Source organism: Peromyscus leucopus, chromosome 15 (genome assembly GCF_004664715.2).
Source record: "Peromyscus leucopus breed LL Stock chromosome 15, UCI_PerLeu_2.1, whole genome shotgun sequence".
Lineage (NCBI taxonomy): Eukaryota > Metazoa > Chordata > Mammalia > Rodentia > Cricetidae > Peromyscus > Peromyscus leucopus.
This window is the reverse complement of record NC_051076.1, coordinates 12,444,892-12,516,980: the sequence shown is the minus strand read 5'-3', so window position 1 is coordinate 12,516,980 and position 72,089 is coordinate 12,444,892. Positions and strand designations below refer to the sequence as shown.

Below are 72,089 nucleotides of genomic sequence, written 5' to 3'. Positions count from 1 at the left end.
CAGTTGCTATGAAGGTCACATAATGATAATGCTCCATCCTTAGGAACTGGCTTCCACTTGTGCTGTGGACTCCATCATTTACTACCCCATCCCCCACATCAACTGTTCCTGGAGTGTGACCCCTGCTCAGGGCTCTGTATAGTATGCTTACCAATTATGTCTACTTTCAATGGGTTTATTTATTTGAACTTAGTTATAATTTCCTATTTTTTAGTAACTGAAGAAAACAAGACAATATATGTCCCCTCTTGTCATTATGAAATAAAAACAAACAAAAAACAGCTTTGCCTCAACATATCTTTTGTTTCAGTCCAATAGCTCAGATGCCATCCCCTCTGCCTAACATGCTTAAAACCTCAATGTTTCTCAAACAAACAAACCTACCCCCCCCCCCAAAAAAAAGAACCAATGCCTTTTCCTTCAGCGTAAGGAACCCAGTCTTCCTCTAGTCCCTTTACTCCTGGCCTCTGCTCTTTGTCACACTGGGAACAGCACATACATCAGGAAGCACTGCTCTTCCTCACTTCATTTTCCTATCCAAACGGATTCCCAGGGACTGCTCATTTTCCTCTTTGCCTTTGGGCTTGAAAAATGTACTTGTGTTTTTATTTTTACATAAATTCCCCAAAGCAAACATTTTTGTTGTTGTTTATAAATAAAATCTGTCAGTCATCTCTGGGAAGAGGCAATATCTGTCTCTCAGAAATCTGGAGCCGTGATCAGAATTTATAAAATGTAAACATATGGGGCCATCTTGATACCACATGTTTGAGAGCCAAAGATGTGCCAAAGTGCACAGATCCAAGACACTAGCACTCTGTCTCACCAACTCTCTCCCTCTGACAAAGTGCACAGATCCAGGACACTAGCACTCCATCCATCTCACCAACTCTCTCCCTCTGACAAAGTGCACAGATCCAGGACACTAACACTCCAGCTCACCAACTCTCTCCCTCTGACAAAGTGCACAGATCCAGGACACTAGCACCTCATCTCACCAACTTTCTCCCTCTGACTAGAGTCAGGAACAGGACTGAAATGAGGGGCCAAGCTTGCAGATGCCTGGCTTGACACAACACACACACAGCAGCCTTCAATCACAATGGGCTGCTTTTATAGGCTGATCCCCCCAAAATACTTTGCAGATTGACTGGGAAAAACTGACCTGTACATAAAGCAAGGAACATTTTTTAGCCAACTTCCTTCTTAATCACTATGGCATTTAATTTTCATCTCTAAGTAGTAAATGACTATTTGCAGAGATATGCTAAATATGTATCAAACTGTTGTAGGACCTGTGCTCATCTTGTATTCATCATACACTCTCAGGGGATTGACTCTAGTTTTGTGTCCTTTTTCTTAGCTATGTATAATTTTTCTCTGATTTACATTTTAGTGTTAGCTTTCCACCACCTTTTCAACTATTTGAGACAATGTACTTCTAAAGAGAAATACCTTCAATTGGTTTTAGCCCACACTGGTCTTCTCTGTTGCTTTGAAATTGTGGCAAGGAGGCCCCCCCATGGCATAAATATTGCAGTAGAACAAAACCAATGTCTTAGTTATTTTTCTATTGCTGTGATAAGGCACCATGAGCAAATAAACTTATAGAAGGTAGAGTTTATTTGGGGCTTACAGTTCCAGAGGGTCAGAGTCCATGACTATCATAGTAGAAGACTATGATGGCAGCAGGCAGGCAGGCATGGCTCTGGAGCAGCAGCTGAGAGCTTACATCTTGGTACACAACCACCAGGCAGAGAAAGGGGGGCACTGGGAAGGCTGTGAGCTTTGAAACTTCAAAGGCCATCCCTAGTGACACAACTCTGTGGTGACACTTTGTTGTACTCTAATAAAATCTGCCTGGAGATCAGAGGACAGAGCCAGCCACTAGATTAAACATAGAGGTCCGACAGTGGTGGCACACACCTTTAATCCTAGCACTCAGGAGGCAGAGATCCGTCTGGATCTCTGTGAGTTCAAGGCCACACTGGGCTAATGAGATTGATGCAGTCTAGGAGATAAACAGAGCCAGGCAGTGGTGGCACACACCTTTAACCCCAGTATTTGGGAAGCACATATGCCATTAATCCCAGCACTAGGAAGGTTGAGACAGGAAGTGAAACAGCTGAGTGGAGAATGGCATAGAAGGCATGAGGAGACAGGAACTAGAGAGCCTTTTGACTGAGGACTCAGGAGCATTCTGTCTGAGGATTCATGGAGACAGGATCTTTTCTTTTCGGCTGAGGAGTTGGCAAGGTGAGAAGTGGCTGTGGCTTGTTTCCTCTGATGTTCCAGTATTCACCCCAATATCTGGGTTTTTATTATAAGACTATTTAGGATTTGTGCAACACACCTCCTCTAACAAGGCCAAGCCTCTTAATCCTTCCCAAACACTTGCACCAATTAGGGACCATACATTCAAATATATGAGCCTATTGGGGCCATTCTTCTTTAAACTACCATGACCATGAGAAGAGAAAGAGAGAAAGTCCAACCATCCCCCTCAAAGGCACATTCTGAATGATGAAGAGACTATCACCATGTTACAAAGATGACAAATTTTATTACTTCCTCAAAGAGCCAGAGGCAGAAGACCAAGGCTTTAGCCCATGGGATGTGAGGAACAACACTCAGGTTCCAAGTTATAGTTACTCTAGTAACAATTCCAATATGAGTCACTGGAGTCAGTTCTATAGATGCACTATTTCCAGGAACTAACATACATTGATGAAAGGCATAGGATAAGCCCATTACAATCTCTCATTCAGAAAAAGAAAGACACACAGCCATTGCTGTTCAATCATGCTGATGGCATCTGGTGAGGCAGGCATTGGGCTGCAGTCACTGTGGGAGGGTAGAAGTGTTCCGTGTAGGCCAGCTTCTGTAACTTAGAGAGAATGGCTTTATCCTTTATGCTGGCCCTACTCAACAGCCAGGTCTTCCTTGTTTGTTTTTCTCCTAGGAGTCCGTGGAGATGTAAATTAGACGGTGTGGAAGCTTGTACATGGAAAGGCAGGGGTTGGATTTAAGTCCATGCTTACAGCATCTTGTCCAACACAGAGCTGAGTGGGCTTCTGAATTACTACTTCCAATCACTCTTTGTGGCTAGGTCTGACCAACAACTTATACCCAAGTTCTTTTGCAGACACCGTTCTTCATTCTAATTTATTTTTGTACCCTCAGTTAATGTTCTTTGTTCACACGTTAGTAATGGCTATATTAGAACTACCTAGAACCCTAGGCAAGCACTCCATCACAGGCCTGACGAGATCCAGTGTAAACAGCACTTTCTCCAGCATTGTAAGAAGTAAAAGTATGACCTGGCTTTAAACCTATTCTATTTGGCAGTGTGAACTTTGGCACCCTCAGAATTAGCTGACTCAATAGCATACTCACCCTGGTGATCACGCTCCTGAAAGATAGCCGGACAACAAGTCACTTTATATCTAAAGATCAAGTTCTATTTCTGACCATCTGCCAATTCCAGAACTCTGCACTTTTCCAAACCCAAAAGACACACATCAGCTCACTTTGTGTTCACAGCCTCTCAGAAGCACATTTCTCTCTTAATTAGTAATTAACTGGGGTTTTGTTATTTGGTTTATATATTGAGTGGATGAATCTTCTACCAAATACTTTCAGTCTCTTTATGGAGCTGAAAAGTTTGCAAACTAATAAACTTCAAAACCCTCCTTCATCCCTTTAGGTCTAGAGTAGTTAGATTTTACTGCTCACAATGGTAAAGTTTTTAGTCATCCCAGCCATATTTGTTTTCTTAAAGCTTATGTGTAGCAGGAATCTTAGAGAGTCTTATTAATAAAATCAAACCTGTGAGCCAGGTATTGGCGTGAAGCTGGAAGATCAGAGATATAGAACAAGCCACAGCTAACCTCACCTGGCCAACTTCTCAGCTGATTTTGTTTCCTCAGACTGGAAGCCTCTATGTCCTCATATCTGAATAGCTCTCAGCTAAACTGTACTGCTCAAAACCTAAAAGCTTAACCAGCCAAATACTTCTAGTTTCTGGTCCTCACGCCTTATATATCTTTCTGCTTTCTACCACCACTCCCTGGGATTAAAGGCTGGCTTTCTGAGATTAAAGGCGTGATGAATCACCATGCCTGTCTGTATCCTTGAACATATGGATTTCTGCCTCTGGAATGCTAGGATTAAAGGCGTGTGCTACCACTGCCTATCCTTTATGTTTAATATTGTGGCTGCTCTGTCTCTGACCCCAGATAAGTTTATTAGCATGCACAATATTTGGGGGAATATAATACCACACTTATGCTGGACTTTGAGACAAGTGCCGTATTATTTAGGCTGTGTTTGCCATCAGCTCTACCTGATAAGGATTTTCTTGTAGATTTTAGGATAAGTAAACTTCTTTTTTGAAACAAGCAGTTCCGAAACTCCATGAACATGCAATAACATCTGCTTCTCGCTCATCTTAAAGTGTTGGATGACTTCTCTGTGTGTCATCCTTCTCTGTATCATAACTCAAGCCTTCCTGATCCTTCTGTGTAATGATTTCCTCATAAGGGACACACTGAGAGACAGCCATATTGGCAAAAGCATCGTGGAAGAGTCTTGTGGGGGTATTTAAAGCTCGGGAATAGACATGAAGATCATCTGATTCCATTTTCTACAAGGAAAGGATGTAGTTATCTTGTATGTCCAGGAAATAAAAGCAGAATAACAGAATTAAAAATGTTTAGGTATCTCTAACAAACAAGAATAACCAAATTTCAAAGTTCTTTAGAAAGATCAATTCAGTTTTTTCTTTTGTGTGCATGCATGTGTGTGTGTGTGTGTGTGTGTGTGTGTGTGTGTGTGTGTGTGTGTATTTCTTGAATTGATTGAAACAGTGGAGCATGACAGTTCATCTCCTGAAATGTTCAGTTTGTATAACTTTGTTTCGTTCATTTAAAATTAGAGCAATAAATTGTTTTCACTTCTTTTTATCCTTGCTTTTATATTGATATTTACATTTTAATTGTGTTGTCAAATAGCCTGAAATGTAAGGGATAATTAGCCTGTATGCAAATAGATTTAGGGACCTGTACATGCCCCACCTTTATTCAAATAGATGACTACACGTGTGATTTTACTACAATAGATAACAGTAAATCCTTTTAGAATTGGATAAAACCTTAAGTCTCTTAGTTCGTATCAGTTGCATTTTAAAGGTATCTCCATTTAATTGAGAATGCTAAGGCTTTTCAAAAATTTATATGAAAGCACATACATACACATACACACATACATACATATACACACATACATACATATACACACACATACACACATGCACATATATATACCTTTTGGCTACTCATGCTGCAATTCACTAACTTGCATTGCTATCATTAGGCCCAGAAAGATAATGAATGGAACAAGTGATTTTTCCAGTCCTTCATCAGTTCTTATTTCCCAGTAACATGGAGAAATCCACACAGATACACATTTGTAGTTCAGGGTGCTATGAGATCAGACTTATGATTTTCTGTATGTCTTATGTTCATCAGCTCAGTATTTCAGAGTGCCGCCTTACTGTTTGACGGGCTCTAGTGATGGTGTTGGTGCTGCAATCCTTGCTTTCCACTCGTTAACGCTGCATGCTCTTAAGAAACTTTCTGCAAATCCAGTGATGACTTTCTGACACCTCAGGAACAGTCTAGATCACATCAGTATGAGGAACAGAATGGATCCTTTATAATTACCGGACTAAATTGCTACAGGGAAAGGTTCTAACTTAGCATTATTGTGAGCCTAAATACAGAGAGAGTTAAAATCCAGTGATGTATTCAGGCAGCATGCTTGAATGTCCGCCAAAACTTCCATTATAACCCTTACTTGTTGGGAGTTGATACTCTGCCACATTGAGTTTAGCTGTAAATTGGAATATGATATCTAAATTTCACTTTAAGGTTAGAATTTATTATATTTAAACTATTATATATGCCAACAGAAAACACACACACACAGAGAGACAGAGAGATAGAGAGATAGAGAAAATCACAAACACACGTCTCTGACAAGATCCTCTCCCCGTATGCCCAGTCAATGGCTCTTTCACTGCCATAGGGACCAGTTCCCCGAACTGTCTTTGGCCTTCTTGCCTCTTTATGGAAAACTCCCTGTGTACCCATTTGCTAGTTTATTGAGTCAATAAACATCTGCTCAAGGGGTTGGTGGTACAACTCCATTGATAGAGCAATAGCCTGGCATGTGCAAGGCCTTGTGTTCAATTCTGGATCCTGTAAAATAAACATAAACTGAGAATCTACTACTCTTCCGCAATGATGTCGTGAGCTGCAGCTCCCTGTAGGGATAGCAGATAGCACACAATGTCGTCCACACTGCAGTTTTGCTCAAGTAGCCCCAGTTGCACACTTAATTTATACTACTCTAATCCCTACTCTGTAAGTAGCCATATTCTTCTAGGAACACTGTTTGAACCATACTAGTACAAAATTGACACCCCTTTGATACTTTCTCAAGGTCATACATTGCATGTTGAAAGCTCATCTGTCACAGTCTTTCCCTGCATTTCTCTGGTGGATCCCAGAGATAGTTCACATAGCCACAACATCTTCATATAAGTAATAATTGTGAGGATGTCTGCTGTTCCTTGGATTTGTCTGCTGTTTATTGCTATGGTAAGTACCATGACAAAAATCAGCTTGGAGGGGAAAGGGTTTATTTGACTTACATTGCCCAACCCTAGATGGTCATAGAGGGAGGACAGGGCAGGGGAAAAGTCAAAGCCTTGGGGCAGAAACTGAAGCCCAAACCATGAAGTAATGATGCTCACTGGCTTGCTCTCCAAGCTCATGTTCAGTAGCTACCTTTCTTATACCTGTTAGGACCATCCTTCCCAAAGGGCCACCATCCTCAGTGAACTGGGCCTTCCCATGTCAAACTCTGATTAACAAAATGCTCCATAGACTTGCCTACAGGCCAGTCTGACGGGAGCATTTTCTCAACTGAGATTCTCTTTTCCCAGATGACCCCAGCTTGTGCCAAGTTGACAAAAAGAATGATTCAGCACATTCCTTATACTGCAGTTCTTACTTTATATTGTTTGTCTATTGGTTCACTTAACTCTTTTTTTAAGGTAGGATCTTGCAGGTAGCCAAGGACAGCCTTGAACTCACAACCGCATTTCAGAACCTCCTATATGCTGTACATAAGCATGTGCCACCACACTGAGCAAGATAAGGGCAATTTCAAATGAGATGAGGTTTGTGCTGTTATTTTATGTGCTGTTATGAGTCAGACAGGCCCTTACTTTATCATTCACTGTTTGTTTTTCTCTGATGGTCTCAGCCCTGTGAGGCAGATTATGTGTTCTAAAACTGTTAAATAACTGGAAATCTTTCCTCAGAAGTTGAATAGATGATTACTCTTGGGTATTAACTATCAATTTACTTATGAAAGCCAAATCAGCTTAGTCATGGTACACAGAGTTCAAAAACTATTGTTGAGGCAAAGGAAAGAACACTCTGGTGGAGGGCCCACTCTCAGAGATAACAGAGTCACAGGAAAAACTTCAGCTTCTATGTGTTTTGGAAATCACCTTTCCTATTCGCTCATTTGAACTTGAGGAGAAGTCCGAGCTTTGTTCTGCTTTCCAGAAAGTTCTGTGCTGATGGAAAAGTCCAGAAGACAGAGGCACAGAGTTCCCATTCAGTCGTTGTTCATACACTTAGGATTTCATTCATCCAGTGTTTATCAAGCATCCTGTAAATGTCAAAGATTGTGCTAGAAGCTGAGGACCAAGTGGCAAATGATGCTATTCTGCCACAATGGAGTGTACACTGTAAACAGACAGAGAGAATAATGAAGATGGGATTATAAACTAAGAGCCATGTACAAGGACCTCTTTGACTCTATGATAAGGACCAGGAGCTCAGCTCAGTCTTGGTACTCTCAAAAAAAAGCTTCTGGGAGGATGAAAAGTCTGAGCTGAAATTAAAAACAAGCAATCAAAAATAGATGAAAACCAGACCAAGAAAAGAACAACAACACCCCAACAAAAAAGCCACCACCACCACCACCACCAACAACAACAACAAACAGAGATAGGAGAGTGGTGACTTTGAGATGGAAGTGGACCCAGTCACAAGATAAGAAAACTAACTCTGTATCTAAAGCCAATTTCCTAAAACTGCTCTGAGGCCAGACCTTGTGCTGTCTTACTGGCACTGCCTGAGTTGTGAGCTTTGGTATCACATTAGACAATAAAATGTGTTGACAAAATTGGTGGTAGCTGTTAAAAACTTCTCTGCACCATTTACTTCTTCCCCACAGTCTGAATGTGTGCTAGAGCCTCAGGTCAGTTAACAATGATAATGTCATTTGTAGGGAACTCGGCAACTATTCGTTGTACTTTAAAATACCAAATGCTTAAACAATGACACTTGAAGCTTATAGTGATTTGTGTTATATTCTTCTAATGATTTGTTTAGCAAAGAGCTCACTCGACATTTTCTGGATGTCATGTGAATTACCGAGAACTTCTGAAGACTATGAGTATTCATTGGTCCTGTCCTGACTTTTTATGTTATTTTAACCCACCATTTCCTAGATTCAAAATTATTAGCTAAAATGTAAGTTAACAGCCCTACGTTTTGTTTAGAATGTCCTAAGTAGCCATATACACACACAGTTTTAGGTGCTCTATTCATAAAACAAAACCACATATTCTTATATATTCAGTTGGCTTTCCACCACTTTGAAATTTATAATTGGGTATTTTAGATGCTCACAAAAGACATAGGGCATATTGAGCCTTATAAAAAAAAGAAGAAAAGAAAAAGAAAAGGACTGTCCTCAAGCTCATGTAAATGAACGAACTGCTTTAGTCAAGCACCACAAAGTTACATGAAAGAAACATGAGGTTGGATTTGGACATGTAGCAAAGAGGGCTTCCTCACTTGCTTTGAGAGAGTAACAAATTCTGTAATTACTAAGGATATGTCATGAAGCTTAGCAATACATTGTGGAATAAAATGTGTTATATAAAACCTGGCAACTGTTGAAATATGTGCCTTCCCCTTTCCCTCACCCCACAGGAAACCACATCTTCTCCCATCCAACAGCCCTAGACAGTAAGAGCAGTCCCCTGCCTAAAAGAATCTGGTTCTTCTAAATGGACAGAATCCAGATACCCGAAGGTAGATGATTTCCACCATCCCTCCTGGGACCCATATAGACCATATAAGGCACATTTTCCTTTTTTTCATTTTTTAATGTCCATATGTTTATTTGGCAGGAAATCAAGTTTCATTACATGTTCCTATTATTCCACTGTATAACAATTTTATTTATTGGCCACTCACATAAGAACTAATTTCTTTGATAGAAAAGCTGCTAATGTTGATTTAAGCTCACTATAATAAAAGCAATATTGCTGGCACTCCAAACAAATGCTGGACCTGAAAACCATGCCTTTGTTCCCTCTTCCAATAAGGTAACTACATAGCATCAACCTCTTCTCTTGGCTCCTTACACAAACATGCCAAAGGTCCACACGAATATTATCAAATGGTGGGGATTCCTACACAAAGCAAGGGAAGTGTAACCCAGAATGGCTATGAGAAGTCTTTCCAATATAAGGTTATACTTGAATTCAGGGACTCACATACCTAACAAATGTGTCTTAGAAAGCTATGTAGGAAGTAAGCAGTATTCTTTTAGAGCACAATGCTATCTATATGGAATGCATGTGAATTGGCAATCTTGGTTTCTCTACAACTCTGCAAAAACATTTTGCTCAAAACAGATACTAAAAGACGGCATATAAAATACATCCCCTGCAGTATTAGAAGTTCACTGATGTTGCATTAAACGCTGGACAGTTTTCCCACATTGATCTATAGGTAATTAGATTATGTTCCATAAACAATGGGCTGGATTCATGGCCTCACTTCAAATCCAGTAGGGTCTGGTAGCAATCAAAGATGCCTCAATATTAACTTCAGAAAGTTTATGCTTCGAGCAAAAGGAGTTTTCTGTTTCAAGAATGTCACCTCAGTGTTTCAAATGTTTACATTTTTGCTTACAGATGAAGCCATGAGCAAATGAATACATGGGTTAGCATGGGATTTCATGGTATGGTTACTCCGGCCTCTGCAAAGTGTCCTGTCAGCAATCTAAAACCATATGTTGGCAGTCAAGCCCAATAACATCTAATTAATCTTTTCCTTGGAATATCATGGTCAAAGTGAGTTATAGTGCATGCAAGTGAAAGATCATGTGTTATCTAAGATACATGTCTAAAGATAGTGTGAAAACATCTTGTTTTTAAATCATTTTAAGTGACTCTGATTTTTGTTACATATTTGTTCATAAAATATAGGAATAAAGAAATGAGTAACCTTAAACATCTAAAGTAAAGGTAAAACTCTCAATCTGCCCTTCAACTAGAGGCTCCATATACATTATCTAGTCTGTTTGCAGTCATAACTTATCTCAGGAACCATTCCATGAGTGTTCCTCAGTGATAAATTCAGACTTTGCATGCTGTGTCCACTGGAGTCTCTGTCTCCTGTGTGGCAGTACTTTTAGGAAGTGATTATCCTTCCATGAAAAGCATTTCTTCAGTGCTAATAATGGGTTGCATTATATTACCCTATTTATTGAAAATAAGTCTTAAAATAATACACAATGTAAAAGTTAGCATTTTAACCATTTAGGTATATAGTTCAGTAGTTACCATTGTATTATAGTGTTCACTTTTTTCATACTGGAAAATTAAAACTCGGGATCTGTTATGTTGGGATATGAAAAATCCCCCTGAAGCTCATGTGTTGAGAGGTGGGTCCCCAATACAAAAGTCAGAGGACAGGTTTTCAGGAAGTGATTGTATTATGGGAGCTCTAATCTCATCCATCATTGATGGATTTGATGGTTAATCTTCGTTGTAACTTGCTAGGGTTTAGAATGGCCCATGAGATACACCTCTGGGCATGTCTACAATGGTATTTCTAGAGAGGTTCAACAGAAGTGGGAAGAACCACATTGGAGGTGTGAGGCACCATCCCAGGAGCTGATGACTGAGGCTGGATAAAACAGGGGAAAGGAGAAAGTAGAACTCAGACATTTCCACTTCTCTGCATCCTGGTACAATGCATAAGCAGCTGCAGCCCCACCATGCCTCCCTGTCCATCATGAACCATAACTCTTCAGACCATGGACTGAAGTAAACTTCTCTCCCATTTAATTGCTTTTTGTCAGTTCCAGAGAGGAAACTAGTAAAATGCATCCATCATTTCATGGGCTGTTGGGACGTGGTGAAGACTTCAGTAGGAGACAGGACCTAGATGGAGGAAATAGATCATTGGGAGAATTCTTTGGAGGCTGAGTTTTTGCTCATAGGTATCTCCTCCTCTCCTCCTCCTATCCCCTCATCTATCCATATTCTATTTTTTGTCCCTATCTCTCTGAGTTCCCTTCTCTCTCCTGTCTACCTTATCCTACCATTATATTATCTGTTCTGATGAGTCTGGCTGCTTTAGATGTCTCCCACAGTTGCTGTCTTTTTGTAACTGGATTCCTTGACTTCTCATAATCAATTTTTATCCACTTTGGGGCATGTGTCAGAATTTCCTTCCTGTTCAATGTTGAAAAATGTGTATATATACCTAAACATGGCACATTTTGATTTCTATTCATCTACCGATAGACATTAGGGCCATCATGAATGATGCTGCTATGAACACATGTGTAGGGATGTTTCTCAGAGATCCAATTTTTAATTTAATCAGATATATACCTAGAAGAACCATCAGATCATAAAGCATAAAGCATGTCTAGTTTTAGTTGTTTACAGAACTGTCATGTTGCTTTCCATATTGATTACATTAGTTTGCAGCCTGATCAACAGTGCAGGATTCCTATGGCTCCACAACTTTACAAGGTATATGTCAGGGAGAACATGGGTGAGTAGAGAACCATCTCTAGTTCTGAAAAGCCTAAATATTTAGTAAACAAGACAGCTATATCCTTCATAGGTAGTGATTATACACTCAAATTAGCAATTATTTGATATAGCCTTTGCCTTCCTGGGAACTATGTAAATATATATTTATAAAAATATAAATAGTTGCTATAGATACTGATGTGTACTATATAAAGGAAGTGTGCCAGGTTTGTCAAGGTGTGGCAGATCGTCCACAAAGAAATTGATGTAGACAAAGCATCAGTCTGGTTGGACTTCTCTGAGGCCATTTTGCCATATGTTTAAAAAATATTGATCCTTTCCAATTTTATATATTACAACCCCGGGACCATTGTCAAGAAAATTACAACATAGAGGCTTAATGGACATTCTTTCTTTTATCATTAACCAATTACATCTGTTCCTAAAATCTTGTGGACATATAAATATACATGTATATATACATAAAGTATAAATGCCTATAATATATGTATGTATATTAACATGTTTATTTTTATTAATATACACACATTCAGGTTAATTTATTATTGATATAAAATACAAATACTTTAGTTGCTGTTGTTGTTTTCTAAAACATGGTTTCTCTGTGTAGCTTTGGAGCCTGTCCTGGAACTCGCTCTGTAGACCAAGCTGGCCTCAAACCCACAGAGATCTGCCTGCCTCTGCTTCCCAAGTGCTGGGATTAAAGATGTGTGCCACCACCGCCCAGAAAACACAAATACTTTTAATTAAAGGAAGATTGACTGAAGATACTATGCATTTTGGCATCTCTACATTCCTGCACTGTTTTAGTATTTATGTTCCTTGTCACAATCAACAGTGTTTGATGTCCTCAGGGCTCTCCTCTAACATGTTTCAAACAGTCTTATCTTCATTCTCTTCACCTGGATCTCATCTCCATGCATGCAAGATATTTACCCACCTGGCCCCCGATCCATGCAAGACTGTTAAGGGTCTTAAAAGGACGATTTACTTAAAATCCCAAGCATTTCAACATACTAGCAAGAAGGACTCTCCAAAAGTAGTCGTATTTCCTTCAAAATTCTCTGCACAGTAAGTTGTTGTTGTCAGTCATTTTATTAGCTATTTTCAAAGATTTATGTAATTACATTCTGACAAATTTTTTTCAGAGCCATCTGGAAATGACTTTTGAACCAGAGAGTATATGCTCTGTGATGGTTGGTAAAATGGAATTCTGTGAGTCTGGCTCCAGGATAGGTGTGTTCACCCACAGAATTCAGTTCCCTAGCTAGAACTTCAGTTTGTAAAATCTCTTTGCTACCATCATTGTAAAAAGCCTGTGTCCCAACTCATGTGCATTTAAACTAAGCAAATGTGCACTTATTAGTAGGTCAGGCTTCTAGACCCACTGAGGCACTGAAGAGAGTCCAAGGGGATGCAGCCAGAGGACTACTGTTCCATTTGGCAGTTTTTGGAGGCTTCCTGCTAAACTTCAGTTATAATTACAGTTACTTGGGTCATAAAATTAAATTCATAAATACTTTATCTGTGTCTTGCCTTGAGATATGATTGCAAGCATTATGAGTTAGGGGAATATACGACTAGCTGAATCATTTTTCTTTTGGCTAATGAGTTGGCCTCACCAAATCAGTCAATAATAAAAGGAACCTCTTAGATAGTTAAGAGAGGGAGTGATGGCATCCTATCTTCCAAATGGACTATGTTTGAAAATGGACTGTACAAAATGGTTCAGGGTAGTCCACAGGGGAAACCTGAAAATTTAGCTAGAAGCACAGATAAAGTTATAAACCAGAAGTAAATGCCACAATGCAGATTTCTCTGAAACAATGAAACATGACCTCTACATGGCATGCCAGGGACTTAAAGTACTGATGTGGTTCATGTATCTTAGCAACCACAAAATGCTCTCATGTGTGATTTAATGTCATTTTCATTAACATTTCATATTTAGGGTTAAAATGTTCACTATGGAAGATGCTGGTGCTTCACAGTTTGCCTCTTTTATTCATGAGTTGCAGTGGTGATTTATGTGAGAAATGTCCCCTGCAGGCTCAGGTATTTGAGCATGTGGCTCCCAGTTGACAGCACTCTTGGGAGAGGTTTAGGAATTGCAGCCTTGATGGAGGAAGCACACCTCGCACAAGCAGCCTTTGAGAGTTTATGGCCTCATTCCACTTGCTGTTCACTGTGGGTTCCATGTTTGCTTGTGGTGGCATTGTGTTCCCCAAAATATTGTGCATGCTAATAAACTTATCTGGGGTCAGAGAACAGAACAGCTACAATATTAAACACAGAGGACAGGCAGTGGAAGCACATACCTTTAATCCTAGCATTCCAGAGGCAGAGATCTATCTGGATCTCTGTGAGTTCAAGGATACAACCAAGCATGGTGACACACACCTTTAATCCCAGGGAGTGATGGCAGAAAGCAGAAAGGCATATAAGGCGTGAAGACCAGAAACTAGAAGCTTTTGGCTGGTTAAGCTTTTAGGCTTTGAGCAGCACAGTTCAGCTGAGATCCATTTGGATAAGGAAGGACTCAGAGACTTCCAGTCTGAGGAAACAGGATCAGCTGAGGAATTGGCAAGGTGAAGTGGCTGTGGCTTGTTCTGCTTCTCTGATCTTCCAGCATTCACCCAATACCAGGCTCCCAGGTTTGTTTTTATTAATAAGACCATTTAAGATTCGTGCTACATTTGCTGTTGAAGATGTGAACCCTCAACTTCCTACTCTTGGGCCACACCTGCCACTTGCTGCCATGCCTCCCTACCAAGAGGGACTTTTATTTCTCTAGAATCGTAAGCCAAAATAAACTGTTTCTTCTATAAGTCACTTTTGGTCACAGAGTTTTAGCACAGCAACAGGAAAGTAACTACTACAATTACTACTTTCGTACACATCTCTATGGAACAATATTTTAAACATATGCTTTGGCTTTACGGTGCTAGTCTACATCATCTTCCCAGGGAGGGAGAATGGATTTACCTTTTCAAAACCTATTTTCTCCTTTATCTGTCCTTACCACATACATGTGCTTCTCTTCTCTCTACTCCTTTCTCTTTCTTTCTACTTACAATGACTTTATTGAGACACAACCACATTGTAAATCAAGGGCTAGTTTTGTGTACATTTTTCTCAGTGAATACTGTTTATATTATGGTCAATATGTAAACTATATAGAGATTTGCAATAAGTAGTCTTTGAGAGTTAATGTTTCTTGCATAATTTGAACTCCTTGCAATAACTATCATATTTATCTGGGTGTGGTGACCTGATTCTATAATTCTAGCATTAAAGAGATTTAAACAGGAGGATTAAAACTTCAAGGTCAGTCAAACAATAGAGACAGACCCTGGGACAATAAGAAAATTAGTTTTACTTATTACTTAGTTTGCTAGTTTCTTTTGTATGTATTCACCATAAATTCAATTCTATAGCTCTTTCCACTTGTGTTCATCATCTGGGTGTATGTTAAGTACATATTGGGGAATTCTGCCCACTCCTATTCAGAAAGGTAAGTTAGGAACAGCTAAGAATATTTGTTTTTTTTTGGTGTTTCTCAGAATCAAAACTTCTAGAAGAATAACATAAAAATAGGAAAATTCCATTGAACACATTCTTAGCACTTGTTGTATTGTTTATTTCCTGCCTCCTTAAGAAGCATGAATTCCATGAGAGTAGGAGCCGTGCTTGGTTGTCAAGATTGGTGTCTTAGACAGCTGCTGGGGCCCCAAGCCTGGATCAGATCCTCAACAATAGTTATGTTTCTCAAAAGAACATTTCCTAGTATGATAGTTTCTTAAACTAGATTGTCTCATTATATTTATTCTTACATCAACCACCAAAAGTGAAATGGGAATAAATAACCCTATAGTTTGAATAGGAAAAAGTGAGCAATGAACATTGACTAATAAACAATTGTTAAGGGATTAACTATTTAACCTTTAATTAATTATTTAAACAAATAACTTATAAATTATAATGAATTATTGATAAACTATTAGAAACAATTAGCTGTTAAATATTGATATACACAAGAATTGTTCAAAATGCCATTACATGCATTTCAGGGTTCTCAACAACAAATCTGGACTGAAATTTGGGGCAATTCAATATTCACTCTGATTTATGATTATCTGTTATCCCCAAAAGTTTTGCATCAGCTGAAAGTTACATTTGATTGGTAGTAGCTACTGAATAGGAGGTTATATCCATCAGTATCCTTCAAGAAAAAGGTTTTGACTGTTAATCTATATTTACCTGAAATAAGGTGGAAGCAGGGTTATAAATTTTGTATTTGACTATACAGTATTGCTTCCACAAAAATAAAGTATAGCCAAAAACTTAGGAATGCATCCCTAGTTCTTACAAAATGAAATTTAAAGTACGATCAAATAAATCTAATGGTTAAGCAATTCCAAGAGAAATAATATGGCTGGCACCATCCATGACGGCATGTCTAGTGTATGCTAGTCACTATGCAGGCACCAAGAACTCTAACCTTGCCCCTGAACTCAATGTGGAGTGAATGCAGATCAACACATAAAAGATAAACACAGAACAAAGAGGAACTTGTTATTTCTGCTTGAAATAAATGGGTTATCTGTATCTGAAACATACAAGTTTTGTCACTTGGAAGAGATGATAGCACCCCAGTCAGAAGGAATAATATGCTACAAGCAAAGCTGTGAAAGGGTTTGACATTTCTTAGGCACGAGAGAGGAGGGTTGGGTGGGAGGGAGAGGAGAGTTACTGTGTGCATGTGTTGGAGCAGGAGAGGCTGAAATGAACAAGGTTCAGATTACGAAGTGTTTCTCACAGAGAATATGACTATTTTTTCAATGGCAGAACAGACTGAAAGCATGCAAGGCTTGTTAGGTACTGGCACACTACAGAACAAATGGAAGGATTCAAGGAAAGAACAGAGACAGAGGAACCACTGAACCCAGGACAAGGGAACCAAAACTGCAGGGACAATGAATAGGGTTTAGAGGTCACAAGAAAAGGATGTCTCAGTGAACACCAAAATTGCACATTAACTGACATGATAAAGGACAAGAGAGGTGGATTAGTAGGGGGATATTCAGAAACGATCATGTGGATGCAAAGGCCCCAGAACCAGGCCACAAAAAAGAGAAGTAAGGCTTAGGGGCAATCTGCTAAAGCAGTAATTCTGAATTATTAGACTGTGTTAGTCCAGTCTCTCCAGACCCAGTGGAGTTCAGCCATTAGAACTCTAAGAGAAATGATGCATAATGTTTAAGAATACCTTTATGTACAAATATCCACCAGGATTGTAGGCGGGGGATTGGACCTGCTGTGGTTATACTGAGACACAGGGAGGCCAACCCAACTCACCCTTTACAAACCAGCAAATACCAGGGACCACAACCACCATGAGTGTAAGATAGCTACAATGGAAAGTAAATAGCTCCTACTGTAGAAAGCCTTAATTCATATGAAGTTTTAGCTGTACTTTCCATTGTGGTGGGCAGCTTAGCCAAAACATCACCAGTCAGACGAACTGTGTGTCTGTCCTGTATATTGAAGACCATTCCACTGTGCTTCTCTGTCCCTCAAGTTTCCACATGTGTAAAATGACAATCTCTGAATTCCCTTCCAGCCATAAAATACTCTTAGCTACTACAGAAGAAGTATGACATTCTTAACCAGTTGCCCTAAAACACACTTGACATTTCATAGGATAATTAAGATGCTAAACACTCATGTCAGATACTATTTGAAATTAATAGATTCTCCATTTGCCATTTAAGAAATTCCCTTTTGACTTGCCTACAGATTTATTGCTCTTGAAAGTATTAAAGAGAGCTGTTTACTTGCTTCTATCATGTAGCCTTTCTTTGTAACTCCTGGCATTCTTGTCACATAATAAAGAAATTGGTAGAACATCTAAGACCCAAAGGGGTTCCTGAACACTTCCATCTAAAAATTTCACCAAGTCCATTGGCAAAAGAAAGCATGCCAGGAGCTTCTAGAATTAACATGTCAGGTAGCTAAGACATTAGCTGTATCTCTTCTTTTCAGTTAGACAAGCCTAAAACTGACTAGGAAAATTGAGACTTGGTTTGGGAGTCTGAAAATGAAAACAATAAATTTTTTAAAGCTTCATTTTTTTATTGCCTTAAAATTTCACACATGTATGTAATGTGTTTTGACCAAACATACCCCCCATTCCTTTTCCTCTATTTCCTTCCTTACTTTTCCCTCCAAACATCATATATTCTTGTTTTAAAAATCATTGACTCCACTTAGTGCTGCCTATACGTGTATGGATGTAGGACCATCTACTGGAGCATGGGTAGGCACTCAGGGGTTTCATCCCTGAAGGAAGCTTCATTCCCAGCTACCATCAATTGCTAATATCTCCCCAGTTAGGGGTAGAACCTTGTGAACCCCTCCCCATTCATGCTGGGATTTTTGTTGGCTTGGTCTTGTGAAGGCATTCCTGTGAGTTTATGTGTACAATGGTCGTGTTATTTTTAGAAAATAGTTTCACTGCAGATGTCCACCACTTCTGGCTCTTGCAATATTTCCTCTTCCTCTTCTAATGTGGGGAGAGTTACAATGTAAACATCCCACTTAGAGATGAGAGCTCAACATCTCTTATTCTCTACACACTAAGTGCTTGAGGGTCTCTGCATTTATCATCATTGTATCAATCACTTTCTGTTGCTGTAATAAAACACCATGAGCAAAAGTAACTTAGTGAAGAAAACTAAGTTTATTTAGGCTTACAGTTACTGAGGAATGGGTCCATCATGTTGGGGAAGTATGGCATGCATGGCAGCAGGAAGAGGAAGCTGAAAGCCTACATCTTCAAAACACAGAAGGTGAACTTGAAGTGGCCTGAGGCCATTCATCTCAAAGCCTGCTCTCAGTGATGTACCTCCTTCAATAAGGATAAATCACCCAAACCTCCACAAACAGTGCCACCAGTGGGGACCAAGTGTTCAAATGCCGGAGAACAAGGGGGACATTTATTATTCAAATCTCCACAGCCATCTACTGCAAAAAGAAGCTCCTCTGATGAGGGTTTAGAGATGCACTAACCCAGGAAATAAATATACAAACTTAGGGAGCAGTTTAATACTGTGTTCATTTAGTAGATTAATGAACGGTATTGGGTTCTTTCCTAGGACCTGTGACCTAATCAGCCATTGATTTGAAGCCCAGCTAACAGTGTCAGTCATGAGTTCCATCTTGTGGAAAGGCCTTAAAACTAATGAGGAATTAGTTGGTTTCTCTCCTGACATTCATGCCATTAGTCCACCACTGAGCATATCTCGCCGGGCCAGTTGTTATTGTGGTTTGCAGGCATCACAGTTGGGTAAGACTGTGGATTACTTCTCTTCTCCTGAGCCATACATAGAACCTCCCAGGACTCTGAAAACTACTCAGCAGGGGTGAGGCTTTAGGTCAGTGCAAGTTTGATTGTTCCATGTCCTAACACTCAAATATGTGTTCTCTTCAGCAGCAAATAGGGTCTTACCATCAAGTTCTGGAGAGTAATCAAGAGCAATAGGACGTTTGTTGGGGAGTCTATGGACCTCCCTGACTAACAACTTGAAAAGGAGCAGCCCATCTAAACTCTGTGTGTGTGTATGTGTGTGTGTGTGTGTGTGTGCGCGCGCGCGTTTGTGTGTATGTGTGTGTGTGTGTGTGTATGCTTGTGTATGTGTATATTTTAGGAAGACTTTCCAGTAGTAGGTTTCCATATTACATTTTCAAAGGCCTTTAATGGTAGTTATTCAGCCATTCTCCTTCCTCTACCCTGTCCTTCCCCATCTCCCACCTGACTTAACCTTTCCTGTTTAAGCTTTCCTCTTCCCTCCTTTAGAACACCGTGTTCTTCTCCCTTTCCTTGAACTCTCCTCCCATGCCCCTTATGCGTTCCTAACTTCTATGTGTGCTCCAATTTAAGCATGCTCATCTAAAGAGTCAAGGCTAGCGTCCACATATGAGAGAGAACATGTGGTTTTTTTTTTTTTTGTCTTTCTGGTCTGGGTTTCCTTACTCAGAATGATTATTTTCAGCTCCATCCATTTACCTATGATTTTCCTAGTTTCCTGTCTACTTATAGCTGAATAATATTAGTGTGCCCTGCCTTAGTTACTTTTCTATTGCTGTGACAATACAGCATGACCAAGGCAACTTACAAAAGGAAGCGTTTGGTTTGAGGATCACAGTTCCAGAGGGTTAGAGTCCATGATCATCATGGTGGGGGAGCATGGAGTATGGCACTGGAACAGTAGCTGAGAGCTTCAATCTGATCCACAAACATGAGGCAGAGAGAGAGAGAGAGAGAGAGAGAGAGAGAGAGAGAGAGAGAGAGAGAGAGAGAGAGAACTAGGAATAGAGTAGGCTTTTGAAACCTCAAATCCCACCTCCAGTGACCTACCCCTTCAAAAAAAATCACACTTTCTCACCACTTCTCAAAATAAATAAATAATTGAACAAATAAATATCCAGAGTTGGTAAATTAGACTATTGGCCCATTGAGCCAAACATAAATCTTTTATGGACATTTTGATGAGAACTTGATTTCTTCCAAGTTCAGCCTTCATCACAGAACCATTCTTTTTATTCCCAACATGAAAAATCACATATGGTTTCACAATGACTCCAAAGCAAGAAGAGGACTACGTAACATCACACAATAGTAAAAATATTTTTCACATCTTTGTAAAAATCTAGTCCATGTTTCAAATGAAATTTTCCACCCAGTTTCTAAAGAGCTTGAGTATGTGAAGAGACAGACTGGAGACCCTGTAGGGGATTAGTAAGATCTGAGTGAACTCCATGAAGAACTAGTGAACGTGCTGATGAACGAGGATGGTTTTATTGGAGGTATTTTTTTTTTTCTATTTTATTTCTTCTTAATGAGGAGAAACCAGGGAGGTAACTATAGAGTGAGACAAAATGTCCAAACAGCTTTCCAATGGTGCTCTGCTACTAACTGCCCCCAGAAGGAAGACCTCAGCCTCTCTCACCCATAGGTCCACCCTTTAGTAACTGGTACAAATATTCACTCCTGATGGGCAGCAGTTAATGCTGTGGTTTGACTATCTAAATTCCTCTAAATTCTTCTCCTAGAAGTTACATCCTATGGTGACAGATCAGCAATATTATAAAAGAGGCATGGTGCAATCCTGTTACAGTTGGGATGTAAAGTGTTCTTCACAGGCTCATGTGTTTGAACACTTGGCCCCAGCTGGTGGTGATGTTTGGAATGGTGGTGGGGCCGTGAGGAGGTGGAGCCTAGTTGGAGGAACTAAGTCACTTCAGGGAGGGCACTGAGGCTTATAGCCTAGCCCAGCCCAGCTTAGTTTCTTATGAGCTCTTTCTTCCTAATCTACCCAGATGTGAGCAAGCAGCCCCGTGCTCCAGTGTAGACAATCAACAGCTCTCTTGCCACAATATAGCTTCCAACTGTCCTCAAATTGTGAACCAAATTGAACCCTTCATCCATTAAACTGCTTCTTGTCAAGTCCAGTAATGAAACAAGCACTGAACACCACATTGTTTGTTGTTTGGAACCCCCCCCCCCCATCATGCAGCAAGGCACCACCCTGAGCCAAGACTCAGGTCTTTACCAGTCTTTATTTATTCTGCCTGTATCTTGACCTTGGACTTCCCAGCCTGTGTAACTATGGAAAGTACATTTGATTCTCTATAAATTTCCCAGTCCAGAATATTTTGCTGTACAGTAGGAATAGGTAAAAGGCATATGCCTAACACTTCCTGTGGAGAGAGGGGAATTCACACCCCCTATTATCTAGACCAGGCACATCACTGGAAAGCCAGCTGCTTTACCTGGTAGATGAAAAGGAGCAGTGAGCACAATGCCCCCAAAGCAAGAAGGCCACCCACTGTGCCCTCCTGTCCTCCTGCATGCCGGCCAGATCATCTGAAGACGGCAGAAGGTCTTAACAGCTTTAACTTGTCATGTTTCTGGTACAACAGCCTTGACTGCTTCCAAAGAGCTTTTCAGAGAAAGTTCTGAGGTGGACTGTCATGAGGAAGCACAGGATATATCACTAATATTGGCCCCCCCAAGCTTATAATGGGAAGGAGCTAAAAAGCAAAGGGAACTTGTCCCCCAAACTTGAATAGTTCTTTTAAGCAGCTTCACCCAGCTCAGAGTGGAAATGTGGTTTGTTTCATGCATGTTGTCATCAGTCCCTCTCCTCTCTCTGAAGAAGAAAGATGATTGTGGACCACAAAAGGCAGAAACAACTTGCATCTGTCAATGTTTCAGGGAATGTGGGGAAAGAAGGAATCTCATTTTTTTTTTCACCTGAGTTGCTGTTGTCCCATAATTCCACGGGGTGATGGTACTCCCATATTTGACTGCTAGGGTTGTGGTAGGTTCACAATGGAGAAGAGAAGAGGGTAGATGTGCCTGTATTGAGTCAATGCTGTTGTTTTGGATTCTGCTGCTAAAGTTATAAATGCTACTCATGTTTTATATGACTGTACTGAGAATGATGTGAGCAGCCAAAGTGATGCTCCTGATTGAGATGACACAGGTACAGAAGAGTGTTGAGACCTCAGTGTCTTCACATCTGCAAGGATCCCTTGAGTCACAAAGCTCTGCAACTGAGGTTGTCAATATGGCAAAGGGAGGTGGCTTCCACTTGGAAGCCCATAGAGTTTGGACCCCGATTCCCTAACGCAGCGGTCACCTCTACTTTTGAAAGGAGCTATTTATTTACTACTGGGTTCATGCTGACCCTGAGCACCGGACCCCAGAACTGGGACTATCCTATGGCCCCACTGGAAAGATCCAGCTCTCGATCAGTGACTGATGGAAAGGATTCAAATGGCTTGCTTATTAAATGGAACAGATGAAGATCCACAAAAAGCCTTGCCTCCCCCATCGCCAACCCTTCTGGATGAAAAGGCTACAGTGAAATCGCAATAACATTGAGATTCCATCTCCCCTAAGTAAGGATGGCTGCCATCAAGAAAAGAAATGACAACAGATGCTGGCAAGCATGTAAACACTCCTGGATGGAATGTGAACTAGTGCAGCCACTATGGAAATCAACATGGAGGCTCCTCAGGAAACTAAGCCTAGAACTACCACCTGCTCCAGACATACCACTCTGGGTATATGCCCGAGGGAATCTACATCATCAGCAGAGGTAGCTGCATATCCATGCAGATTGTACACTAGGTACAGTATTCAAAGACCTAGAGCCAGTGCAGAAGCCTTGATGGATAAAAGGACAAAGAGAATGTATTATACAGATGTTATACAAAGAGAGTGTATTATACAGATGTCATGAGGAATACTAATTTCCAATAAAGCAATCAGAGGTGGAGATTACATTAAATAAGCCTGACGTGCAAACTATCACATGTTCTCTTGTATGAAGAATCTAGATTTATATACATACCCATCCAAGAGTGGAAGAGGACTGTGTGGGGTGGGCAACTAGAGAGGAGGGAAAAAGACAAGTGTTACATTATCCTGTGTTCTCTCATGTGAAGCGCACACGCGCGCACGCGCGCGCACGCGCGCGCACACACGTACATGAAAAGAAAGCAGAAGGGATGATTTGACATGACTAAGTGGACCAGTGGGAGGAGGTGCAGGGAGGTTTATGAGGGAAAAATGTGAGCAAGTACAATACATGTGTGTGAAAACCATGAAAAGACCTATTATTTTGTATGCTTATTTTAAAATACTTAAAGATCTTTAAGTGTTTATAACAATTCATCTAAAAAACAATGTCAGATAGTGATCTCAATTAATTCTACCTTTAATAAGATATTACTCCTTATAGAACTAGACATTTTAATAAGTAAATCTATGAGTCAGTAAATTATTTATTCATATTTTGTCATTATAACTTGATTGTAAACCACCTTTCACAAAAACAATCTGGAAACAAATTGGGGAAGATAAACTGATTCTTCACAAATGTGGGAAAATCCCCCAGGGTAGGACTATGTATCACATTATAGGCACCAAGAAAATGGAAATCAAACCTGCATAATGGAAATGAAACACTATGGAAATCAAACACTATGCAGCCACTAGAATGGTCAAAATGAAAGTATGGTAAAGAACTGGGCATCAGGAGCTATCACACTGACTAGAGTGGAAAATGGTAAAATTACATTCAAACAGCTAGATGGTTTCAGGTAATGATAGATAGAGTATATCACCCAGCCTCTCTGTTGTAAGGGTGGATGCTTACACCTTACAATAGCCCTATTTATGACAGCCCCACACAGGAAGTGACCCAAACCTGTGGTGAATGGACCAGTAAATTGCAGTGTGTTCATAAAATGACATCTATACAGCCACAAAATAAACAGGTGGCATTTACAACATGATGATTCTTAAGACAATTTTGTTGAATTAAAACAGATTATCATAAACTCCATTCATGTGTTATGGGAGTGTTGGCTATGCCACCATGATAATTTTTGTGAGGATCAACTAAGGAAAAAATTTCTTAAATGTAAGATAATAATCAATATGCCAGTGAGGATTCATTTATTCTGGCCGTCAGTCTCTCCTGGGAGCTTTGTAAGAATCCATGACTTCAGCCTCTGCAGCTCAGTTCTGTTCAGCTCATGGTAGAGATCTGGGAAACTGTGAAACACTGTGCTCACTCCTAGAGATTTCAGGTTTGAGTTTGTCTCCTGGCCCCAAGAGTGAAGAACCAGCTCGTCTGCGGTGCCGTGACACTGGAAAAGCTCAGGCAGCGTGCCGTCCCTGTGCTGGAGATCCTAAAGGAAGGGGGAAGAAGACAGTCCACTCAGGCAGCCATCAGAGAAGACCACTCCTAGTTCACTACGGCTTCTGTAGGTAAATGAAGAGGGAGGTAAATGGAGACGGCACAGAGCGAGGTGTGCATTGTATGCCAGTGGGCAGGCCTCTGTGAGGGCTGCGTGGGCCGTGTGCCTTATGTGTTTATGCCACTGAGGACTCTTCAAAGGCCAGGGAAGCATTTCCTGAAGAAATAAGTGAAATGCAAAGACAGACTTCTTCATGGGGAGAGGGAGAGGGAGAATCATAGAGCTGAGACCCACCTGAAGGGAAGTCACAGTCAAATGCTCTGGTCAGTTTTTGGTAATGGAGCTGTAACACCATCATGTACAATAGGCATAACCTTGAATACTGCTGTAAAGTAGTTGCTTTATAATTGATTTCTGAGTAGACTCATAATAAGCAAGCCCACCTATTGTCTTATACATTGTAGTTCTGTATAAAGGATTCATATAATACTAAACATATCCTTCCTTATAACTGACCTTTTCAAGGGGGAATTGCTAAACATAGAGGCCTCCTATAATCAATATGATTTATCTGTTCATGGATTCCACAGACATTTCATCTTTATCGACAAGGCACCACATTTTATTGCTCTATCATCAACTTTATTTTAGTTTTGATGTGTTTATGTTTCATGTTACATTTGTTTGTTTATTTTTTTTAAGCCTGGGACTTACCTTGTAAACAGCAGACTCTTTATTCAGAAAACTAGAAAGAGCAAATACTCCTGCCACATCTCGGTGATTTCTATATGCAAGATGTATTGCCATGCAGCCTCCCATAGAAAATCCCCCTAAAGGAAACAATATACAGGCCTTATCAGAAAGAGAGGACTACACATGGTCCCATGGTACTCAGAATAAGACAGGTCAGGACCAATCTTTCATAAAATTTTAAAGCCGTCTGGAGATGGGAAGGAGCTATACTCCTAAACAGAACGCCAGTCTCCATCTTAAGCACTCTTCTATTGCTGAAGAGACACCATGGCCAAGGCAGCTCTGATAAAAGAAAGCATCTAATTGGGTCAGTGCATTATCGTCACGGCAGGGAGCATGGTGGCAGGCAGGCAGACACAGTGCAGAGAAGGAGCTGAGAGCGACACTCTGATCCTCAAGTAAAAAGATAAGGGAGAAGAGTGGGGGAAGAGTGTGCCTGAGCCTAGTGTGGGCATTTGAAATCTCAAAGTCCATCCCCAGTGACACACAACCTCCACCAGGCCACATCTCCTCATCCTTGTGATCCTTTCAAACAGTTCTGGTGACCAAGCATTCAGATATCTGAGCCTATGGGGGCCATTCTTATTCAGGCCACCAGTCTTCCTCAGGTCTCAGAGAACAAACCTTGCTTTGAGTAAGTAATGCCAAGACATCAGTGGTAAAGAGATGCATTACAAAAAGAGCCAGGCTTAGAGAAATCACATGCATCAAGAAAAGCATTTATCATAATTCAAAATACAAGTCATACTATGACTCTGACTTGGTTAAACTTCTAGTGTCTACTTGAGTTTGGGTTTTACTTATAGGAGCCCTCACACCACCCATACAGTTAATACCATGCTCCTTCCTGTATCACGTGCTGTGCTATGGGCTCCACTAATAGTCATGTTTCTGCTGTCTTCCCCGTAACAGATGCCTGGAGACCTTTGCATTAGGAAGCATGATTAAAACCACTGGGGAGCTAGATAAAGCATTTTGGGATTATGGTATTATTTTGTAAACTGACAAGATAAAATGAAATGAACTCACCTCTATGTGAAAAGCCATTTAGTTACTTAACTACTTGAAGTGCTTGGTTATGATATATCCCAGGCTGGCCTGGAACTCCTAATCCTTAAGCCTCAGATAACTTTGCTAGCCCTTAGTTTTTTTAAAACAGAGTCTTACCATGTAGCCCAGGCTGTCCTGGAACTCATGATGCTCCTGCCTCTCCTTAAGTGCAGAATATTGTGCTAGTCACTACAAACACATGGAGACCCTGCGATTTGCGGGGGTGGGGGGTGGGTGGGAGGCGGTGCTGATGAGAAAACACATGCATCCCAGAGTAGAGATGGCATGCAGGGAAAGAGCAGAGAGGCAGAAGATGTGACACATGGCTCCAGCTCATAGCTCCATGTGGTGGTCCCGGCCTTTAGCGAGAGAGCTGAAGGCATCTTGTTTGTATTCTATGAGACATTAAAATTGGAAGCAAACCACACATTTATAGAGTTTAAAATTACACTCTGGTACACAATTCAGTCTCCTAATTTTTGGCCTACTGCCTTACTTCACATAATAAAGTACAATCCTAGCCCTCCTCAGACCATCGTGTGAATTTATAAGGTTCTCCCTCTATGCATCGAGAAGACAGGCCTCAGAAATCAGGTGGCCTGCTTAAAGGTGTAAAGTAAAGACTTTTGGGATCAAGATCCTTGTGGCAGAGCTTAACGTCCTTTCTCTCATCCTTTGATATGTATTCAGAGGATTTCTTTCCCTGGGGAAGGCAGCTGATATTAATTAGGGCACAGTATTCAAATACATAAAAGACAGCAGATTTTAAAGTTTAGATTTCTCCTACAGGCACACAATTTGTACGTAATAAGCATGCATGATAAAAATGATTGTTATGGCAGGGCTCACCAGTAGTGCTAGTCTAGTGGTCTAGTAACTAGACTTGGTGTGGCCAAGAACCACCTTAAGGATGACAGACCCATCCATCCCCAGATGCAGGCAGCGAAGGAAGGATCAGGAACAGCTTGCCAAGGGAAGAGAGGATGCACATCTTAAGACACTGTGTGCTTGCCTTTACGTGTGAGCCTTGCCCGGATTGACCAGCCAGTGGGCTGTAGCTGTGTCTGCAATGATGCATCCTCAATGTGCCTCCTCTGGACATACAGAACTTGGCACAGCAAGTAAGCATCCCCAGCCATTGAATATATACCTATGCAATAGAGCGGAGTCTCGGCATCGTTATTTTCATATGACTTCCCGCAGTTCTAGCTTTGGGCCTCTTTCTTCTAAAGTCCCTACACAGTAGCTGTGGGTCTGACACAAACTTCCCGTTTTGATTTGCTGAAAACATGCTAGTTCTCTCATGTTACAAACCTCGAGAGGGAGAGGCAGTTCTTTCCTCAATTGTCAGAAATGAGCTGAGTTCTAGAACCTGCCGAGTGGTGTCTCTCCCCTCCTTTGCATATGCTCATTAGCTAGCTTCTCTTTAAACACGCAGTCCGGTCCAGGGCCCGGCACATGATGACAACTGAGTAATTAAGTCTGTATAACGGAATCCATATTGCTGATGTACCCCTATACTGCCAGCTCAAAGGAGATGGAGGCAGGAGGAACGGAAGTTCAAGGTTGACCTAGGCTACATGAGACTCTGTTTCAGACACAACCAACTAGCCGTCCTATAATGTCTGTTAATTTGATATTTTAAAAATTGGTATTTTATAAGCCTCTCTTAATATTTTCTAACTTAAAATTTGGTAGCAAGATAAGACTGAAAATATGGGACCCTTACTTCTAGTCTGCCTGTGACATATCCCAACTGAATGAATAAATTCATTAAAATCCAAGACTTCATTTCCAGACAAATTAGAGAGCTAGAGTAGATAGCCTTGACAATTTCCATTGGATTTCTAAAACCAACAGTGTATAGTTGGTTGGTGCTAAAACTTGAATCTTCAAAGGCTTTCAAAGTTTATATTTATCATAAGTACACAAATCCATTCTTTGCCGAGGAGTAAGACAACATCTCTTGGGATAGAATTGTAACTTTCCTACATCTTCATGGGTCAGTGTTGGGAATGCCCATCTCTTTGACCTCTCCCTTTGTGCCTTACCTATTTATATGAATTGTAAAGGCAAGCATGCTGTTAACCATGGGCTATGCCTCTAAAATGATTCTAGTGTGTGTGTGTGTGTGTGTGTGTGTGTGTGTGTGTGTGTGTGTGTGTGTGTAGAGGGGGGGAGGGAGGGAGGGAGGGAGGGAGGGAAAGAAAGAGGGAAGAAGGGAAAAGGAGATGAAGGAGAGGCAGAGACAGACAGACAGACACACACACACACACATAGGAACACAGAGAGAAACAGACACACACATACAAGAGAAAGAGAGAGAGAAACAGATGGACACAGACAGACTCACACACAGACACATACATACACACAGAGAGAGAGAAACGGACACACACATGAGAGAGAGAAAGAGAGAGAGAGAGAGAAAAGAAGAGAGAGAGAGAGAGAGAGAAACAGACACTGAGAAAAAGTAGAGAGAAGGAAGAAAGAAGGGAGAGAGGGAGAGGCAGAGATACACACAGAAACATAGACAAACAGAGAGAAACATACAGACACAAACACACACACACACACACACAGAGAGAGAGAGAGAGAGAGAGAGAGAGAGAGAGAGAGAGAGAGAGAGAGAGAGAGAGAGAGAATGAATCTGGAGGAAGTGTGAGGCTGAGGAGAGGGGAGGAAGCAGGCCATGACACTGGCAGGGTGATAATTCAAGCCATAGCTGGAGGTTTAACTGTTCCTCTGTAGCAAGGCAATATTCTTTCACAGACGAAATCATAATAAATCATTCTAGAAACTGTTCCTAGCATTTAATTTCTTGCTGGAATTTATTAAGTGGATCTTTATTAAACATAAAACTCAAAAGCCAGACATTGTGCATGTGGCCACTTGTGCTACTGACACTTTAATAAAGTCTTCAATAAAGAGCATAACGACTTAGCAGGCACTGGAGAAGAAAGGTCTCCCTATGCTTAGGGCAGGGCTGCGCACAGCAGGAGCTTCATAAATATTCACCGAATAAATGAAGTTCGTATAAACTGAGGTTTGAAAAAGATACTTCTTCAAGGAGGCAAAGTTATCGTCAGGAAATGTCATTTTCTGGCAATTTGATATGATAGTAAAGCTTTAAAAAAAACTATCTCTGGTTGAAGCTGGGAACGGTGGTGTTTTCACGTCATCGAGGCACTCAGGAGTGGGAGGCGAGAGGACTGTTTGAGGTCAACCTGCACAACACAGCAGCTCACGAAAGAAAAGGAAATTTGGAGTGAACGATTAGTGTGCTCTGCCCTGAACAGTCACAATGTGTCTTCTTAAAAATATCAATCCTGGGCCACAAGCAAAAATCTCATCACATATGTCTGATTTCAAGCACTCGCATACGAATCAGATGTTTGGGAACCACGGCTGTTGTGAGTAATTCAACATTAAGTATTCTGGGTTAAGTGCAAGCATGGCCACGATTTAAGATGGATCCATCTTCTTCGAACACCAGGGCTACAGAACTTCTCTTTTCTGAGAAACTCAAGAGTTACACTTTCTCAAACGTTTCTCGTGATGACTTCAAGGACAGCTAATGTGATGGGGGAACTGAACTGTAAATTGTGTTTGTTAGCTAGCCTAAATTTGAATAGAAAGAGCTACAGTTATTGGTGGCAGCTGTATGTAAACAATGAAGAGCATCTAAGTGTACCAGAGAAAACAACTTTCCAAGATCCAATTCAGGATCCAATAAAGGAATTAATTCATAAAAGATAATCTCAAGGCTAAGATACGGATCATCAAAAACTAAAGTGTAAATCAAACAAACTAATAGGCCAAAACATGTTTTAAAGTGATTATAAAACCACAAAACTTCACACATTAAGCACCTTTGACATTTCACGTTTATTAAGTAGGACATCAAACGACTTCGTGTGGCTTCAGTGTCTGTTGATGAGACTAGCTGGAGAAGAAAACAATGAAGTAAGAGAGAGGGGCTTGGGGTGGGGAAAGAGATGAGAAGAAAAAGAAAAAAGAGAGAAAAGAAAACACATAAAGATTTCCTATAGGCATTTAGCCTTGTGTTTATATACATCACAACAGAGAACATGTGCATATTGAAATCTTATTACGATCCCATTTTAAGTCTCTAATCCATTTACAATCCTTTGAGGTAAGCATAGCGCCCCACTTGCTGGCTTTGACAACACTGTCACCTCTAGCAGGGGACACTGTGAAAAGGAACTTTGTATATTTTCCCTCAGAGGAGAAAACTGAACACAAAGGTCCAGTTATTTGAGTCAATTTTTCATCTAGGAGTCTAAACTCCAGCTCACAATATCCTACTCAGTAAGTAAACAGAAAATAGTAAATTCACTGTAGGTAATGGTTATGGTGGGCATTTATAGTTGCTGGTGAAGTATTTAATGTAGTAAGAGGTAACAATTTAACATATACTTAAGATTAACAAGCTGAATAAAACATGTTAAAAAATAATAAACTTGGCTTTATGAACTCTTTATATAAAATAAAACAGAAACAATCTATAAAAAAATCTATACTGGGAAAATTAACGTGTTCTATTTCAATGCAAATTCCTAAGGACAAAAATATGAAGTTTGCTATCAAGGGAACAGATTTTTTTTAAAAAAGGTAATAAAATCCACCAGCACCCCAAATTTCAGTCCCTCTATTTCATTTACATGGTACTCTAGCACTCTTCAGACTTGAGAAAAGGCTCAAAAGATCTGGGAATAGACAACTCATGGTTACCATGTTTATTTCTGCTTTCCTCTCCCATAAAGTTTGCAAGTTACAATATTTCTACTATTTTATGGAAAGGTGTTAGGACATCAGTCCCAACCAAGCCTTTGGAGGCCTGGTAAGCATTGCTAAAAGAATCCTGAGTTGGTTTTAATTAGTAAAAATACATTTATTTGCACATATACATAGAGAACAATGGCATCATTCCACATGTTAGCTCCAGGCAGGACCTGAGGGTTCAGCAAATGGCTGCATCTTGTGAGTTCCAGATGCCCCTTTGCTTACTTTTATTTTAAATCCTATCATAATGTTACTATATTATCACATGGCCATTCTGTAGTGTTTCCTCTATAGATAAAGCAAATAAAGGAAACCAATCCTGAGATTCTTAGTATCTAGACCCCTTTAGCAGGTTTTCAAGTTTTGTTTTAACAGTTGAACTAATCTATATTGTATCTTGCTTTCTCACACGGATCCCTCCTATGAAAAGTTTTTCCATGGGTTTCAAAACATGCAAGTTAAGAACTAAATTTAAAAATAGATAAACACCGAATGCCTTCTATGTGTAGACATTGAATTTAACGGCTATATAACATGCAGTTTTATGAATAGACCACGATTACTTTAATGATGAGCCCCTTCATGATGAATACGTAGGTCACCCATGTGACGTAAGCATGGTCTTATAAACACTTGCTTCCCCCATTGTAAATCTGGATCATATACCCATAGTGTCAAAATTCTGGTGTCAGATTCTATACATCCTAGATCAAAACTGAACCTAAATTTTATCAATACTCTCTCTTAACAAGTTGTCACCACCTAGTGGCCATGAATGGATCCTGATCCTGGCAGAAAGTTCTTGACTAAACCAAGGGGCTTGGGTTCTAGGCTCCCGCCGTGTCACCCATAACCTCCGAATTGTAGTCCCTCTACTGGTGGAAGGAAAATAATTATATGCTACCTTTCTCATTGCACGGCTCGAGTGAGACAGCTGTATAAGGAAGAGAGGCTTAGGATTACAACACTTTCCAAACAGAACATGGATATGGAATGGCTGCTATGAGCCAAGTGTCAGCTAGTGGGAGAGCATTACCATCATCTCCAGGCTTTCCCAGCACAACAGTGCACACTGGAGCCTCTCACTCTCCATTTCTATTTCTCTCCTTAAATAAAAATATACAGAAGTCCATGAAGTAAACCCGAGAGGTATGCACTGGCTATGAAATGTGCTTTGGGATGTCTTTTTGTATGCTGTGAATATGTGTGGCTATCATTGGTTAATAAATAAGCTGCTTTGGCCTATGGCAAGGCAGCTTAGAGGCAGGTGGGAAATCCAAGGAGAGAAACAGGAAAGAGAAAGACAGAGTCTGGAGACACTAGCTGCTGCCAAAGGAGAAGCAACATGCCAGCATACTGGTAAAGCCACGGAACACATGGTAAAAACATAGATTAATAGAAATGGGTTAAGTTATAAGATCTAGATAGCAAGAAGCATGCCATAGGCATGTAAATAATATTAAGCTTCTATGTGTTTACTTGGGACCAAGTGGCTGTGGGATGTGGGGTGGGAGAGATTTGCTCTGACTGCAGGACTGGGCAGGACCAGAGGAACCTTCCAGCTACAGAAGTTCATGAAGTAAACCTAAGAGGTATGCAATGGCTATGAAATGTCATTTCACATTTCACACATGGGCACTCACAATGAATGTGTAAGAAAGCCAGAACACAGGCAAATCTCATACTGCTTAGTTTCCCCATAGTACAGGATTCAGCACTGCCTCTACCAGGGACTATCTGGTCAACTTCCAGAAAGTAATTGGAAAGTCAGTAATTGCATGACTGTGTTTCTTCTAAGTTTTATCAGAACTTTTATAGGCTCATGAGGTGTGTAAATAATGCAAAAAAAAAAAAAGCAAAGTGAACATTGTCTTATATTCTTAGCACACCCAGCACGGATTCATGAGTATCTCTTGTACTGACTTCCTGTGTATCAGATGTGTACCCCAGCAAACGTTTGCCTCATTCTTCGTTTACAACAGAAGCTTATTAATGGTTTCTATTAAGAGAACAACGATGAGTCCTCTGCATAGGACTTGGAAATGTATTTTTTGTAGCCTGCTCCACAGTTGGCTATACTCTCTTTTGGAACCATCTTTTATCTCTGTCTTCTCCACATCTTAGAGTCAGTTTATCGTTCCATGAATCTCCTTATCTGTTCTGTTTGTCTTCCTGCTGTCCTAGTGAGCTTCACATGTCACCTCCACAGCATGGTTGGTGTCCTTGTGAAGTGAACATCCCATCACACCACCTGATCTCTGTGAAATTTGGTGATGCCAACTATGTCCTGGGGTGTATGCCAAAATACTATTTCCTGAGAGGATGTGACAGGCCCCCTGCTTTCTTCCACAGGCAGGTTTTTCTCTTACTTTACCAAATTCTTTCCATGCTTTAAGATCAGCTGGAGGGTTATATTTCTGAGGAAGAAGTCCTCTTAGGGGTGACCCTAAGATCAATTTGCTCTCTCCATACTATCTGTCTCCCATATTCCAATCACCTCTCCAACAATACTTCTACATTAGAATGTCTGACTTCAGTTCCTATCCCATTGGAGTTTTTGAGAAATTCTACTACTCCAATACTTAAGTTTTATGAACAACTGAGGCATACAAGCTAGTCTAAATCCCATTCTAGTGTAAGACAGAGTTCCTGGAAGAGGTGGCAGATCATGTATAATACGAAAAACTATTTCTAACTGAGTGTGGCACAATAAAATAGCAGCAATCAAATTAATACAGGGAAAGGATTTGTTGTCCCCTGCATCAGATCTGAAGCAGCATCCTTTACCAAGTTTCAATGGTTGTACTTATAATCTCAGAGACACAGTCTCATTAGCACACATTATCTCATAGTACGTCAGAACTCTGGTCATTATTACACAGAAGAATAAGGAAACCATTTTGTACCTAGTACTTTCCTTTGATTCCCTTAAAATCGCAGAGTTGTTCTACTTTGCAACTATTTGCTTTGGTAATATAACTTTCATTTTTCAATATGGAGTGTGTGTGTCATGTGACACATACACACACACACACACACACACACACACACACACATACGAATGCATCAATTTCAACAGTAGCCATCTATTCTAACAGACACATTAGATAGAGTAAAGCTACGAGAAAGATATTTTTCAGTAATTTGTGTTTAAGGATTGAAAAGGAGAGACCTTGGTAACTCACTGAACAGTTCAGTACTTCAGTGAGCACCCAGGAGCTTTATAGCACTCAAAATGTACTTTAATCCAGTCTCTAGAAGATTTCTGAGTATATTTTAATGCTATTTAGCACATGATGGAGATATTTAATTTACATTATAATTTCATTATCAAATACAGCTGTTACACGTTTGCACAACCAAAACATTCTGTACTACTGACATTCTACAAACCTCATCTTGTATTTGTATATATTACATAGAAATTTTGCTAGTTTATGCATTTGATGAGTTCAGCCAAAGAAGAATTCAATACATAATTTACACAAAGCTTTAAATGCCCTTGGGTACAGGGCTCACTGTGACATGTTTAACACCCGGCTATCGATGTTTTAGTTTTGTGACACCCACTCAAAAGACTTGCTGCTCATGAATTTGACAACACATTCTCACCATGTACCCTATTTCAATCATGGTAAGAGCAGTTTAATCTTATGTTCATAAGACCCCAGCTACATGAAAGAAAAAGTATTTTTTTTCATTACAATGGATAATCTCAGTTAAAATTAAAGTAGAAAACTATTTATGATTGAAACAATGGCACAATAGGGAGGGAGGGCATGAGGATGCATTTCCATAGCGCAGTGCTTGGGAGGTGGGGGCAGAATTGGGACTTGGAGGTCAGTCTTGGCTACATAGCAGTGCCTTGTCTAAAACAAATAAACAAGCCAAAAAGGAGTTCTTATTAAAAATGAAAATCAATGAAAGTTCATGAGCTGTTGTTTATGACTCTAATATTTCTGAAAGCTGCACATGTAGCTTATCCAAAACTGTGAACGCGTCAAGCAATATTCACGTACTTGTAAACAATGTTACAAATACAACTCAAGAAATGTAATTAGACAAAAGTGAAATACATTACCAATGTTATAAAGACCTCACCTACTAATATCCTGCTCTTCTGGATGCCATTTTTTACTTCATCATCAATCAATTCAGTGAGCACTTGACACATTCTATCAATTGACTCCAGGTGTTCCGGGCTGTCATTAGATATTTTAAATCTGTCAAACCACACATTGGAGAGCCCTCCCTTCATAGGAGTATATGGCCTGTTTAAAACAAACAACAACAAAGTGATATTAAAACTTCTAAAGGATTAATGTACTATTTTTTGCTGAATTTTATATTAAAGAATTTGTATGGAAAATGACCCATATATACTATGTTAGCATATTTATTCCATTAACATTTCCTAAAGCTTGCTCACCATCTTGACCTATCTGTCTAATTGCGACATTTATTTACTCGGGGGGAGGAGGGAGGTGTGCCACGGGCAATGTGGGGGTCAGAGCACATCTGAAGTGCCAGTTCTCTCCTTCACTCGGGCTCTAGGGGCAGAACACTGGTCTTCAGTCCTGGTGGCAAGCACCCTTGCCCTCTGAGCATCTCACAAGCCCATTGACTACATATTTTAGGAGGTAGGACAATTCTGGTGCTATGAATATTAGCCCATTCACATACATTAATGCTATGTTTTATACACATCCTTGTGCACATTCCAAATATTTGTAAATCAATTACAGTGTGGCTAAAGGCTTCATGTCTAAGCTCTGGATCAGCAGAGGTAAACAAAGGGGGATGAAGACAATTTTGGCAACACCTTGCTGTGTAGGAGCAGCTCTGCTAAAACATGGAGAACGAAGGGCTGCCAAGATAAGGGACAGGAGGTTTGACCAGAGGCGCTGCCCATTCCTCGGCAAGCTCTTGTTTTCTTACTTAATAGTAAAGTGCACTGGTCTGTTTTCTATATAAGATGGCCACAGGTGAGCTAGCCAGCAACAAATGACCCACTATGGTTGAAAGGCATCTCAACTAATCACAGAGACTCTCCTCACTGCCAGCTGTTCATCCCTCCCTCTTCCGCTCTGTTTCGCAGACTCAGCTACACACCCACTTTTCAAGCCACGTAGATACAAGTTAAGGTGTAACTTAGAAAAGTAAAAGATGGGGACAAAAAGAACCTGCCAACACCTGACCTGCTTCTGTGCACTTCTCTTCTGAAACCACAAGGGAAAGTGTAGCATAACCAATGGTCTCCCCAGGGTCTGCCAGGCCATCGTGGTGCTTGAGGACAGGTACATGCCACCACTTTTCCCTGACAAGGGCACTACTGAAAACAAATGGACATCCCATCGGGGAACCTGGCTGTATTTAAAACTTTCCCAGAGAAGCTGAAAGATTCCCAGAAACAAGAAAGTTGCAATAACTCAAATGTAACAAAAGCCCATGTGTCGCCATCTTCTGCTTACTCATGGAATCATGCTGTGGAATGCTTCTGTACACTGTGTAAATTATACTGTGATCAGTTTAATAAAGAAGATGATTGGCCAATAGTTGGACAGGATAAGGTTAGCCAGGAAAACCAGACTAAGGACACTGGAAAAGAAGGGTGGAGCCAGAGGAATCGCTGGCCACACCACAGGGGAAGCAGGATGTGTACAAAATGAGGTAACAAGCAATGAGCTACATGGCAGCAAGTAAAGGACTAGAAATGGGTTAATTTAAGTTGTAAAAATTAGCTGGTAACAAGCCTGAGCTATCGGCCGAGCATTTATAACTAATACTGAGTCTCTGTGTTCGTTATTTGGGAACTAGTGGGTGGGGAAGAAAAGTCTGCCTACAGAATCATGCAATAGATGCTACTATGGAATAACCTTTCAAATGTTTTAATGCATGTGATGAATATTCCTATCAATGTATAAACACCAAAAATTTCCACTGCCTTATGTATATATAAAAATATGTTACTAACATGGTGATGTGTCATTGTATATTACTAAATATACACATATACATTAGTTCAGTTCCCATATATACTATTTGGGTTTCTGAGATAATAAATCTGATTTAATATTTGCTCATCTCCTCACCCTTTTTCTTTCTTTTCTACAGCAGCAAATGGTTTTAACCATCTGTAACTACACCCTTGGTGCTCCCTCCACATATACTAAAACATAACCTTACAGCACTACTTTTCTTTTGAGCACTACTGCCTATCAAAACTGAAAAACGCATTCTGCTTCTCAGATGTATTGCATGCTCCTCTCCACAGCCTCACAGAGCTCCACCTGAATGGTCCTCACTATGCACCTTTTCTTCAGTGAATGCTGTTCTTTCTGTGTGTCTCTGTGAATTTTGGTCCTGTTCCCAGCTCCCTGCCATCCCTACCAGCCTCCCTCCCTATGAATAATTATATAAATAAAATTTCTTATGTTCACATATGAAAAGCTACTTTACAATTGAATCTCCCATTCTCCCCTGATGATTGCTTACTTGGTACCTACATTTTAGGCCCTGTGAACAGGGTGACATATATATATATATATATATATATATATATATATATATATATATATATATTACAGGTGCATTTTTTGTGTGTAGTGGGACTATTATTCTTATGGAACAGAGACCAAGAATCATATTGCTGGATTGGAAGGTGCAGTTTTTAAGCTTAATACATGTTTCAAAGTTGCCTCTATAAAACGGAGGTGGTAAAAATCCACCATTCTACTACAAGGAAGACTACCTTTCCCCACAGCACCTGTAGAAACAGGTACTGTGGAGGTACTAGGTACTAACATGGCTCAGTTGAGTGTATTGACTACATTATGGGCTAACATATGAAATCCTGCTCAGTTTTAACCTCAAAGTTCAAATGCTTTTGACATGGCGACCACCCCTTTCTCAAGACACCCCCTCAGATCCTTTCAGATAATTCAGATACACTTCCCAGGCCACACTGACTGTTCCCATCAGTGCTGATTAACTTTGCCTATTCTAAGTCATTACATCTATGGAAATGATGACTGATAATATTAGCTATTTTTTTTCTATCATGGTTTAAAGTTTTTTTTTTTATTAATTCAGAAGAGCACTTGTATATTACTGACAAAGACTTACCTTCTGTTTTCAAGTGTGGTGTTTTCTAAACGTAGTTTGCATAGTTATATAGTATCCTTTAAATTATTTTATAATTTAATTCAAATACGATTACATCATTAAAAAGTTTCCCTTTTTACCAAATAAAAGAATTCCACACCTGAAAGCATTTGAAATGTCTTCATTTAAAAGTTCAGTTTCTGGCTTTCCTGATTTATGTGCTTTTTCCGAATCCCAGGGGGTTTTACACAGTCTTATCTAGGAAAGCCTTATCTAGAGTGCTTTCTGTAGCTTGTGTTGCCATTTTTACTTTTCAAAGTTTAAACTCTGGGGAAACCTTTTCATGTGTGGTATGACTCAAGCTCAAATTCATCTTCTCCAATATGGACAGGTGTGGAGAGAGAGAGAGAGAGAGAGAGAGAGAGAGAAGAGAGAGAGAGAGAGAGAGACCAGATTTTTTTTGACAGGGGGAGAGAGAGAGAGAGAGAGAGAGAGAGAGAGAGAGAGAGAGAGAGAGAGGAGTGATGGGGGATGATGGGAGGAAGAGGCACCATTCTCAGACAAGTGGAAGCCCTACTCCCTAAGGCGCACACTGTATACAGTGAAGGGACTTCATGTTTCACCTTCTAGACAAGTCCTAATTCTGGACCGTGCTCGGGAAAATCAGGAAAACCATTGCCCAAACAACTCTGCATTCTCTGACTCCCTTAAGGCTGCTCCCCACTGACTTAGGCATCTGTCAGTGGGTGCTCCCTGCCTCCCTCCTACCACTGTTACACTAGATGTCCTACGCACTACCTTACACATTCATGGGTCTTTAGTTAGTAAAGAAGTCAATCAAAACTCCTGGAAAAGTTTGAAATACTCTCAAATAATTCTCTATAAAAGCCTTTTGGGATTTTTAATTAATATGCATTATTATCTGAGATTACTGTTGTAAGAGAAAGCTTTGGGAGGAGGGCAGACTTCTGTAGACTGCGCCCTCCAGGCTTCTCTCCCACTGCTCTCTATCCAGCCCCCCAGTTGCTGTGGGAAAGATAAAATCCCACAGCAGCTCCTCTCGGTTGCCCACTCACCCCACTGCGCCTTCTGACCCCAGCAGCTACTTGGCTCAGGGGAGAGAGCTCAGGTACAATGAGAAGGCAGAAATCATCCAAGCCTTCCTCCTCCCAGAGGCCCTTTAAAGGTTAACCCCGAGTCCACAGCAAATGAAAGCAGATGCTTCGTTCAAAGTCCTTGTCATACACCGTGAAGTCCCAAGTCCATTGGGACTGCTATTGAAGCCCAGTTCCAGAGTGGATGCACAGCCCTCACGCTGAAGTTCCAATCAGACTGTCACCCTTTGAGTCACTTCGGCTTCCCTCTCCATTTCCCTGTGCTAGTTCTCTAACTGTTTATTTGTCTGTCTAAGCACTTAAATAAGGATGATATCATAGGCTAAGATGTGAATCATTCTGGGAACTCAGCCATTAATGGGAAAAAATGATACCCACTTTACTCTTTTTCCCTTTGACAATGCCTTATTTAATTAATCTAGATAGATGCTCCACTGAGGTACAGCCCAATGCAAATCCCAATTTACTCATCTGGAGGTTTTTGGTCTCTCATTTCTCTAAGAAAAAAATTAAAGTTCTCCGTTCAGAAGGAATCATTAGGATAATTTAATGGGATAAAAAGACTTCAGAACTTTTTTTTTTGCTAAGAAAACAATCAAGAGTACATAAATCTGCAAAGATGTTAGAATAACCTTTAACTAAAGTGTAAAAGATTGTTTTTAAACAGCTAAAAGGCCTGGCACATGTGTTATGTTCATTCACTTTCTTCCTCAAATAAATCACTTTATTAGCTGGTATAAAAACAGCTCAGACATTACCACAGTAAACAAATATGTTCAGCAGAGAGCATCTGTGTGGCTCCTAAATCAATCAACCAATCGACCCATTACACACTGGTAAAGAATTAACCGAGAGGAAATGTCCAAAGTCTTTCATTTTTTCTTTTAATAAAAAGACATTCAGCTGAATACCCATTTTTATTCCACACTCTTGCTATGGCTCTAATAGCTCTGACCCTGAACAACTTTATTTATTAACATACAATCAAAATAATATTTCAGTACAATTAGATTACCACCACAGGTCTGTGCTCCCCTAAAATTATAAAAACCAGAAGATCATCTGCAGCCTTTCAGACAGCAACCTGGCACCAGTCATTCTTGGTCCTGGTTTCCCAGTTTCCCCCAGCATGCTCTAGGGTCCAGTCACTTGGACCAGCTCAGTAGTGATGCAGGAGCATTGCATCCGGTCTCCCTCTCTCTGCATGGTCTTCCTGTCTTTCTGTGCTGAGCTCCCACAGTCTCAACTCCAGTGTCGCTGTCTCAGAGGACCCCTCCTACTCTGTGGTGTTGCCTCCATTCTGTAATGTGGACTCTGTCTCGTTACTCTAACAGTCTTCCTAGAGTTCGTCATTACTCGACATTGTAATAGTTTGACTTTTTGTACTCACTCTGTATATGAGCTGTTGACCTCTGGCCTCCATGTGCATATCCCTTATATGTGCACTCCCCATATGGACATGTAAAACTATAAATGCATAAAATAAGTATCGAAATCTGCTTTAGAGTACACATTTACTGCAAATGCTAAGCATTCACTTTATGTGGGAAAATGTATAATCAACATGTAGAGGCATACACAAGTCTGATGAGTTTGAGAATTTTTCAAATCACCAAGAGAATTTATACCATAAAAATTATAAATGGACTATAAAACATTGTTATTTTTTAATGGAAAATCTGTTATTAAATCCAAACTAAGAAAACCTGTAGTTGTAAACACAGTTAAAATATGCCACAAAAATAAAAATATTTATTGGGTACTTCCAATTAAAGAGTCCAAATTAATATAATGAAAAAAATACTATTCTATTTTTCCATTTTAATTAACACAGCAAACTATTGTTGACTTTTATTTAATATACTCCTGCTTAGCCAATTTATAGCAAAGGAAAAGGAGTACTTATAGACAAAAGGGTAATTCACAATTTAGTAAAAATACAATGATATGCCATTATAAACCACACTGAGCAAATATAATAATTCACTGACCCCTCTTAGGTTCTTTGTGGCATTTATTACTACAAAAAACAAAATTATAACCTTGCTTGATGGTGTTCTCAACATATGTAGATGAAAGACACGAGAATCATAAAGAGGAAGAGGAAAAGGGACTATGTATTTTGAAGTTATAAAATTCAGTGAAAAAGGTAAATATTTACTCTAAGATGGGGAAAGGTCTGTGATTTATACTGAGCCTTACCACAATCAGGGGAAAAAGAACAGAAAATTAAACTGAAATATTACAAAATTTAAATGGTGCAAAAAGTGAAGAAAATTGAATACAGGAGAACAAAAAATCCAACAGACTTATATTCAAACCTATAAATCCAATGTTACATTAAATGTAAATGGCTAAACAAATCATTTAAAAGACAGAAACTGGGCCGGGCGGTGGTGGCGCAGGCCTTTAATCCCAGCACTCGGGAGGCAGAGGCAGGTGGATCTCTGTGAGTTTGAGGCCAGCCTGGGCTACCAAGTGAGTCCCAGTCCCAGGAAAGGCGCAAAGCTACACAGAGAAACCCTGTCTTGAGAAAAAAAAAAAGACAGAAACTGTCAGAATGGTTAAAGATATAAGCAAAGCTCAAACACATGTTGTCTATAACAAACACATTTTAAATATAATTGATAGACAAGCTAAAAATAAAAGGCTAGAGTTTTGCTATGCAACACTAATCAAAGTAACATAAAGTGATAAAAAATTTGTAAAATAAGTATAGGAAAGCTGCTGTGCAGTATATAATTATTATACAAATTACACTTTGGGGTGTTATCAGAAGTTTAAAGTGACCATTTTGTAAGAAAAAGGTAATTATTAAAGCCCTCCCCTCATGACTCTTAGAACTACTTAAAAATAATTATCAAGCACATATAAAATGTAAGTAATGCTATCAGCCACCTTGGACTATACTGGTATTTTTTAAATGCTGCACATAAAAATACACATGAAGAGTCACCATGATAGAATTCATGCAACACCATAAAGACTCAGGAAGAATCCAAAGACTGGGATTATATAGGATATTTTATCTAACAACAATGAAACTAAATTAGAAGTCAGCAACTATAAGACAACTTCAATAACCCTCAATTCATGGACTTCTAAATAGAAGGTCCAGGAATTACATTTTTTGCATCCAGTCAGAAAAGTAACCACACAAGCCCTTTCCACAGTGTGACTAACATTTGCTGAGAGGCAAAGACCTACACTCTTTACTTGCAACCTGGTTGCCTTCTGCATGAGCTCTGCATCCGCTAATTTCTTTGTTCTCTGAAGACATTTCCTCTGGGAACCGGCCTCTAGGACTCCAAATGGTGGGCTGAGGAGATGTGCCCCATATAAACACGAGGATCTGAATTCATCACCAACATAAAAGCCAGTGGTGTTGGCACTCTTCTGGGGGCTGGCAGGAGGTAAGAAGGAGCAGCTAGATCTCTGGAACCTGCTGGCCTGTCCGTCTCGCCAAATTGGGGAGCTCCAGGTTTGGTGAGAGATTTTTGTCCCAAAGAACAAGGTGGAGAGCAACAGAGAAAGACTACTGACTTCAACCTCTGGCCTTCATGTGCACATGGATCAGCATGCACACACATATACACAGACTCAATATATATACATACATATATATATATGTATGTATGTGTATGTGTATGTATGTATATATAATGAACTCCAAGTGGTGAAGCCCAATATAGGCGCCACGGTGTGGAGACTGCAGGAAAGCACCAGCTAATATCCCGTATCAATTGCCAGCTATGTGAGTAAGCCTTCAGATGAGGGATCCAGGCCCCAGCAGACAAATCATAAGTCACACCCAACCTTCAAGCTTTCCCAGGAGAAGCCCCAAAAACAACAGAATTGGGATTGAGTCACCACTATTGTGCCCTTTCTGAGTTCCTAACCCACAAAATTTGTGACCATAATAAAAGTGTTGCTTGGGGGTGATTTGTTACACAAGAATTATACAAGGAACATGAATGTGATAGAAAAATCTTCCAATATAAATAAAACTGAAAAAAATTGGTGAGATTTGGCTAGAGTAGTGATAAAATTACTGCTCTAATATAAATAGAAGGCAAAAAGAAAATTAATGGATATAAATAAAAAGTAAGAGAGAAAAAGGTGCTGGGTGTAGTGAACACCTGTAATCCCAGCACTCAGGAAACAGAATGATCAGGAGTTCTAGGCCAGCCTGGGCTACATAGTGAGACTCTGTATCCAAACTACAACCAAACAGAGAAAAGAGCCAAGCCTAAATTGGTTCTAAAAAAGATTCAACAACCAGTACCCCTTGATAAGACAAAACACACACACACACACACACACACACACACACACAATATTATTGTCAGAACTGAAATAAAATATATAAACAGAAATCTAATCATTAAAAATAAGTACATGAGGTCAAAGACAAATTCCAATAAATCACTAACACTGGCTTGAAAATACATAGAAAATCTGGGAATCTTGGTTCTACAAAAGAAAATAAATTCATTGCCAACAACTCACAAGAAAACTTCAAGTTCAGGTGACTTCGCTAAGTGCTATAAAACATTTAAAGAAGACATAATACAAACCTAGAGGGACAAACACTTCCAAACACCTACAAATGACACAAAATGCATGTGAAGATATGCAAATATGAAATACTATCGGTTTAAAATTTGAAAAACACTGACCAAGAATTCATGTTACAATTGATAATATGTGAAAGTCAAGAGATGATAATCACTAAATTCTTAGTCAGAGATAAAACCTATTACATTCTTAGAATCATGTCTCGAATGTCTTATTTAATCATATTTACAATTAGCCTAAAACACACCATCCTTCCAGTTTCCACAGAAATATCAGTACTCCTTCAAATTGCACCTGCCCTAGAAACCAGCTACAAAAAAAGCTCTTAGCATCCATCCATAAAAGTTCTCTGTGGGTGCTACTAAACCCCTAAGCTTAGTTGTATTAAAATAACTTTTAAATCTTCTATTTTATACTCTCCTTTTTGTTCTATAACTGTTCAATTCTATCAACTAGAGAAATAAGTTCTTATTGGTGAATATAAGAAGTTTCTTGAAATCCTGGTTCATTTTCTTGTGAATACAAGGTTGACGGAAAAATGAAATCTAGCATTTTTTTTTTTTTTGTGAAAACAAAGCATGCTTAAGGAAAAAACATGGGAACAGATCATGAGAAAGATTGGGTTGTATGACACAACACAACATTTGTTTATGCAAAAAAAGTTGAAAAAAAAAAAGACTATGTGGATGATTATTTAATAAACCTAAAAAGCCCGGGGTCTGAAGAGATGGCTCAGTGGTTAAGAACACTTGTTGTTCTTGCAAAGGACCCAAATTTGATTCCCAGCACCCACATGGTGCTCACAATCATCCATAATTCCAGTTACAGGAAATTCAACTCCCTTTTCTGACCTCTGAGGGCACCAGGCATGCATGTGGCACACAGATACACATACACACACATGCATACACATAACATAAATAAATCTTTTTAAAAAGCCATAATAGTAAGTAGGCCCATGTGCCTCATGTCTATCTTGGTTGACTGACTCAAAGAGCCTGACAGTATTTAACCTCCTCTGAAGCTTAGAAAGAATGGTATAAAACTTTTTTCTAGGAACTATGAACCTGGGTTGAACTAAATTACCAGAAAGACTATTTTGGCACAAGTTATAGTTTGCTGTTGGGGTGTGTGAGGTAAAAGATGAGCACTGTGCAGGCTGGCAGGAAGCAGAGTGTGGGCTGGGAAGGGGTCGGTCTGAGTGGCAGAGCATGCTTCCCAGAGAGGCCGGGAAAGCTGGGCCAACGAGCCCAACTTCAAAGTAAAGCATTCATTTTTACAGGTGGGAGTTGTATTTAAAATATCTTCAATCCAGAGTTAAAGTTAAAAACATCTCACTGGCACATACATCTATTTTATGCCCTGGAGTTATACCGAGAAGGGAAATTGAGCATTGCATACCTGGAGGGGGCCGTTGGGTAAATAATCTTTATGTGCTGGAATGTTAAGTCCTGGTTTAGCACATTGCTGATCCACTCTCTCTGTCCTTGGCCAGAATGACCTGAAAAATTACAAAATTCACAGTCAGATAAACATCTTCATAACACAGTGCATTTCAAAGTACTCTGTACCTCTCAGGTCACCTGAAGGCTGGAACACAGAATGTGAAAAATCTCCACATGGCAAAAAGATTCAGCAGGCAGAATTAGTTGAGCAAGTATGAACAGTAGAAATAATCTTTATTATTATACATCCAGATGTATTGTTTATCAGTTAGAATACCATACTCAAGCTTGAATTTCAGCTTTCCTCATTTATAATAGATATAATAAATTCTTTTAGAGGGGAATTATTTTTAGCTGTTTTCTAACACTATTCTTTTCCCATCTACACTTTAAAAGCTGCCATGTGATTTACACCATTGTAGCTGACATGACCTAATACAATTTTCTTGGTGAAAACAAGTCTGGGGGTAGGGTAAGATATTTATTCTACTTCAAATTTAAACATGAAGAAATCAGATTTAACTGTGTTGACACATTTATATAACCTAACATCATGATTATATACTACTCAAGGTCAAAAAATTAGTATAAGAATTAATGTATGGCTATCTGCATGGAGACAGGGAAAGAATCTAAGTGTGTCATATATTACTGAAGAGAAAATGTTAAAGTTCACAACTTTAAATTTTTATCTATCTTTTTGTCCCTGTCTCTGGTGTTTATGTATGTGTGTATGTGCATGTGTGTCTCTGTGTGTGTGTGTGTGCATGTGTGTGTGTATGTGTGTGTGTGCATGCGCATGTGTGTCTATGTGTGTGTCTGTGGTGGAGGAGTGCAGGGGGTGGTCTACTGGAGTCCAGCTCTGACCTGGTACCACCTTACAAAGGGTTCTTGGGTGAAGGAGAGAGGAATGAGGAAATATCAGACAGAAAGATAGACCTAGATGACAAAGAGAAAGACAGAGACACAGGATAGCTTTGGAGGGTCTGGGTCAATACCCAGTCACCCAGAGCTTTATTCATAAGGTTTTTTATAATATGCCAAGGGAGAGGCAAAAGACCTTCCCCTTGCAAGATCAAAGCACACCATACAGCCAAGTGTAGACCCTTCCAAACACCTGGTAAACATGCCTGTGGCAAAATCATCTATTTATGCAGCCCTGCTGGGTAAAGCAAGCTCAGATTCTCTGACCCTGAGTAAGTTCTCACAAGATAGCCTCTGTGGGCCTCCACGTGTGTGTGTTGTGTGTGTGTGTGTGTGTGTGTGTGCATGCTCATGTGTGTGTGTGTGTGTGTGTGTGTGAATGGCGCAAGCCCATGTAAATGTGCAGATGTCAGAAGACACTGGGTGTCCTGCTACATAACTTTCTGCCGTACCCCTTGACACAGGGCTCATAGGATTTGCTTGTAGGCTGGCTGTTCAGCAAGCCCCAGAGACCCTCCTGTCTCCCCTAGTGCTGGGGTCCCAGGCACATGCAGTGATGCCCGGTTTTTTCCTGGGTGTTGGAAACCCAAATTCAAGTCCTAGTGTTTGTGCACATATTCTTACCCACAGAGCCATCTTCCCAGCCCCACCTTAAATTTGTAATTAATCAATTCATTAAGACATCAAGTTCAAAAGTATCAAAAGTATCTACCAAAAAAACATTCATGGATGACCCTCTTCACACCAGCACGGCAATGGTGAAAACATTAGGTCACTGTGACAAATAGGCATCCAGAGGCCAAAGATAGTCCTGAGAGGCAACAGTAACCACTGACGAGGACCCACTTGGTGTCATCAGCGTTTGCTACATTCAGAAGGACCCAGCTAACAAGCTGCAGAACAACTTGACTAGAATGCAAGCTCCCTGGCTTCATTTTGCCTTATCCACTAATTGTCTGGAAGCCCCCTACCAAGGCTGGACACATGCAGGGTATCTACCTAGTTGGAGGCTTTGAGGGGAAAGTCTACAGGGGATGAGAAGTGTGATGCTAAAACAAAGGACATCGCAGGCAAAGGAAATCAAGTTTTGAGACCCAGGAAATCCAGGGGCGGCTGGCATCTCCACTCAGCGGAGCAGAGACTGAGGAGGAGAATGAAGAGAGGTGGAGAAGAGTGTCTACAGAGTGTCTGCCGGATAAGACTGCCACTTCAAAGTGACTTCAGCAAGATCTCACTCAGCCACCTCACTTTTGAAAACAATCTAAAAGGGAGAAAGCCACTAACAAGACACACAGAGAATGGCCTATAGGAGCCTTAAAGGTCAGTATGGAACACAGACATTAACTTAGGCAATCACAAGTATGATGAATGGCACCGAAGGGAGACCCGTCTAGGGGAGAAAACGAGAGTGAGGCATCCCAGAGTGGGAGGCTGCAGCAAGCAAGCCACACCAACATTTATTTTAATCACCCTAAACGGCATCTTTAAAAAAAAAAAAATAGGCATTTTATAAGTAGAAAAGGGTTCAAATACACTTGGGGTATATTCCCATATATTTTTCTACAGCTGTTATACTCTAGACCAGGTTCTAAAGCTTTTTAGGTTGTTTTTCTTTATTAAGTGGGGTCTGTTTTTAAATACTTTTTCAGCCTTGGGCAAAAGAAGCAATCAAATGTTAGAAAACAACATTCGTCCGTCTGCTCACAAAATTCTCTTTTTAAAAAGCTTGCACCCATTGTATACATGTATGAAATGCTCAAGAAAAAAAATTTAAATCACACAAAAAGTTAATACCTTATTCCAAAACCATGGTAAAACCATATAATTGGTTTGTTTATATTTGGATTACCCAGAAGGCAAATACTTCCTGTTCCTGTAACACAAACACATGCTCAAGTCCAGTGGAAAACTGCTACCCTCCAACCTGGAGGGCCAAGGCCTCCTTCTCCTTTGCTTTCTGTAGCCATGATAAAACACTGACCTGGGCCAACTTGGGAGGAAAGTGTTTATTTCAACCTACTCTTCTGGCTAACAGTCCATCACAAGGGAATCAGGGCAGGCACTTGAGCAGGAACAGAGCGAGGAACCGCAGGGTAAAGCTGGTACTGGCTTGCCCCTGTGGCTCATGCTCAACCAGCTTTTTAGTACGACCCAGGATACCTGCCCAGGGGTAGCAACAGCCACCTGCGCTGGGGCCTCCTGTGTCAATCAACAATCAAGGCCATTCACCAGGCCAATCTGAACTGGGCAATGTCTCAGTTGAGACTCTCTTTTCCCAGGGGACTCCTGGTTCAAGATGACAATAAAAACTAACAGGACAGGCCTATTCCAAAAAGAGCATTTTATATATCAATGGAGACTTAATTAGGTAAGAAAAATATACCTGCACATCTGGAAGAATTATTTAGATGAATTCTTTTTCCAATGTACAAAGTAAAGTTTTACACACACACACACACACACACACACACACACACACACACCACACACACATGCACGCGCACACACACTGTGTAAAATACACACAGAATGGATGACTGTGATTTCAGACATGCATTATAGGTTATAAAAATGTCAGTGATTTGAAATTGAAAAATAGGAAACATTAAGCAAAGTGGTGGTGGTGGGCGGAGGGGAGGGAGAGAACCAATTGTAGTTCTTTCTAAAGACACTGAATTAATTATGAGAAGGAATTACTATGTGGGAATTCTGGATGTTCATCACTGAAGGCTCCTGGGGTCCTGAGTAACCACTATTCAGCTAGTTATACAGCCCTAACTCGTCAGCCATGTCTTCCCTTTTACACATGCTCAACCCTTATCTTCTGTTTCCAAAGCGATACATCAGTTTGGGGTTCCCCTCCCTCTCCTACCCAAAATATTAATTCTGAATCAGACATCTGTGTTTAAATCCCAGCTTCACCCACCATTCACAGCGACAGCAGTAAACTTTTCTAGGCCCGTTTTCAAAATGAAGAGAACATCTCACATTGTTGCTAACACTCCTTCCAATCCCTTTGGTGTTCTAGTCTCCATTTCCTTTAAGCCTACACGTGTCTCAGCTCAAATAAGGCGTTCTTGGACAACTCTGACCAGCCCTTCAGTTGCAAAGGCCTTACTAATTAATGTCCAACCACATTCTTTCCCTTTCCTTACTATTCACTTGGCAGTAGCTCAGGCACCATCTTGTGATCCCCTGTCCACTGCTGACTCAAATTAATGAATTGTTTTTGTTTTTAAATTTAGGTAGGCCCCATGAGGACACCGGCTGGATCTCATTTCTTAAAAAAAAAAAAAAAGAAAAGAAAAAAAAAAAAATATTATTTTTCTTTCCTGGGAACTTACCCTGAGCCAGCCAAGCACCGTGGATGCAAGGATTAAAACAGGGTTCTTATTCTCTCTCTAGGGGCACTCCCTGGATGGAGATGACATCGTACTTACCTCAGAGATTTAATGAGAGTGCAAAAAGAGAAATCAGGGTGGAGGGAAATTAAAAAGGAAACGGTGGGAAGCGCATGGGAGCCCTGGTGGTGCCAAGCAGAAAGAACACAGGCTGTAAATAGGAACCCAGTTCACCGTGAAGATCAAGCCTCCCTATGATCCTGGAAAGGCAGACAGAGGCTCATGACCCACTCCAGGGGTCGGTGGTGGTAGTGATGGAGGTGGGTTTATGTCAGATCACTGGTGGCCGACCTGAAAACAGTAGTTGATCCATGTGCCTGGAGACTCACCTTGCTACGGTGGTGTGCCTGAACTTGGGATGGGGTATGGACTGCCCTGAAGACTATGCTGTGGTTGGAAGGGTCAAGGACACCAGCGAAGGAAGTGAGATAAAGACAACACCCTAGAGAAAGAAGACACCCTCCCCGGAGGTGGCAGCCTCTCTCCCGACCCTTCCTGGGCGCAGGAAGCCTCTAGCACTAGGGAGCTGGGGGACGGAGGAGGAGGAGAGGGTGCTTCCCCAGCGGCAGCACGCGGGACGGAGACCACGAGATTGCAATGCATGCACCTGAGCCGTGCAGGAAAATCAGCGAAGCAGTGTGTCTCCCGGTCGGCGACACCACACAACGCTGCAGCTGAACAGCACCCGGTGTGACAGCCATGGTGGAACCGAGAGCCAAGCCGCGCGGCCACGCCCCTCGACGTCGCGCGACCGCGCACGCAGGCGCGCAGCCCAAGCATGGGTGTGCGCAGGCGCCGAGGAAGGCCTCCTGCTCCTTAACCTGAGGTTGGGAGTGAGCAGCATTGCGTTCTGCTGAGAATTGCATCCCTTTAGAGTCAGGCTTCACTATTGTAATCACCGAGAATAGACTCCTGTCCCGAGAACTTGCTGCAGGTTTTAAACTGTAATTCTAAAGAACAGGATCACCCCATTTGGAGAATATTACTAGCTTCAAAATTTTACAGATATAATCACATTTTTTAAATAACCATCCACTTTGAGGCTTACACCAGATGTTCATAGCTTTTTGCATACGGGATGAGCCAGCCATATAATAACTTATTTCTTGTGTCTTTATTTTGTTTTTCTTTTTCTAATAGTTAACAGACAGATCTAATTTTAATGAGCTCGGCCTTCACATTCCTTGGCATGGCTGTTACCAAAATTGTGGGCAGTGATGGGTGGGAATGAGTACAAGCTGAGGATTGTTGCGCATGGCTGATGGGAGCAGGAAGTAATGTGGAATTATATGAACCACAACTTCTACTTCTGGATACATCCCTTCCTAAAGATAGGAAATCAGGGACTCAAGACAGAGGCTCCCACACCTATATCCGAAGTAGTATTCACAGTCCACAAAGGCTACAACAATCCCCACACCCATCTCCACACGGATGGATGGACAGGATGCTTGGTATATGTGCATCTGTAGTACCCATCAGTCCTAACAAGGGTGGAAGTCTGATTCCTGTACAAAATAGATTGACTTTGAAAACACTGTTGGTTAAATGAGGCAGATAGAAAAGGGTCAAACATAACCAACTCCATCCGTTTATCTTATCTAGAATGAACAAATTTACGAAGACAGATGATAGAAGAACGCTTGCCTTACCAGGGTGGACCACAGTGGAGGGTGGGCAATGTTAATCAGTGCAGAGCTCCTATTTGGGGTGTTGACTCCTTTCTGGAAGTGGACAGTAGTGAGGAAAAGAGTTGTTGAGTTATTTAATACCATGGAACTGTGCCTTTAAAAATGGTTGAAATAGTAAAGTAAGATTTGTTATTTTATTCTAATTCTAGTGATATGCAAAAAATATGAAATTATTGCTTGCATAAATATTAAACATAACTAACTTTTAATAATAAGATGGCAGCCCCAGCAAGTGTCTCTTTCTTCATGCAAAATTGGACAAAACAACCCGGGGGAGTTTATGGGACTAAACTACATGGTAATATATATCATATTTAAGCAATTACAAATTGTATCTTATTTTTTAAAGTATTTGCCCTGCTCCCGAGTGACAAGCCTGCTTAGTAACAATTCCTGGTTGCTAGGATAGGCTTGACGTTATCAGGGTTTTGTACCAATGCTGTCAGTGGGAATGCAACTACATGCCCATTGTAGCTACTAACTAGCTAGATTAAAAAGAGCCGGAGTCAGTTCTCTGTATCCCATGGATTTGCTGCTGGGAGAAATGAGAGTGAAGGAGCCAGCTCTGCTCCGGACAGCCCAAGGTAAAAGCACCATTGTCTCTAGACCTGCCTCTTTTCAGCAGGTCTAGAGAGCACTCAGAAGCCAGGCACGAAGAGAGCAGTCAGCTACACCTAGAACTCCAGTCATTCCTGCAGAGCCTAGCTGTGATCCACCTTAAAACAGTGGGACAAATCATCAAGAACAGAATGTTTCAATGGCTGTTATTAATATAACCTTTATTCTTGTTAATAAGCAGCCTGTCTATGTAGTACTTACAAGATGCTGAACCCTGACATAAATAAATACCCATGACTGAACTGTGGCTACCTATGCTTGGCAACTTAGCTCACTGGATAAGGAACTTGTCTCTCTTTTTTGTTTGTTTGTTTGTTTGTTTCAAGACAGGGTTTCTCTGTGTAGCTTTGGAGCCTATCCTCGAACTCACTCTGTAGACCAGGCTGGCCTCAAACTCACAGAGATCCACCTGCTTCTGCCTCCCAAGTGCTGGGATTAAAGGCATGCACCACCGCTGTCCAGCAATTTGTCTCAGTATAATCCAGCAGTCACTGGTAGAACCTGGGCTCACACGTGTGTCACACCAGGGCCCATGTTCTTAATCATGAAGGCAATAGTTACATTAAAATTGTAGTCTCATTTCAAAAATGTTTTACTGTTTGATAAAGACTCAGGACCTTTAAGTTTTTCCTAGTTTCTTTATAAATGGATAAATGGATTTACTTTTGCCAATTTATAAAATGTATTAAGTCACCTAAGTCTGGGCTATAAAATGTGTATTAATTATGTATGTTTGTATTTTTGCAGAGTGCAGTAGTAGATAAAAAAAAAAAATAACCAAGTCAGCAAGATGGCTGAGCTGGTTAAGGCACTTACTGTGCAAGCCTGGCGCCCTGACTTGAATTCTTGGAACTCACTTACAAGTGGAAAGCGAGAACTCATTCCACAAAGTTCTCCTTTGACCTCCATGTGTGCACTGTGGCATGCACACCCACATGTTATTCACATACATGTACACAATGATAGTAAGAAGTAAAATTAATAATTAATTAAAAATCCAACCAACAGAGAAGACAGTTCCAGGCTCATAATGAGACAAAGGACAACTGACAGGATTTTGTGTGACGACAATTTTAATGTAACTGTTGCCTTCATTCTAGAGGCTTTCAGCTTTTTAGTTTTGGCCTTCTAGATTCAGCCATGGGGCATGCCTTTCCTCACCCCCAAGGCACTCTCTGGATGTACAAGGTCCCTTTCTCTTTGGGCATTGTAAGCTGGGCTGGGAAGCATTGGTAATGGGGATTATGACAGAGGAGTTGCCCAAGCAAAGCCTTGGAGTGTTGATGGGTTTTTCCTCTGTTGGATAATTAATAGTTGGAGTGATTAATGCTGAAGCAATGCTCAGACTCTTGGGGATAATAGTTGAAGGTCCGTAGTTAGTAACCTTGACACAGTCGGTGTATAACCTGGGCACTCAAGTCTTTTTTTTTTTTTTTTTGAGACAGGATTTCTCTGTGTAGTAGTTTTGGTACCTGTCCTGGAACTAGCTCTGCAGACCAGGCTGGCCTCAAACTCACAGAGATCTGGCTGTCTCTGCCTCCCGAGTGCTGGGATCAAAGGTGTGTGCCATCACCACCTGGCTTGGCACCCAAGTCTTAATCTTCACTGTATTTTATGCCTCTTCTCTTCCTTATGAAAGAGATTCTCCCATTTGAGCAGTTCTTTTGACTGTTTCTTAGCTTCCCAAGTTACTCCTGGAAATATCGACCTCTGGAAATATTCTTGTTCTGCTTTCTCAAAGTCTACCTAAGAGTTTCAGAAACCCCTCTATCCATTTTACTAGCCTATGTGTTCTAGTATTATTATTTCATTCTAATAATAGCTCTTGGTACATCAAATCCAAAGCTTTTTAGTTTTGGCCTTCTAGATGCAGATGTGTGGCATCTAGATGGGCCCTGTTCCCCTGATGGAAGGAGGCCAGTCCTTTAAATCTCTGGGGTGAGAGGAAGCCACACCATTCCAGAAATTAGATATAAGAAAAACAGAAAGAAATTTCACTGTCAGCAGAGTTCAGACTTTCACATTCTGCACCATTTGTTTATTACAGTTGTGTAAGTACATGAATGTTGAAATGCTGTAACAGCAATAAGGATTTCTAGTCCCTGGCAGGGATGACAGCAGTTTTGCCACTGTGTGCCCTGTGTCTTACTGGACACAGCCTCCAGCTGTATAATCAGGGAATGAGGCTTGATGACCTCACTGACTCAGTGATTTTAGGCCTGTGAAAAACTCACATGTTCAGCTGTCTCCACTATTTCTACGGCGATGTCCAAAAGTTTAAAAGACAAATATAGAATGGATGGCTGATCTGAAGACAATCTTTGCCATTTATTTTATTCCAGCATGGACTGTTTTCAGGTGTGTGTGTGTGTGTGTGTGTGTGTGTGTGTGTGTGTGTGTGTGTGTGTATACCATCAACCTCTGAACAGAACAATAGTCTATGTGAAGATATGACAGTGCATTTCCTGTCTCCATAACTGTATCTTCACATAATAAGGAAGCTTTGGAAGTTATTATTAATTCTCATTGTGAAAGCAAATCAATATTGAATTTGTTTCCTTTTGAGGTGGTATAATGTTAGTCTTTAAAAGCAAATAGATAGTCTTGGGTCAATGAGATGGCCAAGTGTTTAAAGAGGCTTGCTGTCAAGCCTGCTGACTCATATTTGATCCCTGGAACCCAAATAGTGTGTGTGTTGCAGGGGAGAAGAATGGACTGCCACAAGTTGTCCTTTGAACTCTTCATGTGACCCCTAGCATGCAGGCACCCATACCCACACATACAAATTAGTTAATTATGTAATAAAATCTATTTTTAAAACAGAGCATGTTTTCCTTGTGTAGACTGACAATGAACTAATAAACATAAAGCTAAATGTCTAAAAAGAGGGTCTTTGAGAGGTATATACATTCACATTTATATACATAATAATCAAAGGGTGAAAAGAAACCAAAAGTCTACAGATAGACAAACAAAAATAACAGTAAGATGTTATTCAGCCTTTAAAAAGGAGGTAAGTATTTCACATGCTCTAATGTGGACACATTTATAAATTCACTGGAAGACAGTTTATACCATGTGACTCCTTCTCTCAGGTATCAGAAATAAAATTCATAAAACACATGAGAGTCTCACAAGTCCAAGCACAGAATCAAGAAGCTATAAAGTAATTTTTATGGGAAAGTATCCCTTTAAGAAAACATAATTGTATCTCCAAAGTCTAAATTTACAAGATTAACTAGTTATGGTATAACGTGAATTTTATTCATGTATTTCAGTGACTTACACACAAACAGGACGTTTTCATCTTTCTATTGCTGGTGTCTAGTTTATATAAAAATCTGTGTAGAATTACAGTTTTAAAATACGCCTTTGCAATGCCTCCACTGCCAAGCCTTGATGCCAGCTTTCCGAGCACTCCTCAGGAACAGGGTGCTGCTGACCTGCCTTGCTGTGTTTGCAGCCCTGTCTCCAGCCCTTCTTGCTGTGCTGGACCCCAACAGTGAGCCAGGCATGGTGCTCTATTTCCTGCCCTCGCCCCATCTCTCCCTGACAGCTAGCTGTCCCCACTCCTTTTTGAGACAAGATCTTAACATGCTGTCATAGCTGAGATGAAACTTGCTCTGTAGACCAGGTTGGCCTTGAACCCACAGGGATCGGCCTGCCTCTACCTCCCCAGTGCTGGGACTAAGGGCGTGGGCCACCACACCCAGCCTTGCTCATTTTCTTTATGGTCCACCTTCTGGACCTACATTGGTCCACTTCTGTTTGTTTACTAACATGGCCAGGGCAGCTACATGAAAACATTATGGAATGTTTAATACACAAATGGCTGTTAAAACCTCTGATCCTTACAGCTGCTTCAAAATAAAAAGTAAAAAGAAATAAGAAACGCACCCCTCAATAATTTAATTTACAAAGAAAATCTGAACATTCCCCCCTTTGGAAACAATTGTTACTTAATTGTTTCAATTTGTATCAGTGATGACTTTGAAAAACTATCAAGATCCTCTTCTCTCTCCTCCTCTTTTCTCTCCCTCCCCTCCCCTCCTTTCCCCTCACCTCTCTTCCCCTTTCCTTCCCTTCCCTTCTCTCCCCTTTCCCATCCTGTCTCCTCTTTTATCTCCTACGCCTCCTTTCCTTCTCCCCTTCCCCTCTGTCCTCTTTTTTTTTGGGGGGGGGGCAATGTGCCAAGATCTCACTTCATATCCCAGGCTCACCCTGATCATTTCTTTGCTCTAACAACTTGTGTATCCTTACTAGGACTGAAGTCCAAATACATGTGAGTGTTTAATGCTTTCCTAAGAAAATGGAGTTGATGTTAATGAAAACATTGTCTCGTGTCTTCCTAGCAAGAAATGTCATCCCCAGACTACCTCGATACTTCCTGCTCTTAATAATACAGTGTCAAGAAGGTCATTAAAAAAAAAAAAACCCTTCATTTTCATGAACATGCATAATTTGGTTTTCTTTTTAACTTTTGTTCTTCTGTCATACATTTCATCCCAACCAAAATTTCCCCTCCTGCCACTCCTTTCAGGCACTTCCCCCATCTTCTGTTGTTCTTTATGGTCAAAGATGATGCTGATCATAGCATTTTTTTAAAAATCTGAAGACAGGACTGTCTTCTGGCCTTTGTCTCAGAGGCCACTATTGGTTTTCATTACTGTCCTTTTTGACCTCTGCTTGACTAAATCCCTTACTCACGATGTCCCCTCATTCTCCACGGTGTCTTACCTGTCTTACCCCCGTGGCATTGTTGGAGGAAGGGGCTACGGCTCTCCTCACATTGCTTTTTTACATCATTGAGATGCCTGCCCCCCCCCCATTCAATTGTTGGAGGAAGGGGCTACGGCTCTCCTCACATTGCTTTCTTTTACATCGTTGAGATGCCCGTCTTACCCCCGTGCCATTGTTGGAGGAAGGGGCTACGGCTCTCCTCATGTTGCTTTCTTTTCCTGGTCTTGCAGTTGAACCACAGAAGATCTCTAAAGTTCAGTCAAATTGAAAGGCTGTGAATGTCACCTGATTTCAAGTAGATGAAAACCATGATTATCGCACTTCAAAATCGGCACTTAGATGACATAACCAGAAATATAAAACCGCCCCATCTTCTAAATGTGGAGAGCCCAAGTATTAAAAATATTAACTCACTAACCATTCTTTCCAGCAGGAAGTTGGGATTCAGTACTAGTGTTCTAGAGATGATGTGGAGGCCTGGTAAGGTGGCTTTCCTGTTGTCTGTTAATCGTTGTGTATTTCCATTGCATAACTAACACATCATTTCCTGAAGATTAGTTAAACTTAAGTCAAGTTTGTTAAGCTGTTAGTAGAATAAGTTGCTTCTATGGTAAGCTACAATTGACAAATACATACTCTAAAAGGACTTTGTTTTTTAAATTTTTCTTTATAGTGTAGAGAAACCTAAGGGAGAGTCACTATCCATTGGGGACCTGGCCAATGAGGAGACGGCCCTGGGGATGGCCCCACACACCCATGTGCATATGGGCAGCACTAATTGCACTCAAGAAGGCTGTGAAGGTGTGAGGATCTGAAGTTAGTGGCACTAGAGGAGTTGGAGGAGAGTAATGGTGGATGAATATGACTAGAATACATTGTATAAATGCATGAAATAAGAAATGATGGATAAAATTGCTATAAACAGGAAAAGAGAAAAAACCGAAAGATGAGGAAAAGGTACAATTTATATTATCTGCTTAATAGTTGGAACCTATTACAGACAACAATTTCTTATTTTTAAGATTTCTAGGATACTTTATGCAACATTAATAATATGTTAGTCATGAGAATAGATTTGTTTCTGAGAGACATCTGCCATGTGCATCAATATTTGTAGAGAAACTGGTCCAGCAATACATGCTACTAAATTATAGAGCTATAATAATAAAAAAAAATGACGGTACTGCACAGTTCATGACATTGTCATCTTGGATTGCATACTCAAACACCTTTGAGGATTTAAAAAGGGTCACTTTGCAGAGACTTTTTGATCTAGTTTGTCATCTTCAAGCTAAACTAGAATGCCTTTGTTTCTGTCCAGAATAGAACAGGAATCTGCACATGATTTGGAGTGTTCTCCTAAGTATTCCTCCCAAATGCTGCTCATAATTGCACCTTTCCAATTTTTCACTGCACATCTCTGTAATAAGTATTATTGTGGTACAGTGAGTATTTAAAATTACTTGAATCTGTTGAGAACTTTACTCAACCAATTAAAATAGAATATCCACTCTTCCAGTGCACAGGGTTTAAATACTTGGTGAGGGACAGGAAGGCTCTTGTCCTTACAGAGTTTATAGTCGACAGGGAGAAAAGTGGTAAGAACAATAGCCTGGTGTGAATGATAAACACTAATGGGGGCACAGGGCAGGTTTTAGAGGTTTGGGGGAAACAATATGTTTATAGTCATATAAAATCAGAGAAGGCTCCAATACAATAGACACCACAGTCCTATGAAAGTAGAAGTAGAAATTCTCAGACAATGGGGTCTAAGAGGACAGGGCTAGCCACATCCTCTCCTCCACTGAAGCTCAGCATTTTTCTACAGCGAATCCATGTGCTCAGTAATATATTCTGTTACCTCACTCTGCCTTTTTTCCTTATTCTGATTTTATCTCAAGCCCAAGAATAGCACAATCCCCTCTGATACATTGGCCAGATCTTGGTATGATACTGTGATGGTTCTCTTGGATTTAAGCACATGTGGCTTAGAGATTGTAAACTTGTCATTGTTATGGGATGACTGGATGTTGACCAGTTGATTGGTAAGTGACTGAGTGTGTAAGGAGAGAGTGTAACCATCAGCTGGGAAACCATGGGCCAAGGCAAACAGTGGGTCCTGACTGCACTACTTCCTGTCACTTAAGGAGCGTCTTTAGCACACTTCTTCAAATGTGGAGAAGCTGAACCTGATGCTCCTTGGAAGTCTCAAGTCCTGCACTTGGGTGCCGATATTTAGATAATTTGAGAAAGCTCAGTCACCTTCTGGAAGGTACAGCCGTGTTTCTCCACTGGATAAACAGACCGTTGTGCAGTATTTCCAGCAACTTTCCTAGAAATGACCCCGATGAGTTCAAAAGCAACCGAAAAGTGATTCGATTTTATAAAGGCCAGGCACTTCTGATGACGTGTACTAGTTTACAAAATGAAATGTCCCAAACCGTAACTCTGTGTGCCTCAAGGTTCTCCGACCGTGGAGTCTCCTTCTCACAGCATTACATCTCACTGTGTGTTTGTAAGAACGGAGTGGGGATAAAAGGATCCCATCTGCCAGTTTCTGTGATGCTGGGGGAAGGCAGCGTTTTTTGGTTTTCACCACTGATTAGCTCAGCTCCAGCTGTGCAGCACCCCGCCCTGCTGTGAGATTGAGAGGAGTCCGGGGACAAGTTTATATTGGCTTAAATTTATAGCTTTTCTTCGGGAAGGCTTTTTTTTTTTTCCTTCTAAATTACATTGTGATGTTGTGACTTTGTGTTATAGCCTGTACAACATGGAACGATAACTCAAGGGAGTGATCACTGGTGTACTATGTTTGGCTCTTTTAAAGAAATGTTAACAGCTAAGTGATGAGAGGAAAACTGAAGCAAGAATCGAATTAACTAATTACTTAATGAGAGAGTTCACTGACTCCAATTCCATATCTATGAGGACCTGGCCTGAAAAATACGTTCAGAGTAGTAAGCCAATAGATAATAACGCAATCCACTCAAATTGTGTGTGACTTTTGACACACCTATCGCTGAAATAGCTTCAAAGCTCCATGTCAGTTTTCACAGAGGAAGAGCATGTTCGGAAGGACAAAACTAGGGTGATGTCACAGAGCTCTGACATCTCCAGAAAGAAAGTGGCCAAACAATGACAGTGGTGTAGGACTTTTCAATAACTGATGACAAGTTCACAATTTTAAGGTAAACATTTGATCCTCGGCTTTTCCCCTGTTCTCCTGTACACCCTAACGTGTGTGTGTGTGTGGGGAGAATCTCAATGCCTTTCCTCGTCTTGAGTGAGGCAGGTTGGATGAAGTCGGGTAATGCTGTGGGTATTTGTGCTTTGTGGATAGCTCATCTATCAATGCAGGGTCAGGTTTTCAGGCATCTACTGAGCACTAATCACTGTAGAAAGACAGAGGGGCTTGCAGAAGATGCTCAGCTACTGGCAGCAACAGTAGGAGGGAAGAACTCTGTCAAGACTTGCAGAAAGCTGGCCCTGATAGCCAGGAAACACCATTCAGTCTTGTCAAAATTAACTGGAAGTAGCTTGATTATCTTGACAGTTTTGTTTGAACATGTGCAATGCACACTAACAGTTAGGAATCTTTGAAGGTCATCTTGAAAGTCTAGGGTCCTCTTCAGTTAGGTGAATTATTTTGATTATGGAAATCATAATCTTTGCATAGAGCAGTAGCTCTCAACCCTCTTAATGCTGTGACCCTTTAATACATTTCCTCATGTTGGGATGACCTCCAACCAGAAAACTATTTTGTTGCTATTTCATAACTGTAACTTTGGTACTGTTATAAATCATAATGTAAATATCTGATATGTAATATATTTGATATGTGACCCCTGTGAAAGGGTCTTTCTACCTTCAAAGGGGTTGCAACCAATAGGTTGAGAACTGCTAGTCTAGACAGAAAGAAAAGAAACAGGGTGCTTCAGCAGGTATTTTCAAAAGCAACATTAATTTTAATGCCAAATGAAAATTCTTTTCTTCATAAATAAATGTGGAATGTTTAATAAAGCTGACAGAAGAGTGCCTTCTGTCTCTTAGTCATGGTTGGGAAGTATAAGAAAGGGTTACCACAGGCCAATGTGGCTAGCCTATAGCCCTGAAAGGCATAGATTTGTATTTAAGCAAGAGACTGAATCTGGAAAGAACAGAAAGAGGCTCACAGGTAGCACCTAGTTCTTATGCAACGGAAGTAAATAGAGGTTACTTCTCAAGAGAAAGTCATGGAAGCCAAAGTCATACATGGTCTCCTTAACCAGCCTTTAAGTCTGAACACCAAAGACAGGCTAGTAATTGAAAATTTCTATCAGATCAGGCTTGTTATGTTTTTTTTAAAATATGAGAGTGACATGTTCATGCATCTAATGAGCTAGCTTGAACAAAATAAAAATATATTTAAGGACAATATATGAGTGTGTTGAAAGAGGCTGTGAGGAGACACTCACTAGAAATCTGTTTCAGTAGACCAAAGTGGGAAAAAGAGAGAACAAATGGAAAACACCCAATGTACTTGTTGAGAAAATTCAGAAAATACTTTTAAAAGTCTGTTCAAAGTGTTCTGGTGAGAGAATTAATAAGACAAGGTATAAATAATAAAAAAAGGATAGTATGAATTTAATGCATTCGACTTTTTGAGGAATGTTTGAGATGCCAAACAAAATTGAAGGTAAGAAATGAGGGTCTAGAGCTTAGATCAATGATGGAAATAAAATCTAAGAGCTATTAATCTTACCTGAAGGGCAATCCCAGGAAGAAAAGCTGCCCATCAGGAGAGTGGAGATAGAGGGGAGGAATGTCATAAAAGCAGACCGCTGTCTTGAGATGTGAGGAACACATGGTAGGTGCCACAAGTGAGCAAAATGAGGCCATTGGATTTGGGAGCTGGAAGCAAGATGACCAAAAAGCTTTGGAAAACGGACTCAGTGCAGCAGTCAGATTTCAGCCCTAGCTGGAAACTGTGAGTGAACAAGTGTGTGTAGCAAGTACAATTGAGGCTTCAAAACACGTTAACTCATGAAAGCGATGAGGTTGCCATATTAGTTAACTCAGCTCGTCATCGTTGTGACATAATACTCTACAGGAGACAAACACAATGAAGAAAGGACTTATTTTGGGTCACACTTTGAGGGTACATTACACCAAGGAGGGAAGATCATGGCAGTAGTAGCTCGAGGCAGCATTGCATCTCCAGTCAGAAAGAATAGAGATGAATGCTTATGGTCATCTAGCTTCCTCCTTTTTATTCCATCTAGGACCTGAGTCCAAGGAATGAAGCCACCCTCCTTTAGAGTGAGTCATCAATCCTAAAGGTCTCAATCATCCCTTGATCAAGATTAATCCCTTACAAACATGCCTAGAGACTAACCTAATCAAAATAAGCCCCAGCAGGTGGGTGACTCCAGATCTTTTCCAGGTGACAATAAACACTAATCACAGCTGGAGGGAAAGATATTTAAAAATATTATTTCAACATATAAACTGACAAAAGAGTTCAAGAAGTAGAGAGAAACAAAACAATGACAAGCAAGAACTCAAAAAAGATGGAGCAGGAAGTGATGGAGAAGCTGAGAAAGCAGCATGCTTTGATGACTAACAAGGTAGAAGTAGGTTCCCGTTACCTTATGTGTGATACTAGCATTCAAGAGGCAGAATCAGAAGGTTCACATGTGCAAATCTAGCCCGGGCTATCTGGAGAGTTGAGGCCAGTTTAGGCTATGTAGTAGGACCCTATTTGGAGACAGATGGCTCTATCTATCTATCTATCTATCTATCTATCTATCTATCTATCTATCTATCTAGTTAGATAGCTATCATCTACCTAGGAATCTTGTGTCTAGGAATGAAAGGAATGGGACAAAAGGTTGGTGACTTAAGAAAAATCTATAAAGGATTGAAGAAAAAGGACTGAGAGATGGAATAGCTCCTACTTAGTGGTGTCTGCATATAGAAACTTCAATGAAACTGTTCTACATTGTCCTCAATTATAATGAGAAAAGAACCAGAACCAGAAAAAATTAAGGATTTGTTGTTCTGGCATTGGAGATCATAAATGTGAAGGTCAAGGTGGAGTGAGGTGCTCAATTTGGATGGGTAAGAGTATCATGATTGTTCTGTATACAAGGAAAGATTTAAGTCAAGAAAGGGAAAATATGTTGGGAAAACAATGAAGAGTCAAAACTTTGAGTCAAAGTGGTGGACTTTCTGAAACAGTTTGACGCAGAGGAGAGATTGAAAGAAGCAGAAGGACAGGAAATGAGGTGTGAGAAAGGACACTGAGCATTGGAGGTGGGGCAATCAGAGGCCATTGCCTTGAGTGCAGCAACATCAGAAGACTTTCTGAGCAAGTGGGACTGTGCTGGGTCTCAAAAACTGGTCAGATTTATAATGGGGGGATAGGAAGATGGTCTGTGGTCCACACCAGAGAAGGGGGGATACTGAAAGAGTTTTCATGAGACTCGAGAAGGGACATCTGTATAGAAAGGAAGTGAACTGACCATGGGGAAGTTGTGTGCTGCAGTTAAGGGAGATGAATATATCTCAACAAGAATAGACAATATTGAAATGGCCCTGTAGAATAACAGCCTTCTTCTACAGAGCAATCCAGGAACCACAAGAGAACACTGAGCTAGGGAATGTCACAAGTTGCATGATGCTTTTGACAGTTATCTGGACAGAGACTCTGCAAGTCATTGCAGAGAGGCTCATTCAGAAGTCTCAGGAAACAGGATCTGGGAGGAGGCCTGATATTTGCAGCAGTGATGTGAATAGAGACAGCTTCAAGCAAGAAGGAACAGCATCAGGGGCTGGGGTGATGACTCCGTTCTTCAAGTGCTTTCCAGAAGAGCATGAGGAGCTAAGTTTGGACCTTCTGACTTGATGTAAAATTCTGGGTACCTATAATCCCAACTGGGGAGGAGAAGACATCTCTACAGCTTGCTGGCCAGCTGTTCTAGCCATCAGTAAACTCCTGGTTCAGTAAGGGACCTTGTTTCAAAAATAAAAATAAAGGTAAAAATAAGGTGGAGAAATAATTGGGGGAGGCAACACCTGAAATTAAACACACACACACACACACACACACACACAAACAACACACACACATACATACCGATACAGAAGGTAAAGTTACAGAGGTTCTAACAAGATAGCAGATAATAATCTTTCCACTGAGGACTGTGAAGAAACAAGAGAAGAGAGAGCCAAGGAAGAAAGGGCTCCTCCTGGATGTTGCTTGTTTGTGTTGTAGGGAAAACAAACAAAAACAGGTTCCATAGGAAGTCATGGGATGTGAAAAGCACATAAACAGAGTTGCTATCATGTTTTCTTTTACTAAAACTGACATGTAGAGAAGCCCTCAGCTGTCCAGAGACCACCAGTAGCTGACTTCTTATGGCATGGAGAAGACCGAGGCTGGGTGATTCATTTGGTCCTTTGGAGCAGTGGCCTCTGGTGAATGGAGTCTGTGAATGATGGCTGTGTTCCAATTAACAACTTTCAAGGGAGGGTAATATGAAAAAGACCATTTAATCACACCTTGAGTTTTTTCAGTCACGGCTGCACATGGGTAGCAGACACCATGCTGAGAATACTACCTTTGATTGCCAAGCATAAATTTTAAAGGCATTTTTCTTCTTCCTAGTAAGTTAAAAATCTGGGTCTTTTTTTCTGTATTGCATCTAAGAGAAAATACCCAAAAAGTGCCTAAATGGACCTGGTTAAAAATTTTAATTAGTTTTGATGATTCCTAGTTACTTAGGTTGTGGGAAAATGCAGATTAATGGATATTTTAAGTGAAATTTACTGTGCAGTAGATTTACAACTGAGCCAGACAGATCAATAGCAACTAAGAGTAGGGAAGATAATTTCTGAAATGGTTACTTCATGGAAAAAATATGGCAGACTTTTATGATATTTTTTCCCTAAAGTATTTCCTTCATTTTAATGGAACTGGAATGTGACTTCTAAGAACATATTGCTTTATAATTAGATGGAAGTATGCTATGGGGGGGGTATTCTTGCTTCACGTCAACTTTGCTCTAATTTTTAGATGATATTGCCTCAAAAGCAAGACTAGATGTTGGGCAGCTACAGCTGGTGTTTTCCTTGTGTAGAGTATGATTCACATTAGCTTTTCTCCACATACAGTGTAATTTACACATTTTACTTTGGTTCTATATTGGGATCTCTGATTTGTAAGTGGATTATCAAGTCCCTAAGTACTCCTCTTTATTCTTTACAGAATAAGCAATCAGGTAATGCCTTAATTTCTTTGAGTTATCCTAAGACAGGATTGATGTCCGATGCCACAACAGCTTAGAAAGGCAAACATGATCATTCACAGCCCTACAGCCTAGAAATCTGAAAGCCAAGTGTCTTCTGGGCCATCTTGCCTGCTGAAATTCCATGTACACATTTGTGCTTGCTCTTGGCACAGGCAATGATGTTGCAGGGCCTGTAGTTACATCATGGCAATGCCTGCATCTGTATTCCAATCGTGTTCTTTGTCTCTCTGCTTCTTCCATGACTTCATGCTCAAACCTTCATTTTTCTCTTATGAGGACACTAGTCATCTGATGTAGAGCCTACTCTAAATCCTAAATCATTCCTACTTGAGATCCCAGGCTGATTCCATCAGCAACGACAGTGTATCTGCCCGAATACTGACTGCTGTTCAGACAGTTGAGGTAGAGGCAGCCATTTGGAGGAAAGGGACAGTATTCAACTCAAAACAAGTGGTAATAAAATGTATCAGACATGTAGTATTTTAGTTTGAAAATTGTCAGCCAGACCGGCTGTAAAGGGAAGAGCCTGCTGGAGAGAGGGGCCAAAAAATGTGGAGGCCTCAGGATGTAACACAGGAAGTGGTCTGGCAGGGGAGTACTCCCTCAGGATCTGTGTGTCCCAGAGAGGATTTACAGGATGAACTTGCAGCAAGTTTCTTGGCCTTGTATATGTCTCCATGGTCTCCTGACTTTTCAATAAATGAGAACGAAAAAGAAAGCTCCACCCTGAAGGCTAAAACATAACTCTTCGTACACTAGACTGGACCAAAGCAAGGATACAATGAGTGTTCAAATGTATGTCATTCACTAGCCAACAAGTGAGTGACACCTAACGCTAGTATCATATAAATGCATTTGCTCAGTGAGCCTCACACATGCTGGTAAAGTCAGCAGGTACACTGGGATTCAGACATTTGTATAAAATATGTAGCTAAAGTTTTCTGTGGTTTTCTGAGCATAGCAAGTGTTTTGTAAACATCTGTTTGGTTCTGGACTCTGTCTAGGAAGTCATTGAACCAGAAAACAGAGAAAGTCTTGCTAATCACTGGTTCAGTAGTTATGATCAAGCCACATACTTGATTATTATTCCTACTTTTCCCAAGGAAATTTCCTTCTTTAAAAATATGTGTGTGTGTGTGTGTGTGTGTGTGTGTGTGTGTGTATGTGTGTGTGTATGTGTGTGTGTTTGTGTACATACACACATGCAAACATACCACAGGACACTGTGGAAGGCAAAGGAGAACCCCCAGAAGTTGGTTCTTTCTTTCCACTGCCTAGGTTCCATGGATAGAATTCAGGTCCTCAGGCTTGGCAGCAACTCCTGCCCCTCCCCACGCCCCCTCCCCTCCCACCCCCGCATGCCTTTCTTAATTTCTGTAGGAGAACTGAATCTTCTTAATAACACTATTGTATTTGTATAGTGCATATAATTTGTAATCCTCTTCATTCTGTCTTTCAAAACCTCTTCAGTTTAGTCCACATAGTTGTAGACAACAAAGTTGGTTTAGAAAAATTAACTGATTTATTTAGATCCATGGTGGCCAGCTTGTGGACTTAAGTTTAAGCTTTCTGTCCTACATTACTTGCTTTATAAATAACGAAAAGGGGAAAGCATTGATGGGTATATACTAATTGTATCTTGGACTTCAGTGGCATGAAAAATTAAGCTAAGCATTCTATATAATGGAAAGATATAGCTTTCAAAGCCAGAGACCTGGCATTTTAGCCTCTACTCCCTGATTTGAGCTGGAAAAAGGTGGTTGTGATTTGGGAAAGTCAACTGACTGTTTGTGGAGTGGATCCTCACTTTTCAAGCTCATGTGGTGTGTTTCAGATGAAGGAGCTCTGGTCTATAACACAAAAATCCTTCTGTCACTTGGGGAGATTTCATTTTCTGGAAATCAGCCGATTCTGGCTCGTGGAGCAAACGTGTTTGCATAACATGCTGGTTGCCATGTGTTTGGGAGATGTCCCCATATGCCATTGTTGACACAACAGTGATGGTGCTTTTAAATGTTGAGACTATGAAAATGTAATGTGATTGAATTTGGACACGGGCCTGAAACAGACCACCCATTGTATTTATTTTGCTGCCAAACAGGTCAAACAATTTCACTCATGGAGCTTTGAACCTTTTTGATAGGAATACTTCACATTTCACTTTAAATACATGCTGAGTTGTGCTGAAATGTTCATCTTGAGAACTAGATTCTGTGGGGTTTTTTTCTCCGCAGACCTTTCACTTTTGTCAATTTTATTTTGGGGACTTATTTTGGAAAAGAAGTCATCCTGTCTAGATGGGGAAGGAGAGTTGCTTAAAGCCTGCCTTGGGGATTTAACCAGCCCCCCTGTGCACCCCTCAGAGCAGTCTTGTGCTTTACAGCCTCTCCTGAGTGTGTCCCCTAGATCTCATGGCTAGGATCTGCCTTCTTCCCTTTCTTCCTGCCCAGCTGCACGTGCCTTCCATCTGTCTCACCAGACCTATACCGCACCTCAGGGATTGGCCTGGAGCATGGCATGGAGCAGGCGTTCGGAAAGTGCTTACAGATGGGAAGTGCATGGTCCAGGTCAGTACCACGAGTGAAACTGGCTCCAAGCTCCTTTCTCAACTGCTCCACTCTCTTGGTCACACAGATGGGAATTCCTCAAGTCTTACCGGGCCAAACAGAGTGTACAACACATGCAGCATGTCCTCTGTAGGGATAAGGAAAAGGTGTTTATTTTCCTCATGGTGTTGAAGGTTTCAGCCCATGGTTGGCTGGCTCTTTGCTTTGGAAGATGTAGAGAAGCATAATTGCTTATCTCACTGCCAGAAATCAAAACAACCAAAGCAAAATAAAAGATGAAATAGCAATGGGCAGGTACTGTGTCTTCAGTGTCCCCCCCAAGGCTACATGCCCACTTACCTAAAGACTTCCACTGAGGCTCCACCATATCTTTTTTTTTTTTTTTAATTTTACAATACCATTCAGTTTTACATATCAGCCACAGATTCCCTCGTTCTCCCCACTCTGCCACCCTCCCCTTCCCCCCAGCCCACCCCAGGGCAAAGCCTCCCCCGAGGACTGAGATCAACCTGGTAGACTCAGTCCAGGCAGGTCCAGTCCCCTCCTCCCAGACTGAGCGAAGTGTCCCTGCATAAGCCCCAGGTTTCAGACAGCCAGCTCATGCACTGAGCACAGGACCCGGTCCCACTGCCTGGATGCCTCCCAAACAGATCAAGCTAATCAACTGTCTCACCCATTCAGAGGGCCTGATCCAGTTGGGGGCTCCTCAGCCTTTGGTTCATAGTTCATGTGTTTCCATTCGTTCGGCTACCTGTCCCCATGCCTTATCCAACCTTGGTATCAACAATTCTCACCCATATAAACCCTCCTCTCTCTCGCTAATTAGACTCCTGGAGCCCCACCCAGGGCCTAGCCGTGGATCTCTGCATCCAGATCCCTTAGTCGTTGGATGGGGTTTCTAGCACAACTATTAGGGTGTTTGGCCATCCCATCACCAGAGTAGGTCAGTTCTGGCTGTCTCTTGACCATTGCCAGCAGTCTATTGTGGGGATATCTCTGTGGATCTCTTTGGGCCTCTCTAGCACCCTGCCTGTTCCTCTTCTTATGTGGTCTTCATCTACCATGGTCTCCTATTCCTTGTTCTCTCTCTGTGTTCTTGATCCAGCTGGGATCTCCCGCTCCCCTAAGCTCTCTTTCCTTCGACCCTCACCCTTCATTACCCCCCACTCATGTCCAGGCTGTTCATGTAGATCTCAGCCATTTCTCCGTCATTGGGCGATCCCCGTGTCTTTCTTGGGGTCCTGTTTTCCAGGTAGCCTCCCTGGTGATGTGAGTAGCAGTCCAGTCATCCTTGTTCCACATCTAGTATCCTCCTATGAGTGAGTACATACCATATTTGTCTTTCTGAGTCTGGGTTACCTCACTCAGGATGATTTTTTTTAGTTCATCCATTTGAGGCTCCACAATATCTTAACAGCATCTCCACAGGGACTAACTCTGGCAGATGGAATTCTGGGAGACAGGAAAGACCCTGATGTGAGAAAAACAAGTGGTTTGATTTCAGTCCTTCCTCTTCTTAGAAGATTGAGGAAAGAACTGTCAACAGTGAGCCTGGCTATCCTTCTGGCCCAAGCCTAAGAGGGTGAGCTGCCCAGTTGCCCAAGATATCTCATAAACACGACTCCAGGCCCCTCCAGATGACACAGTATGGAATCACTATTTTCATTTTCCTTTATTCTGATAACTCTCACATGACCTGATTCAGCATTCAGATGCATAAGGAAGTCCTAGTTCTGACATTCCAGTTGCCCACAGTAAAGAAGAGGACAATGGACATTACTCACAAACTGTGATTTTTCTTTTAGGTATCACATGAAATCCTCAATTTGCCTCATGTATCTATTTGTTGCCCAGGGTACTTCAAATTCTGTTCACTTTCACTGAAACCTCAAATTCCCTGAGTGACAGTTTATGCTAGGATGTACTAGGAATATTGCTCTAAGAGGTACCATTTTGACTAAAGTGTAGAGATAAGCACTACTGAGCAATGGTTGTTCAGGAAAAGGCTCTCAGAGATTTCTAGTAGCTCACAGCTGTAGAAGCAAGTCATTAATTTCTCAGCAATCTTTTTTTTTAATGGCAGCATGTTCTTATTCTCCTTTGAACTCTCCAGAGATCCTCCTTTTATTTTTCTCATGTCTTTGTGCATGGAGTCTCTCTCTCTCTCTCTCTCTCTCTCTCTCTCTCTCTCTCTCTCTCTCTCTCTCTCTCTCTCTCTCTCTCTGTATTTGTGTTTGCAGGTTTGAGCATGCACATGAGGATATCCAAGGCTGGTGTCAGGAGCCTTCCTGAATTTCTCTCCACCTTTTTCATTGAGGTCTCTCAATTGAACCCAGTGATGATCAATATGACTTGTCTAGATGGAGAGCTTGGTCCAGGGACCCCCAGTCTCTACTTTCCAAGTGTGCTGGAATTTCCCACTGTGTGAACCACCACACCTTCCCGGAGATATGGAGTCTTCTCACTTGTGGCTTGTACAGCAAGTTCCTTAACCACAGAGCTTTCTCTCCAAACCCAGAACTGTGTTCTCTATCATTTTTTTTTTCTGCAGGCAGGTTAGCTTCATTGTCAAGCATGTGGACTTAGAGCCACAGTGCTCAGATTTCAACCTTAGCCCTTCCACTTACTAATTGTGTAGCCATGAGTGAGCAAATTACCCTTCTTACGCTTCAGTATTCTTACCTATAAAATGGACCAAATAATAGTACCTAATAAATAGGGACTAGTAAGAGTATTAAATGAACTATATTATTATAAATCTATAAAATGCTGCATGTCAAAACTGCTTAATACATTGTGGCTAATACTAGTTTTTATTTCTGGATAGCCCCCAAATTATTCACTCCTATGGTAAATCCTCTACTGTCAAATTCCCATAAACATGTGGGATTGAGGATACAAATAGTATTCCAAACAAAATTCAGAAGCAAAGGGAAAGCTTGGGTCTCACAGATCTATTACTGTGCTTATTAGTAACATATGAAAGATTTCAGAGGTTTGAATGGGTCCAGTACGTTCATCTTGAATCACACTGCAAATGAGTGAGTGTCACAAAGAGTACCCAGAGCCCTTTTCAACATGAGCATCTAGATTTGGATTAGCTTCTGCTCTGTGTTGCTGTTCACTCATGCCCTCATGTCTGCATTTAGTACATGTTTGGAGACTGTGATAAACTTTACTTAAACTTTAGAGCACCTAAAACTAGCCAAATGCTGCCTTTGTTTACCAAAACACCAAAACTGTAGCAAGCTAGATTTTGTGAAGAATGAATGATACTCTTTGAACTAAGTGATGTCATTAGTGTTCAGAACCTAAGTAGTTGTAGGGATTTAAGAACCAGCATGCTGAACTTATACCCCAAAATAATCATTTAAGAAGAAGTATGGTATTATTTAAAAAAAAAATAGGCCTCCAGGGGCTGAGATATAGCCCCATCACAAAGCCCCATCTTTGTGTCTCTGCAAACACAAAGACCTGAATTTGGTATCCAGAATACACTTACATAGTCAGGATGGTGATCTGCTTGGAATTCCAGTGCTGGGAAAGGACACACAGATCCCTGGCCAATCATGATAGTCTATTTGGCAAATTTCTGCCTAGTAAAAGGTCTCCACATGTACACATGCACACACACACATGCATACACACCTGCACATTCACCAGTGTGAACATGCACTCAAGAAAGAAAGAGAAAAAAGAAAGAAAAAGAAGTCAGATCTTTTTGTTTGTTTTGCTTTCGTTTCTCAAGACAGGGTTTCTTTGTGTAGCCTTGGCTGTCCTGGATTTACTCTGTAGACCAGGCTGGCCTCGCATTTATATATGCTATAACATCTAAAAGGTTTTCTACAGAAGTATGAAGACATAACTAAACAACACTTAGAAGAAAACTCAGCAGGCATGACTCTCACCAGGGTAACTATCTTTACTTCATCTTCTACAGCTGTGTTGACCCAATTTATCTCACCAAGAACTTTTCTTTTCCTCCCCTCAGTGCATTCACTATTCTGCCCCAAATGTCACCAACCAGGAAAATCCTGAGGTGTTTGGAACCCGTGTCTTTGCCCTTTACAGGAAGATGGCTCCTGTTCCTGTGGCCTTGTCCAAGAGTGATGACGCAGCAGTTGAGCACTCAAGGCATTTGCAAACAGCTGAAGAAAGGTTCCTTGGACCCAAGTCAGGCAGTGCATAGACACCAGTAATGCCAGGGTATCTGCTGCCCTCTTCTGGCCTCTGGGGGAAGCCACACCAACATGCATGCACACACACACACACACACACA

At 40.8% G+C, this 72,089-nt stretch overlaps 1 protein-coding gene across 1 annotated transcript; it reads right to left on the bottom strand.

Annotated features, from left to right (window-relative positions):
- Window positions 1-22,266: 22,266 nt before the first annotated feature.
- On the bottom strand, window positions 22,267-50,645 carry Lyplal1 (lysophospholipase like 1). Its single transcript, XM_028858348.2, has 5 exons — window positions 50,511-50,645; window positions 45,535-45,634; window positions 35,438-35,607; window positions 25,442-25,557; window positions 22,267-24,718 (listed from the first exon to the last, which is right to left on the bottom strand). The coding sequence occupies exons 1-5, from the start codon at window positions 50,602-50,604 to the stop codon at window positions 24,479-24,481; spliced, it is 720 nt and encodes a 239-aa protein (XP_028714181.1). The 5' UTR covers window positions 50,605-50,645; the 3' UTR covers window positions 22,267-24,478.
- Window positions 50,646-72,089: the final 21,444 nt, after the last annotated feature.

Excerpts from the sequence above, each read along its gene's own strand:
- Lyplal1 (XM_028858348.2), bottom strand. The coding sequence starts at position 50,604 with ATGGCTGTCACACCGGGTGCTGTTCAGCTGCAGCGTTGTGTGGTGTCG. Across the intron at positions 35,608-45,534 it reads TACCCAACGGCCCCCTCCAG|GCCATATACTCCTATGAAGG; the intron begins GTATGCAATGCT and ends TGTTTTAAACAG. Across the intron at positions 24,719-25,441 it reads AAGAGTCTGCTGTTTACAAG|GATCTCCAGCACAGGGACGG; the intron begins GTAAGTCCCAGG and ends CCCTTCCTTTAG.